General features: G+C 43.2%; 4 protein-coding genes across 9 annotated transcripts in view; all 4 read right to left on the bottom strand.

The window, feature by feature from the left end:
- Positions 1–339: 339 nt before the first annotated feature.
- On the bottom strand, positions 340–30,266 carry grin1a (glutamate receptor, ionotropic, N-methyl D-aspartate 1a; the record flags this gene model as incomplete). Of its 5 annotated transcripts, none has more annotated exons than XM_079179686.1 (21): positions 340–408; positions 3,735–3,845; positions 9,107–9,252; positions 9,625–9,734; positions 10,070–10,231; positions 10,784–10,941; positions 11,068–11,216; positions 11,764–11,876; positions 12,243–12,361; positions 12,818–12,982; positions 14,993–15,120; positions 15,444–15,579; positions 15,988–16,074; positions 17,025–17,169; positions 18,294–18,468; positions 19,500–19,621; positions 21,030–21,127; positions 21,920–21,982; positions 26,214–26,390; positions 27,302–27,436; positions 30,018–30,266. In XM_079179686.1, the coding sequence occupies 21 exons, from the start codon at positions 30,264–30,266 to the stop codon at positions 340–342; spliced, it is 2,817 nt and encodes a 938-aa protein (XP_079035812.1). The 5 variants fall into 5 exon arrangements, with proteins under 5 accessions (XP_079035812.1, XP_079035813.1, XP_079035814.1 ...); XM_079179687.1 differs by having other exon boundaries at positions 340–405; XM_079179688.1 differs by lacking the exon at positions 21,920–21,982 and adding an exon at positions 4,643–4,669.
- Positions 30,267–40,793: 10,527 nt separating this feature from the next.
- On the bottom strand, positions 40,794–50,027 carry LOC306710782 (cholesterol 7-desaturase nvd; the record flags this gene model as incomplete). The annotated part of the gene is made up of 7 exons (XM_079179469.1): positions 40,794–40,955; positions 42,064–42,240; positions 43,272–43,391; positions 43,611–43,736; positions 44,242–44,420; positions 45,602–45,790; positions 49,631–50,027. The coding sequence occupies 7 exons, from the start codon at positions 50,025–50,027 to the stop codon at positions 40,794–40,796; spliced, it is 1,350 nt and encodes a 449-aa protein (XP_079035595.1).
- A 1,147-nt stretch (positions 50,028–51,174) lies between these two features.
- Positions 51,175–56,659, bottom strand: LOC306710710 (bile salt-activated lipase-like; the record flags this gene model as incomplete). The annotated part of the gene is made up of 11 exons (XM_079179370.1): positions 51,175–51,460; positions 52,362–52,571; positions 52,688–52,891; positions 53,033–53,219; positions 53,376–53,490; positions 54,639–54,746; positions 55,156–55,286; positions 55,436–55,633; positions 55,729–55,848; positions 55,999–56,146; positions 56,597–56,659. The coding sequence occupies 11 exons, from the start codon at positions 56,657–56,659 to the stop codon at positions 51,268–51,270; spliced, it is 1,677 nt and encodes a 558-aa protein (XP_079035496.1). The 3' UTR covers positions 51,175–51,267.
- A 3,241-nt stretch (positions 56,660–59,900) lies between these two features.
- The window catches only part of LOC306710712 (bile salt-activated lipase-like), a 7,128-nt gene continuing 6,080 nt past the window's right edge, over positions 59,901–60,948 (bottom strand). For both annotated transcript variants that reach the window (XM_079179373.1, XM_079179372.1), the window contains exons 10-11: positions 60,553–60,762; positions 59,901–60,428 (exon numbers count right to left, since the gene is read on the bottom strand). In XM_079179373.1, coding sequence (XP_079035499.1) covers positions 60,245–60,428; positions 60,553–60,762 — 394 coding nt within the window. In that variant the 3' untranslated portion in view covers positions 59,901–60,244. The remainder of the gene's footprint in view (positions 60,429–60,552; positions 60,763–60,948) is intronic.

The raw sequence follows: 60,948 nt of genomic DNA, 5'->3' as shown, positions 1-60,948 counted from the left end.
AAGGTTAAATAAGTTGATAATATACAGAAGGAAAAGGTTGTATAATGTGAGTCGGGTGGGTTCTTCTGTGCATGCTCAGGGACCCTACGAACATCTAAGGCCAGGTAACCCCGACTTTTCAAAAAAGGTGCAAGTTCAGTGTTTTCAGATACTTCTTCAGCAAGCACGTTCCTCTCGAAGCTCCGTCGGCAGACAGTGAAATGAAAGCTCCGGCTTCGACGGCGAAGGGAACGAGGAGACGGGTTCTCCCTCTCCCTCTCCCCGTCCACTTCCTCCTTAACTCGTCTCGTTTCCTCTCTCCCCCGGGGAGTGAACCCTCGGTGCCTCCCTCTCTTTTTTTTACACCACGGTACTGACAGACGGGTCAGACAAGTTGAGTTGGCCCGTGATGTCAGTGGGTGGGTACTGCTGCAGAGATGAAGAAAAATGGGGGGGTGGGGGGGGAGGAAAGGAGGCACAGTCATTTCTTGACAATTGCAGCATTTTTGCAATGTTAGAATATGTATCCAAACGTTCATTTTCTTATTCTAAGAACACCTGTGCTTCATTTCTGCAGAAATCTAGAAGCAGGAGGGTTCTCTAACCCTTCTCAGGCAAACCTCACTTTTTGCCGTTTTTTTGTTGAATCTTTTCAGCTGGGATTGTTTGTAAAGCAGCTTGGCGGTGCCTGAGATGGGTTAGTTGGAAGCCGACGTAAGGCCCTGAGTCTAGACAACAGCAGATTGGAATCAGCCACCCTTTTTTTTTTTTTATGAAAAAAGAAAATGGGTGATAATTTCCATCCATGGGTAAAAAGCAGGCAGCTCATTTATCTCCCCACAGGCATCTTGTGCGCATGCAGAAAGACTGCGTCTCTAATTTTAGCATCTCAGGAGGAGGAGGAGACGAATCTTTCAGGCCGATTTCAAAGTGCTGTTGTGTGCCGGACTCTTGCTTCACTGTGCTTCTTTTTAAAGCAGAGCGCGTTGAAGTAGAGGCGTCTACGATGCTGAGAGGGGAAACAAGATCCCGATTCCATGCAGGTGCTTAGTTTCTATGGCAACAGGGATTTTGCCTTTCAGTCTTTTGAGTGTGTGGGATTGTGTGTGTGTGTGTGTGTGTGTGTGTGTGTGTGTATGCGGTCTGACAGCAGTAAGCCATATTTTTGCAACGCTGAGTCTGCTAACGAGCAAAAGAAAATATAGAAACCCAATGAAACAATGACTGGATGTAAAAATAGTCAAGTGCATCATGAGTAAGAGCTTGGAACATGCTGTTCTCCTGTGTAATAGCGTCATGTTTTGGAACACAGTGGGTGGAGTAATAAACTTGTTTCCTGTGATTTCCAAAATGCCAATCATAATCCTGACCCACAGCGCTAAGTTGGGGAAAGCCTGTTTCCTAATTTCCAATGTGTAGAGAACATCCTTTTGTTCGTCAATGCCCTAAAAATGTGCATTGCAGAACCAAAACACTGAAGAGTCTTGCCTCAGTGTACCCGTCTCTAGTGTACACATTTTTTTATATTTTTTGGTCTTTCTCAATTAAGCAAGATCTTAGTATTGACGTGCCTCTCGCGTTTAGCTGATAGAGCCAATACATTCAAGCATTATGAGCTTCAGAAGCTGCTATGATGCAACCAACATGCTGGCAGATGGGGCGACATCCAGACTGACGAGTCAAAGGTCAAATCTTCTGGATGAAACAGGGGTCAGAGTGGATGTCCCTCATCTCCTTGACCCGCAAGTTGCATCATCATATGGCTTACAGCCCCTTATTGGGGGTCTCCTCACGTCTTGTACCTTGAGGGCCCGCTAACAGCGCACCCTATTGGGGTCAAGTGGACCAGCAAAAGAGAGACACCTCACTGACATCACAACCACAGTTACTGGCTATAAAGCTACGTATTCAGTATGTTGATCCGTTCTTAATGTGAAGCTACAACGATGGTTTCGGCTACCGTTACTACAGCTATTACAGTTACAGTCGTCGGCATGCTTGCAGAGGGAGAGAGGAGCAGTGTGGCATGTGGGTGAGGGACACTGACACTAAAGTCCATTGATATCCATTAATATAAAAGAAGAACATTTATATAAAATCAAAAATAATAGTCGAAGACTGGAGGATGGGAAATCTTTAAATTGGTGCATCTTTTTTTCATTGCGCTAAATCCTGTTTTATTTGAGCCATTTAAAAAAAATGTATATCCACAGCTATTCGAAACCATATTGACAATGGTGATCCCGCTCTTCTTCTCTTCAAACCAGACCAAGTCTATTGAGAAACCTCCAGGGGAGAGTACAGGTGGTTTGGTTCAAGAAACATCCATGATAAAAAAAAACAGAGAAAGAGAGAAAGACAGGAGGTCAAATAAAAACACACAATAAAGTTTTTACTTTGTGACCGTTAGCTTAGCTGCCTATCTCCCCTGGGAAACACATTCAAAACACAATGTTGTTGCAGAGCCCTTTCTGTGAAGGTGTCTGTGCTATGTTTTGTTTTTCTCATGCCAGATTTGGTTAGTGACCAGCTATGTGTTGGGGAGCAGCTGGGCACAAACGACCGCGGGTCACTGGTTTGTTAGAGCACTCCGAACTCGTGGAGTACAAGCTCCCGACCGCAACGGGCAGGACTTTTCAACTGAACTGCGAAGGAATGGAGGAAACCTGACACTCTCATTGTGCTGCAACAACGGAGTCAAGCAAAGAGATGGTGATTTAGCAAAAGCAAAAAGAAGAAAAGCTTGTATTTGTAACACAGTGAGAGTCTGAGGCTTCACAGAGTTTGTCGTTCGTAAAAAACAAAACAATATTCAAAACAGAAAAGAAGACCGTCATCACCACCTGAAAATACACCCTGAAAGAGGCATGCACAGTTCAGACCACGAGGACGCTGGAAAATAAACGAGAATTATGACAAAGAAAATATGACAAAGCAAAAAGTAAATAGATTAATAGAAATCCATGAGCGCGATCCTGAAATAGACATGTTGAAAAGTAAGATAACACATTAGTTTTTTCTTCCCAGGAGGACCTGCCATCACGACTACCTTGGAAATGGATTTTTGGAAAAAAAATGACAAAAACAACAGCGCATGCATTTCGAACCAGAAGCGAAAACGACAGCGGCTGAAGAAACCCAAAACGAAGGCAGTAGGGGGTGGGATTGGTGCAAAGAAACGATGGATATACAAAAGGATCAAGCAGTCAAATTGACAGGACACAAACACAAATATATCTTGTACGCTTCAGTACGGTACACACACCACAACGCCACCAACAGCAGCACACAATCGCCAGAGTCCACGTCCAAACCAGAGGCAGGGAGGAAGAGCAGCCCAGAAGAAACACGCCACTAACCCCATCAAAACACCCCGCCCCCCCCAAAAAAAGTCCTGGACACTTGGGACGCCCCTTTGCCAAATCCAGAGCCGAGCTCCTGGCCTGACCTGAGTCCCTGCACTGATGCCCTTTCGGCCTGTGGGGGACCTACAGATGCTAAATGGTGATGGCTGATTCATGGTGAACGGACAGACACGTGGCAGAGGCCGTGGAGCCGTGTGGAAATGGGTGAGTGAGTGGAACATGGGACTCCCTCGGATATGGAGATGTAGGCAGAGAGGACAGAGGAGGAGAAAGGAGAGGGGTGAGAGTAGAGACAGAGGAGGCGGAGGAGGAGGAGGAGGAGGAGGAGGAGGAGGAGGAGGGAGAGGGGAGAATAAACAGGGGAAGATGTTGCTTCTTCGTACTCCTTACCGTGTCTTTGGAGGACCTACGTCTCTTGATGCTGGAGGCCAAGGTGGTACTGATGGACCTAAAAGAGGCTTTCTTTTGGGGGTCGGGCTCTGCTCTACCACTTTTCCTATCCTAAAATGAATATATGTAGAAACATTATTCATGTCCTTTTGATGGGGTGATAACCGTGGTTTCCAGTCTCACCCTTCCTCTCTTGCCACCAACCACCCGCCACCCCAGTAAATCACCTTATTTTACAACATCTAAATAGAGGGAGGGTCCTTGTGAGAAAGACTACAGCGTTTGGAAGTGTAAAAATGCGCCAAGAGGGAGAAAGAAAGGGATAAAGCCTGTTAGGTGTGAGAGTGGAGGCAGTGTGTTCAGTCTGACATGAGGGCATTCGTCTACATTTTTACGGGACATTACCACACTGGGTCTGCACAGGATGACACGGCAGTCCTCTAAGAATGTGCTGACACTTTCACCCGGCCCCTAGGAATGCATTGGAATGAGGGATGACTAGTAAAGATGTCAGTGGGTGTGATACCTATGTTGTATTCTGCCTGCATGCTCGCTATGGCCTGAACACACAGTTGCAACGTTCTCATCTTAACACACAAGTTATCTTACATTGTAATTAAAACAACTAAAAGAGGTATGACTTTACAAAAATATCTAGAAACTGCTCTACCCGGTTGTGACCGAGGTCAGAGCTCTGGAAGACATTTAGAAATGAGATATATATCGAAAAGATATGGCGAAGTAAAGCAAGAGTCAGTTTTAACCGTACCCTTACAAGATGGTGAGCCAATTTGGTGCCCTCCCTCCCTCATACCGTCAGAGTGCCCCACAGCTACTCTCAGCACAATAACTGGGTGTTTGTATGCAAAAAAATGAATAAATAAAAACTCATATTAAGGTATTCTTACATCCTGAGTCTCTAGAGAGGAAGAGGGCTGCATAGGGGGAGAAAAGGAAAATAAAATAAATTTCCATCCTTGATCGTTATTACTTTAAAGATGATCCTTAAGCAAAAGCCAAGGGAACCAAAAGAGGGCGCATAGTTTTAAAAAAGACTAGCAAAGCAAACATCCACATCCAAAGCCAGGCAGGTATAAAAAGTCGAGAAGCTGCAGTATCGGAGGCCACTAAAATGCATATCAAAGAGGGAAAACAACAGCGACAAAAGTCAGTAATTGAAGCCCATTTAAAGACATTATACCTGAAAGTGGTATAATGGAAATTCACCCCACACGCGAGGGAATGGGATGGAGAATGAGGAAAAAGTGCATTAGAAAAAAAAAAGGTTTTTAAAGGAATGGTGATCTATAGCTGCAAATCATATTCTTAATCAAAGTCAAAGTGCAAACGAAAAAAGATTTGCAACTCTGTGTGCTTAATTTCAAAATGATCTGAGCAGATGGAGGCTAAAGGGAGCTATTTCTAAAATAATAAAGCGCTCTAAGGTGGATGTTAGTAAAGTATAAGTGAAGGATGAGCGAGTAGTTGCAGGGAGGGAGGCCCTTTAGCCGGGCGGGGCAGTGTGGTGTGAATTTCAACATGCCAAAACATTTTATGGATGGAGAGAAGGAGTTAAAAAAAGGGGAGGGGGAGGAACAAAGAAGTAAGTAAACACAAAACAAATAGCATGACAAATCAATCCTGGCCAGCACTGGCCTTCCGCAGTACATCCTTTTTCATCAGGTCACATGACTAGGCACTTTTTGGGCACATTTGTATCACCCATCAGCCCGCCAACCAGCGCTTTGTCTCTCAAACCCCTAATGACTCGATATCAGGTGGCGAGCAGGCGTTAGCTGGCGTGGACGATAGATGAGAGCTGGTAGGGGAATGATTGGTGCACGGCATCACTCGATTTTTATTGCAGGTGATGGTAAGTAAAATGCTTTTCCTGTTGGAAGATGACATCTCATGTTAGTAAATGGAGGAAGTCAGACTGTGTGCCTCTAGCTTGGTTCAGGAAAAAAAAAATCAATGCCTCAGTGACGTCACTTCTCTTCTTTTAATCTTTACCCCCCCCCCCCCCCCCCCCCCCATTTCTTACACGCGGGAGGCTACAACAGTGCAATGCGGCCGCTCTGAGCCCTGATGAGGTTGCATGCTGGACCATCAGATGAAACCCCAGCCACCGCAGTGCGTCCTCATAATACACCATAATCACCAAAACGCAACAGAGGGTTTTCTGACAGTTTGATTTCATCCCAAACTGACGCCAGTTTCAGTCGCGTTCAGACGGTGCACTTCTGAGTAACGTCTGTTGCAAAAGGGAAAGCTGAAAGCCAGACGCATGTAGCCTCCCAGTGATGTAGTGGTCAATCAAATGAGAAATCAGCAACAATAAGTTGAACATATAGCAACATAAATCTGTATGATGTAAGTTACACCAAAGTGCAAAATATAAAATATTTGAAGCGTGCCAATATTAGCACATTATATTAGCACACTGATATAGAGGCATCAGCATCAATGTTGAGGTGTGTAAAAAAGAAATTGTATTTTTTTTTAATGTATTGGGTGACTTTTTATTGCATGTTACCAATATAAATGTATTAAAATGTCTTTTAATTTAGATTTTTCAAACGTGGTATTGGTAATATTGCTGGCTTCATACGTTTCCATGTGTCAGACTGGTCTCTGTAATCCAGGCACAGCTTTGTAACGCTGAAAACACGCCAGGTGGTGGCGAAGTGCAGTTCGCTGCAATAATAAAAAAGAAGTTCACGGTGTTACTTCATGTGCAGAACGTTTCAATTGCTGTATTTGTTTTGGATTATCGTATGTGTTTTTTCTCGTAATTGGCATAGTCTCTGAAGCTGAAGCTGAAGCTTTTGCGGTGCTGTTGTGCGCTTGACCTTGTCAGCCACCGTAGGTTAGCCGCTATGGCTTTAAAACGATGCCATGAGAGCTGCGAGAGTGAACAAAAACAGTAAAGTGACGGACTGTCTTTTATTATTATTATTTATTATTACACATCTGTCACAAAAGAGAAAAAATCGAAAGAGAAATGATCGTACCAAAAAATGAGATTAAGTAGTTTCACCCCCACTACATCTCTGTGGCTACAGCTCCTTAAAGAACAGCATAGGCGTGCAATTCTTACAAGCCATGCACCTTTATTTCTTTAGTAAAGCAATGTGGGAGCGACGGTTGGTGTTGTTGTCATTAATGAGCTCATAATTCAAGGGCTTTTGAGCATTGACAGCATGACGAGGATGAGTTGGGATGTAGTACATGAACGGATTTGAGTTAGTCAGAAGTGCACGTTCTCTTCGGTTACGTCTCTGTGTTTGAAGGTATGTGGGTGCACAGTGCACAGTGATTTGCATAGTGCACAGGACCCCGAGGCCGTGAAAGCACATAATTACATACAAACACACGCACAATCAGTCAAAATGATGTCAACAATGGGACCGCAGGTTTCAGTGCTTGCCGTACTAAGGAAGGAGGAGGCCACATAAACTGTGAGCTTAGATTTTCCTTCGTGATGAGCTTGTGTCGCACATAAATAAGCTGTCATTTTTAATTTGTGGGAAATTAGATCACGTAATCCCATCAGTGCACCCAAACAGTAGAAATAATATTCACGCCGAACAGAACAGATTGTATTGGCTCGACTTGACTTTGCAGGCCCCCTCTGCACTCCTTTGCATGAGACCCCATTACGGCGGTTCTATTTAGGGCGGCGAAGGCCGTGTGTGGTCCGTTGATTTAGCCGGAGGGGCCCACAGGGACGGTCGATGAGGAAGCATGAGCATGCATGAGCCGTCTTTGTTCAGCGGTGCAGAGAAATCAACGTGATCGTCGCTGACACGGAGCTGAAACGTGCTGCTCTACGGGCAGTTTAGTGTGTCCATCTCCTTTCTCAGTAATGATATCCCCCCCCCACCCCCTGCATGCATTCGCCTGCTGAACGCACATCCACGTGAGGACACTCACGACAGTTACATACATCGATCAGGTCGATGGCAGACACTCTCGGCAGGACATCGATTTGCTGACAGGCACATGTGATTTCATACCGTTCCTTCCTCCGGCCCTGCTGTCTCTATCCAGCAGGGCCCAACACTGAGCTTTGGTGCAAGGTTTACAGTGACAGGCCGTAAGTGCAGACTTCACAGTGTGACATGGTCGTTAAACCTGCAACCTCTGAGCGATCCAATCAGGGAGTGAAACCATCAAGAATAAAAGGAAAGGAGGGGTGTGTGGAGCGGTGGAGGCGAGTCACAGCCGCGTTTGATTGCATTAGAAAACGTAAGGCAAATCATGTTCTTTGTCAGCTGAGTGGAGGAGCTTACTGCTTTATTGCAGCTCAAAAACGCTTGGTTCACTCAAATGACAAAGCAGTAAAAAGAATTTACTCCGAGTAGTAATTGCCATGCAGATGTCTTCGACTCAGATTCTATTCTACTCACCTCAAATTGTATTGGTTTTGAGGCAGGAGTTAGGCACATTAAACCCAAATTATCTGCATGGCTAGATACCACTTGGGCAAGTCAAACATGTTTTGACTGTCCCTTTAAATTGACACCTGATTCTGATTGCATCCTGAAGAAACTCCATATTTTGTGTCTGCATTATGGAGACATATTGCACGCTGTAGCATTTACAGTTATGCTGACATACTGGGAGAGTCGCTGCGGTGTGATTGGGCCAGGGCATTGATTTTAATCTTTATGCTCTATTTGCATTGTTAGCTCCTGGCTGTTCAGACTGAAGGCAATCAATGATGAAGCGATCAAAGTGCATCAACCGGACCGTAAATTACTGTTATTATTGTTTTTACGCGAGGACATTTGCTCCTTTTTTTTACATTGGCTTTCCATGTCCACGTCATCTGACCTTATGAAGTGTATAAGCGCCAGAGCAGCAGCTTAGGGAATGCTAGGTCATGCCATGGATGTGGGAGGTGAAGTTTTAATTTGGATGTCCATCACGTCGGCGGGTCACAAGGGTAATCGTCCTACTGTTACTCTATCAGCGAGTGCTGGCATGGGGGGGTGGATATGGCTCTGCTACTTAGCTACATACTAATGAGGGGGTCCCGACCACAGCTTGACTTCCAGAGGCCTCCTCAGTGTCCTGCAGGCACACACAAGAGACACGTTGGCCTCTGGGAACTGTTAGGATCTACACGGTGGCCACTGAGGATGCCTTACAGTGCACAAAGGCAACGGAAATCCCGCTTTTCCCATACGGTGATCTGGCAGTCTCACCACCACTGATGTGCAAAAATGAAAAGCTCCCAAAAGAGGCAGAGAGACACGGAATCTCCCCCCCCCCCCATAAGGAGGGGGGGCTCTGTCGGCTCTCTTGCCGCCCCAGCCTCAGCCTTTCCACCCTGGGTGTGAGCGAGCAGAGGGGATCAATCCTACCTGCAGGTTCTTCCTCCAAACATTGACCGCCGCAAAGGCGAGCTGCATCTGCTTCCTGCGGGCGTCTTTATGCCGCTTATAGGCGATTTCAATGAAGATTAGGAAGATCCCTGCAGCTATTCCTCCTGCCACCAGCATGAAGACCCCTGTTGGTAAGGGACAGACAAACAGACAGAGAAGAGAGGTGGAGAAGCGTGAGCTGCTGGTCTACAATCCCGCCGCGCCCACCGAACATGAATGCATGGTCTGCCCGTCATGCTCGGCGGCCGCCCCTCTTTCTTTTCCAAGCAGCTCCTGCTGATGAAGGCAGCTGCGGCCCACACAATATTAACGGAAGACCACAACCGCACAAAACCACAGCACAAGTTACAGTACGGCACACTTCCACAGAGCACCCACGCTGACACTAAAACAACGATTTTGTAAAGGTATTGGACAAAAAAGGGCTACAGTACCTTACCACTGCAGTTTTTGTCCAATCACTTTTAACGCTTTCTCTACGCCTTAATGGACCATACCTGCCATGTTTTCAAAGGTGAGTGTGGCTGGGGCATTGCTCCGTGAGTCACACTCCTGGTATCTCACCCAGGTTTTATCTAGGTCTTCCATGAAGCCATTCTCATGAGAACTGCAGGGGGTTGGGGTTGGTAGGGAGAGAGGTAACAAAGTTAATATGCGCCGCGAATACGGCGGAAAATCCGAGCCTCTCACTCCCAGAAAGCAACACAAATGAGGCTGAGACAGCAGGACAGGTGGACTGACAGACAGACAATAACTGGACAAAGACGAACACACAAGAGAGGAGCAGGAGAGGGGAGATACAGAGACAGTAAATGTAACATAAGGCGATGTATTTGATGGCTATAAATGGTCAGTACGTGACCGTGAAATCATATTTACAAGAAACCAACAAAAAAAAGAAAAGAAAGTCATACGAGTAATGCAGCTTCGGCTGGGACAGACCTGAGAATGGCCAGGGACACATTCTGTTTCCAGGGGCTGTCCTTGCGCATGCCAATGCCAAAGCCCGAGCGGAAAAACAGCTCTCCCGTGGTCACCAGGTCGCACTTCTGCGAGGCCTCAAACTCCAGCACCGCAGAGTCCCAGATGAAAGCATGCAGCTTGCTGTGGGGGAGGGGGAGGGAGGAGGGAAGGGGGGAGGAGGGAGGAGGGGAAGGAGGGGGTTACGGTGCAACAGTACAATGATTTACATACACATTTACGGCTCCCACCCCTCTCTCTCTCTCTCTCGCACACCAGATAGTGTGTGTCATTCAGCGTTTACCAGCAATCTCTACCGGTGCTTATAGGCCAAATGAAATCCAATGCCAGATGGGTGAGGGCACGTCCCCCAATTGGATTCCCCCCATCTCAAAGATGTTCGTCTGGGTACAACCTGAAAAAGGGTGCTCCTCCACTCAATGTTAGCTTAACCTCACACTGGTGCCAGTGCTGTTGACACATCCACACCTGCTCTTGTCCCTGATTTCTGTCGTGGCTGGGCGATGGGCCCGGATCAGTGGGAACGCCGCAGTAAGTCCTGCCGCTTCCGCCTGGCCCAGAGGTCCATGGCCCTCACCCCACTGAGCTGACTGAACTGGCCCTGGTCTGTGTGTCTGATAGGTCGAGCAGCCGGCCGACACGTGCTCTGGTCGGCCCGGCCTGGCCGAGACTCACTTGTCACGCACAGCCTGGATAGCCTCGGCGGCACTCTCATAGTTGTGCTTCTCCATGTGGCGGTACATGGTGCTAAGCTCCACCTGCCGCCGGAAGTAGATGTCCACGGAGCTCTGCTTCACCGTGGCGTAGATGAACTTGTCGGATGGGTTTCTCAGCTTCATAAAGAGACAGGGACAAGACTCAGTTGAGTAATGACTACTTCATTTTAAAAGGTATTTTTATCTTTTTATGTAGATAAAAATGTTGTGTGGTACCATGGTCTACAATGACCCTGCACTCACCCTTGGGTCGTTGATGCCGGTGATGCGCTCCTCAGGTCGGTCCAACACCAGGAAGGCAGCCAGGTTGGCAGTATAAGAAGCCACAATTATCATGGCAAATCCGGCCCACACCATACCCAGGATTCTCGCTGAGAAGCTGCGCGGTGCACCTGTGTGGTGAGTTCAAGGTTCAGGTTTTCAGTTCAGTAACTAATTGGATTAGTCATGCAGGGTAGGTAGCTGGATACTGCTAATAACCCATAACACTGCTACTTCTGTTACAACTACTGATGCAAATGAACATTAACTTATACATTACAGTTTTGATGAATTGCTCACACATTAAAAAGTACGTAACTTTTACAAAGAAATGAAAATACAGCCCTCTAAAAATACCAGATATGAAAAGGGAAACTGGAAGACAAATGAAACAAGCCAAGGCAACAGGTATTCACTGTTAAAAGACGAGCCGCTTCACCGTCTTTCTTTGCAAAATGTGATTTGAAAGGAATTAATGTCTCATCCTCAAAGAAAAACATGACAGCGAGGCATCGGCTGGAGCCAGAAAACGCCTTGATTTTGGTCTTTATACTACCGCAATACTGTGTAAAGACCAAAGTACTCAACAGCATTAGTGTTCTAGGAGAAAGGCAACATATACGAGTGAATAAAGGATGATTTGGAGATTTACAGTAATTATTATTTATTTAATCTCACCTTCTCCTATTCCAGAGTTCAGCAACACTCCCCAGGAGAACCACATAGCAGATGATAAGGTGAGGGCATCTTCTTCTTCCTCTTCACTGTTTACTTTAAATCTTCCAAACGGGCTAGAGGGAAGAAATTGGGTGGGTTGCAGAAGATAAAATGAGAAACTGCAGAGAACCTGTAGAGGGGAAAAACCCTGGCGACCCCAGGCAGGGGGAAGGGAAGGGGAACATGAGCGAGCAAAGCCAGAGGGGAGACAAACTGGGAAAGAAAAGAGACAGAGACGGCGGCACAGGGACAGAGCGGTGGGATGGTTGGAGACAATCTTCACCTCTGTCTGCCTTCCTGTCCACACCGAGGGAAGATCTGCAGCACTCGGGGGTGCATGTACACACATGTACGCACACATGCATTCGCTGATTCAGTCATGAGTCATGACACACACATGGGCACAAGCATACACACACACACACAGGTCCCCCTTGTACCTGAACCGGTCTAGTAGGTAAAGCATCACCGCCACCACATGCACCGAAAGACCCACCAGAAGCCACAGCGTGCTTTGGAACGGCTGCATGAACGAGTCCAGCGTACTGCGAGGGATTTCCTGAAAACACACAACGCAGTTAGTATTCGATTGATAATCAACAGCTTCGATGACCTTACGTTTGCATATTATAGAGTGACATAATGTGTCTGTTTCAATGGTGATCTGAAGTTTTCAACCCGTGTGCATTTTTACATATTTGCTGACCATTTTGCCTTTTGAGATTTGCTTGAGTTGTGTAGTCAATCCCAACAAACTTCAAGGGGGCATTCATTTGTATTAAAAGACACATGGTCATGGCTGACTTACTTGAAAAGTCAGAACTGCCTCATAATAATAATAATGGGCAAAAAGGAATGAGCACAGTGTGCTAAGAGATTATTATTATTTCAATAAAATATGTAAATGATTGAAAACTAATTGATACCTGGAAATAACACAGTGGACATTAAGTACAACTCCGCAGTGGTTGTTTGACTCCATAGAGCACCGAATGGGCTAGAGGTGGACACTTACCTTTTTAACAAGGATGGTGAGGCCTTGATATTTAAAGGGTTTGGAGAACTCGATGTACTGGGCTCGTTCGTTGTTTATAGTCAGTGGGGCTACAATCATGTCAGCCAGGCCCCCCAGGAGCTCTCCCATCATGCCATTCCACTCTTTCTTGTTACTGTTGTTCACCTGAGGCCCCAAAAGGAAGGTGTTAACATGAGAATCAGCCATCAACCTGCTGTCGTCTAGACCACAGAATGTTTCCAGGTTTTAAGGATTTGGGTTAAGCCCAGTGGGGATAGAAGTTCTCGGCGTGCTCCTCATCTTTAAAACTGTCTCTGTCTTACGTAAGGGAGCCTGCTTATTTTCTCTAATTGATAAGATCATGCATTCATGCCAACAGGATAGGCCTTTTCTGGGTTAGAGATGAATGTGTTCACAGAAAAAATCTTTTGAGATAAAGAAAATGAGCTGAAACTTGCTATAAAGCTCTGTTAAGCCGAGGGGAGCTGCAGATTCAGGTGATTATTCTCTTGCAAGTCATTACAAGCGACCCCTTTGACATTCTGACATTGATTTTCATTGTCATTTGAGTTATAGCCTTTAAGCTATTGTGTGAATTGATTAAGTACAGGACTATTATGTTTTATTATTCACCCATCGAAATGATGGTTCTCAAACAAAGAGCGATGAAAAAGATATTGATCCAAGATTTGAAATTAAGCAACGGTTACTTACCGTCAAGGTAAAATAATAAAACAATATAATATATAAAGATATTACTGTAAGCATACTCTCTCCATTCTCCAAAATGATTGCTATTAGTGATAATACAATTCTGATGATTATGCTTTCATCTACAAGAAACCTGATTGGACAAGCCTTAACCAATGGCCAAACCCAGAATGGTTCATGTCATTATTCAATTCAAAGCACCACTCCACATCGTCCTAACACGCAGGTTTATAACGGACATGATTTATAATATAACAAACTTAATAGCCTGCCAGTGTATGATGGGTAGTCCATGATGTTACTCAACAAATGTTAGCCTAAAAACTACTAACTTAGAAAATATCCCACCTTTATAACTGCCAACAAATCCACAATTAGCACCATTAGCTAAGCTAGCGTAAACTTGAAAATGTTAGCTAAATGGTTGCCATAAGCTAACTGTTAGCCAAAAGCTACTGTGCTGTAAATATATTGGTAGGTTAGCAAGCTGTTCAGGAACAATGTCATCTCTGAATAATCAGCCGATTCGTACATGAGCTGAATCTACTTGTATTTTCAATTTGCACTGGTGCCGCCAAGGGTTGGCCATGGGGGGGGGGGGGGGGGGGGCGGGGGGGGGCGGGGGGGGGGGGGGGGGGGGGGGGCACTGCCCCCAGATAGACCAGCACATTGTGAAGCTCAAAATGTTAACAGTATTGTTATTAGTCCATGGACCTTCATCAATTAGTTACATTAACTTTAAAATAAGAAACCAAAGTAGCCAATATCAGTTTACGATTCCTGAGCTATTACATTGTGATGGGTTTTGGTCTCGGTGGGCCACCCCAAGATTCTCAGTTGCCCCAGTCATTCCACCACCAATTAAGACAATCTGGGGGGCGCCACTGGTGCTCACTTGGCAACCCTTTTAATTGTGTCCATATGTAATTACTTATATTGCTAATTAAAGCAATTTTTTTCATTTACTCTGTGTCAAGGCTACACAACCAGAAACTTGCTTGAGGTGAGACTGAAGTCAGAAGGAGAAGAACTCCATCACTGACCAATAAAAATAAAGTTTTGAAGTATCCTGTTTGTTTTGTTTGACACTACCATACTTTTACTATGGAGATATTCTTCTAGGCTTCATGTTCCTTTCACATTGCAATCAATCGACACTTCCAAATTCACTACAGCGCTCATGCTGATTGCTGCTCGTCTAATCCCTTTAGCGTGGACATTCAAAAACTGACACCAGCTCACTGCCGATGTTCAAGTTCACCTGCTGGACATTTGTTATCTTTGGGTCTTTGCTTTATGACTGCTTATTGCTTCAGCTCTGAATTGTAAGTGAGATCGCTACTGTTAGTGGGGTAAAAGATTCAAAATATTCAAGCTGTGTAACGTATGGAATGTGAGGAAACGCGTGCAACCTGTGCCTCATGCAAAACTACGACAAACGTGGCCTTTGAATGCAAAACTAACCCGCTCCTGAGTTCCAAATTTCCCATCGGCCACCAGATGCACCTCATAGGTGAAGTTCATGGTCATAGCCAACTTGATGAGGAGATCAACACAGAATCCATAACAACATTGGGGTACAATTGGACGTCCTGTAACAAAACCAGCAACAGTTGCAAGTTACAATCACTCTTGAGGAAAAACGATACGTTCTTTTTGTTTGTTTTTTTATCCAAAAGCGGCGTACGTAGACTGAACGAAATGCGTGAGAGTACACAGCAGACGACCACACACAGTCACGGCATACAGACCAAGCATATCCCAGCATCCCAACAACCACTCACTCTGAATGGCACACTCAGCTACATGCATACATATATAGATACCTACTGCATATATATGTATGCATCTCCAGTGGGTGTTTGGCGGGTGCAGTAAAAGCACAGTGATAGTAGAAACGTCCCTGATAGGTTACCTGGGATGGTCTCATTGGGCCCAGTGCAGATAACCTTTTTAATTAAGACTCCGTTTAAAGTCATTTCCTCCTTGCATGTTCCGTCCAGCTGAGTGGGTTTCACATACACAAATGGCTCCTGGTGTATCGTCACTATCTACAACAGACGGGACAGAAAGCTGTTTATCACACAGTAAGAGATGGATCCGTTTCGATCCTGATTTCAACGAGAGAGAGAGAGAGAAAAAAATGAATACAAATTGGAAGAACCCAGCAGATACACAAATACCCAACAAACTCCCAGATCCACATGGATGCACAAAGACAGACAGATGAATGTAAAACTAACTGACAAGGATACAGATGAGACGGTCTTTGCAGGCCTATGACAAATTTGAAGAGATAAAAGTCATAGCAAATATATCACCGCTGCCTTTAAGAGCATGGATTATCTTCACTCCCCCTCTGAGGAAGAAGCGTCAGCGCGAGTGTATCAGCCCGGGTCCGTACTCGATCTGTGTGGACAAGAATGTCACATTGCAGCAGCAAAGTGAAGGCACCCTACCTTTAATCGAGTGGACATCTGGAAGCCCTGTGGTTTCTCCGTCTCTCCACCGGGCCAGATGATCTTCCGCTGATTGTTCATCACCACCTGTAGGGATGCCGCACACACACACACACACACACACACACACAGTATCACAGGTGAGCGCTGACAGACGGCTTGCTGCTGATGAGGCTCCGGCACTGTGGGGGAGCATCACTGAGTCAGCTTTATGTAAGCACAGCTCAGCGGTTCTTTCATTTACTTCATCGACTTCTGACTTCTGTATCATACCTGAAGGGTTTCAGGAACTTATTATTATCACGTGCTGATCCTCGCAGTCTTTGCTATTTGCTGTGTTTGCATGGCTGAGTGAATATCCAGCTTTAACTATAAATTAATATCATTTGGCAGAATAATAGCAACAGCTTTCATCTCAGTCTTCATCAGCAGGAGGAGTTTGCTCAGTTGTTGTGGAGTGGCTTCAATAATAAACTTCGAAGCTCAAATCATTTGTATTTTATATCATGCATATTGAAATTGAATTTCTGGGCTGTTTTTCACAAAACACTTTGAAACTTGCATGAGATAATCAGCTAGTTTGCAGTCATTTTTAATACTTAACACTCCCTGAAAATCTTGGTGTTGCTGAATCTCCAATAGTTTAAATTCAACAACAATTCAAAGTCGGCTCAGCGAGGGTTACAGAGCTCGCCAGCGGGTGAAAGCCAACCCAGATTCACTCTTGTTTTAGACGTGCTTTGTCCACTTGGTGTTTCGCATCACTGTATTGTAGCCATTTTTATTGAGGTTGACACCCAGAAACATCCCGAGCACAGCACAATGAGAAGAAAAGAGGTCTCTGCAGATACAGACACCACCACACACTGCTAGGGGGTCATAAGGGATGATTGCGAGGGATTATTTGTGTATCAGTCTATACAGTTTTTAAGTGGAAAATCCAACTCATTGTGCCTTTAACTGTATCATACTGTAGATAAAAAAAAGTGGAGCTGCATACGAAAAAAGACGATTATGCACACTGAACACTGTCGTACCTGAGTTCCATTGTATATGCCGACTTGAATGAGTCGACTCTTCTGGTAGTTGAGGATACTGTAATGGGCGTACTTCCTGTCTCCGTCGTCATTGAACTCCACGCGTCCTGTGAGGCCCTCTGGGTATTTAGATGACATCAGCACCCTGTGGAAAGACGATAAAAATGATTAATTTGTGTGAATGGGTGCACGCGTGTCCATGCACGGATGTCGTTCGTCATTCGGAGTGTCACAGTGCATCTTACTGTGTATCGTTCAGCGGAAAAACTGCATGAGGTGTGAAATGACTGATTCACCACATATTACGAGCACGGCTGAGCTATGGTTGTTTGGCTGCGATGATATCTGCTGTTTTTGTTACCACATCTGTTTGGGAGCAGTGCGTTTCTTATCTGCTGAGAAACCACCCAAGTGGGTCAGCCGAAACTCAGTCACTTGTCACTAGGAAGTGACAAATATAGAGTTTCTAGAACATTCTGGAAAACCTGATGGACCTGTAATTCTGTACGGCAGCTTTACACTCAAAACTGGCAAAAATGGTAAAAAAACCTTCAGGGGCTGAAGGGAACTGCAGAAATGAATTATCTGTGGTATTTAACACTCTAAGTGCCTCATTTCACATAGCGCCTCTGATCAATTGTTAATCTAAATATACTTAATGGTAATTGAAAACGTGCACAATTCAGACTCAACATAAACTGACCAAAGATAATTTGTTGTGTTGAAATCAGCTGTTCTTTAACTGAGAAGTCTCGATCTGATGCCATTTGGATAAATTAAGTCGGACTTAAGTTTAAAGGAGCAGTGTGTAGGATTTAGTGGCATCTAGTGGTGAGGTTGCAGATTGCAACCAACTGAATATCCCTCTGCTCACCCCACCCTTTCCAAGTGTTCCCTTTGTAGATATGAAGGGCTCATTAGGTATCATAAACACAGTGGTTCTTAGTTTAAGGTGATTATACACTAATGAAAAAATACATCCCCCAAACCTCTACACACTGGATCTTTAAATTATTGGTTTTTGAGCCAGTTTCCAAAGAATATTTCCCTGGCCTCATAAATACTGAACTAAATGTTAAATGTATTGGTCATGAGGTTGAAAATAAATATGCCCTTGAAACAAAATAATCTGTAAAACGGTTGGAATCCAGCTATATCTTGAAGCTGCTTGCCATGATAACGTAATAATGTCTCAACAAACCATGCTTTTTTAAGATTATCACAACTTTATCAGCTATAACAATAAAGAAACACTGTATTCAAGCTTACCGTTTAAAGAGTGGCCCTGTTTTCCAGATGTTGGTGTTGCCCACACATCCTCTCGGGGGCTCTGTGATATTCTCCTTCTCAAACAGCTCCTGGATGGACTGAGCCACCACAGCCACCGCATCATTGATATGGGCTGACTCATTCTTCCCGTTGATGAGCTGGAGGCCGATCAGACCTGGGACCAGGCCGACAACAAAAGACAATCACTGACCTGAGCAAACTGCAGCCTCGCAGGAACCTTTTTGCAATACACAAAGTGTAAAAAAAACTTATAGGGGCTTCCAGTTTAGACATCCTGAATAAAGGTCAGACATCAGCTGCATGATCCATCATCGTTGCTCGTTAATCTCGGGGACGATAACCAAGAAAAATTCCACATCGTGTCATTTATGAGAAGAGGCAGCAGAAAAAATGGATCATTTTGTTGATGTTGCCACTGATGACCTTTTCACAGCATGTGTAAAGAGTCCCTTGAAGTTGGATCTTTTTTTTTTTTTCTGCCCTACCAGCTAAGCTTTAGGAATCAGCACAGGCAACGCATTATTTGTGTTAGGATAAAAACAAACGAAAAAAACATCAGGCCTAAATTTAAACTAAACGACAATCCAACTTCAGCTAAGTTTTCTGATTGCAATCAGGTCCGTCAGACTTGCAGACTCCAGGAAGAAGCTGCAGTGGAGGTGGAGGAGACTGGACATGGACAGGACAACAAACGCTCTGCAGGGGTTGGTTGTGTTAGAGTGCCTGGGAGACGGGGGTGGGGGGGACGCTTGACGTTTGTGACCACAAAGTGATAGAATATTGTGAGACACTGTGAAAATTCAAAATCAAAACCCAGGAACAGAGACAAGAAAGGCTGTTGTAGCTTACCATTCTATCAGTTATATGTTGTAAAACTCTTCCTTTGTAATTCATTAGAAATCAGGGCATTAACATGGCAGATTAGCACATTGAATTTGTCTTTGGATAATCCAGGACATACACATTTAAACTTAAAGTGTACTGCAGATACACGGCCCATTTAAACCTTTAAACACATCATGCTTAAACGTTTAAATGCTCAACACACAACAAGCAGTTATACAGTTAATCATGTAATGCATCCATCGGTTAATCCCTCTAATACTGTGTGTGTTATGATGGGCGTCTTAGTAAAGCCAGGGGTTAACTCGTATATTCCCACCGATCTCTGCTGGATGAACGTACCGTCTGGTGCCTCGCTCAGGGCTTTACCCGACATCTCCCGCTCGCCCACCAGCCACACGTACCCCGAGCCCGTCATGTTGAGGAAGCGGGCAGCCTTGTACACTGCGGCAGCGTCCTCCTCACTGGAGTTTGACAGAAGATTGTGTGTTTGTTTTTGTTTTACATCACAGCACACTGAATGAAAGTGAATGGAAGAAGTTTTATGTTCACTTTTAGGAGTGATTGATTTATTCACAGTAGTTTAGGGTTGGTGTCCAACTGATTACAGCAAATTACTACAGTACATGACTTGAAGAAGGCCACATAAAACTGACTTGGTTGTCTTATTTCACATTTTAGGGATTGGTAGACACTCCAGATACTCAAATGTACAGTATGTACACAAGCACTGAAAAGGTTCGTTCTCCATGATATGTCGGCTGCTGGGGAGTTTTGATCTTTTGAGCCCTGATTTGCTTTTAAAATGTTCCTGTAATAAGGAATATTCAGACCCAATGAGATTACCCGACATCAGCCAGATAATGGCCTGACCAAATGGACCTGGGGCATCAGGAATGACAATGAGTGTAGGTCGTGACAAACACTCGTCTAATCTGATGTAGTGTGTCATGGCGAAAGACAACCGTCGCAGCATCTGGAAAGCCTCAAGACATCCAAAAAGACAAACATGTCAGATTGATTCTATTCTTAGCCCCATCTCCACTAGTTTCTGTGACATTGATTGACCAAATATGAGCTCAGAGCGCTCCTCATGCACACAGCTGTGTGATGCTGGCAGTGTTGCTAGGTATGCAACCAGTATGGTTGGCCCCTGACACCTCCTCACTGATCACCTATATACGTCATGAAGGATGGCTATGATCGGTTGGGGGTCCAACATGGGGTCTGTTATAGGTCTCTTGGTGAGTCACGGCCAGAATGATCACCTAATCTCACTCAGTGACCATGTGGCACATATTTGAGAATATAAGAGAAATCTACATGCGTCTTGTGCAGCGTTTCATATAACTTTGGCTGCATTTCAAGAAAATATTTGTACATTATTCTCTCTATATATATATAGTCATATACAGGAACATAATTCAGATGCCGACTGTAACTGAACATAAAGATCCACAGCTGGATCCAGCAGAGGGTTTAAGCTGAATAAGGTTTAAGCTAAATGATTAGTTGATTAATCAATAAGTCGATCAGTTAATCAGTTAATTATGTAATACATTTTTCAAGCACAAATACAAAAATATCCTCAGTTCCAAACCACATTTTTAAAATCAAATTTGTGACTTTTGTAGACATTCACTTGTAACAAGCATTTTTCATTATTTTCTGACATTTTATAGTCCGATCAGTGGATTAACTAATAATGAAAATAATTAGTCTAAGCATCACCTTTACAATCAAAATGGTCTTGTTTCCCTGCTCTTTCTTGAATCATGGGTAGGGCGGTTTAAAGCAGGCTTGCTACCTTCATCAATGCTCCCTTTGGGACTTTGGGGGAAATGTATGTGTAATTAGAGACACAAATCTCACCTGGCGGACAGGATGATGACTCGGGCCTCCAGCTCTTTCGCCTCCAGCAGCAGGGCAGTTAAGTTAGTCTCCTGGCTGAACTGGAGGACTTTCTCTGCCTGTGATCGGGGCATAAGAAAGGTCAAGCCAGCTACTTTTCCCTACCTTAGACGCCATGCTGCCTCTTTACCTGCTTGGTTCGAGCTTAGCCGATTTTGTTTGAAAACGAGAGACAGAGATAAAAAAGGAAAACGATCCAGGGGAACCGGCTGAACGGAAAAAAAAAATTAAAAAAAAAAGCTTGAAGGGAAAAAAAAAAAACTTTTGCATTTGTTCGCATGCAAACTGAGGGTTATCAAGGCTCCAAAGAAGGACGTGCATGTGTTAGGTAGGGGGAAGAAGAAGGTCAATGCAACCATTAACTAAAAACGGGTGAAGGAGGGGGTGGGGGGGGGGGTGAGGGGGACGTTTTCCCCCAACAAAAAAACTGCTGAAAACTTGGGAAGTGCTACAGAACAGGAGGAAGTAGCATCTGGGAGACGGTTTTGTCCCACACTACCGGTTCTCCACAAAGGAATGGACTTGCAAACTCTTTTTCTGTGTGAGTATGTGTGTTTTGAGTTCATGCATTCCTTTATTGAAGGAGAAAATGAAAATGATAAAAAGCGAGGCGCTGTTCACTGAGATCTTTTTTTTTTTTTTTTCTGTAATGACCGAAAATTATAGATTTTTCATAACAAAATCATTCGTCATTTAAATCATAGGGAAATGTCTCAAAGTCAAAAATTAAAGAAAACACGTGCTACCAAGAGAGGAACATTTCTGGGTCGGCTGGTGACTGGTTTGGGCTGGTTTCTAGTTGCTACGTTTGGAAAGTTGGTGGGCGGCGTGCATTGACCATGCAAATATACCTTAGGTCCTCGCTTGTTGTCATAGGACAGTTGGTCGAGGTTTTCATAGTTCCTTTTTTTATTCTGATGAGTAATGTGCACAGAGAAAATATGCAGACACAGAAAAATATTATAAACAGTTGAAAATGGGGGGCAGTAAAGCATTCCAACAAATCTCCACTTTTCTGCTTCAAATTGGGATCTTTAACGGTGGGGCTTGCAAAACATCAGAGATGACCGCTTCAGAACAATGCCGACAATGTGGATGATTGTTAAAGGCATCAAATACTATTAAGGATGAGGCAAATGTATTCATTGTGTTCAATGCGTAAATTGTCAGTGATGCCAACTCGGCTGCATCGATTAGCGCTGTAGGAGAGCGCCCTGGCTCCAGCAATAATCATTGCAAAATGCTTAACTGCAGCTTTGCCATCTGGTTTCATTTCTTCTTCACCATACTGGAAACTAACATCACACAACTGGAAACTCAACATGGCCGTCAACGTCATCCATCAGATTTTCAACACTTCACCAACACGCCAGTGATCAGCGTCTTAAAATGTATGACAACCTTGTTGAAAGTTTTAAGATTTGTAAACTTGTAAAGCTGATCTGGGAAAATGCTAACCTATCCAACCGTCTGTTGAGGTGACACCAGCTCCATCCGTATTGTTATGAACTGGTACAAAAGCCAGAAGCCAGACATGAAATCCACTGCAATGATTAACGGTTAAACAAATTGCACTACAGCTGTGATTACCAATTAAAATTGAATCGAAGCAAAAGCTTAAATCACAAACACAAGCCAATGATTCACTCAGAAAATGGAAATGGAGGCTCTAATCACAGCTGCTAGTTCATTCGTTCATTCAAATGAATTGAAAAACCTTCTGCTCTCTCTTTGTGAAATCAAATTGGCAGTGGCATTCCAAAGTTGCAGTGTGATCCATGTTTTCTAGCGTTTCCTGTTGGTATAAAAAAGTGAAGTATGTAGAGTGTAAAGATGACATAGCACATACAGTGTGTGATTAGTATGTAGTATGGCATTTGGTCACAGCACAACGTACTGACTCTGACTCAGGTTGAACTTGATTCGGGCAGCCGAGGTGTCACCATTTTAGATTCCAGTCCGGTCCGGTTAAGAAGAGACACTCTGGAGTCCTGCCTGAGACTGGCAGCCATTTTGTAGGAGAGAAGCATCATCTCTCTGCTTCACAGGGTTTCTCTCTTACACAGCTGGCTTCACAGCTCACACTTCAGTGCACCGGACCCGTTTCCCTTCCTCCGTTGACGGTGACCAATGCCTCAGTCCAGTAATAAGGTCATAACATAAGTGCCGTTCAAAATGAAATGTTGAGGTAATTGTATTATCCTGAACCATAATCACCAACTGAAATCATGTCATCTGTACTGAAGGATATCAAGCTGATAATGCCAACATTTGTTTTCCTGTTTTATGAAAACACCATTACAAATTGTCAGCGGGGTTCTGGTTAATTCCACTTATTTCACTTCCTTGATGAGAACATTTCAATCACAGTTTAGGGAATAACAACACTTTCACTACCATGTAATTACCATGTAACTGGCATTTACTGAGATAAGCATGTAGAAATCCTCTCCACGAGTAACATTCAGCAGCATTGCGGACAAAAAGAAAAAACTGTCTTTGTCTCCCCCCCCCCCCTAGAGATTTTCTGAGCGCTCTATTTTTGTATCCTCGGTCAGGCATTAATATTTCACGTTTCATGTGTTGGTCACGTTTAAAGACTTGCTAAATCCTCTGTGTCCAGAGCCTCTATGATGGTGGTGACAGTGATCCCCCTGTGACTGTGTGAACTCGCTAGCTACTCGCGTGCCTAAAAACAACATGTAAATGTCCTGAGTTTATGCAGCACAACAGGGTGATTAGCGAGAATAACGCCTCTCGCTTTTAATTACAGCATAATGTGACAACACTGCCGTCTGCCACATCCAAACTAAAAGCCATTCACATCACCTGACACAGTCAAAGCTGTCAATGCATTTACGGATCGGGCGTTCAGCCGACATCGTCATCCAAACAAAGGGTACAGTAAAAGAGCTGCAGGTGTCATCACCCTGCTGATGTTGCAAAATGCGTGGGAAGTCAGAGCCGAGCCGAGGAATGAGCCACGCCGCTGTGCAGGGTTGTGCAGGCAACAAACAAATCACAAATGGGAACTTCTTTGGTTCCTTTGTTTATTTTATTTTCATCATTTCAGCATCTAAAAGGCACAACTCCTGATTATTTCACAGTGCCAAACATCACATCTCCAAAATGCATCGATCCTTAGTATTTGGCGTTGCTTTTATTATTATATAAAATTAAGGAGTACATTTTAAGGTTATTATGTCCTCTGTTTTCTAATATCATTTTTATATTTAATTTCCAAAAGAAAGAAACTGTACCAAATTTATATTATTGTTTTCTTATTGTGACCAAATCCCTAACAATGTTTAAGTCTGTCTCTACAGACTTTTTGAATTCCCTATTCTGTCTTTGGCACTCAAGCTCATTGCTTCTTCATGAAAGACGTATACATTTAAAAACAAGCCGCAGATAAATGGTTTAATTTTTTTCAAAGGGCACGGTTATTTCCCTAAACAGTTGGGCACTGTAGTGTTTAGCAAACATAGTGCATTTGTTGGGGACTATTTTCAGCTGCGGACTGATACACATTTGGTGGCCCGAGTGAATTTTTACAGCAGGACGGTGCTGGTGGGATCAGCTCAATATAAACTTCAGTGAGTGCCTGACATGTTTGGGCCCTAAACATGTCAGGCAGTGCAACACTGTTAAATAGTTTTTGCAACAACAATATAGAACTCTATGGCACAGAAGAAGAAGAAGAAGAAGAAGAAGATACGAAGACACTGCTTGTTAGGATGAACTCGTTGTTTGGGCTTTGGTCTTGTTCGTGAGATATGTTGAGAGTAAGAAAAATGCATGATATCACCAACCTCGTCCTTTGAGGTTGACCAGGGTTTCCGTTCACATTTCGGAGAAACTCTCAAATGAATCTGCTCAGGGCCCCAATATCGCTCAAACTGGCCCTGCAGTCCTAACTCAATACATGTAATTAAAGCCTCATACTAGAGAGAGCTGCTGCAACTTCCCTCAGTATTATGACTTCCTGAATGGAGAGCACAGATGGGTTCATTTTGAGATCCAAACTCATATTATGCAAACTGAAAAGGAACTTCCTCAGTTCTCATCAAAGGCTTTTAATACACAGATGTGTCTTCTCCAGTGCAGGATGTGAGTCACATCTGGATTATGTCTTCGGTATAATTGTTTTAACTTCACGGATGTTGTTGCACAGTTCAACTTGATTAACCCAAATGTTTGAAATGGTGGCTGTTAATCAATGCCAATCCCTGTCACTTCATTCAAGCAGCTTTCACTTTAGCTGTAGCCGCCTTCTGTGAATTACCTCGGATGTGTGTCATATTCAGCGTCTCCTCGGCTTCGGATTTAATTAAATCTCTGAATCAGGCTTCAGTTCTTTCTGCCACACAATTACAGCAAAGTGCCCCCGGAGAGGGACAAGCGTCACAAGAGTAAAGAAAAGAAAGGAAAAAAATATCCCAAGGTAATTTTATCCTCTTTAAATGGATGGAATAGATGGCAGTTGTTTTTTTTCCTCCTCTCTCTCGCTCTCTCTCCCTCTCTCTCCCTGTTCCTAAAGGGCACGCATCATCACAGTTTCAAGTCTGTTTTGGCTCAAAGAAGATCAGCATTTCACTGACCCACATACACTGCTCAGAGCTACACTCAAAATGGATGCATCAGCGGTATCTGAAAAGGCGAAAAACCATCTCCCATATCATGTGAACATGAGCTAGCGGGGTGCGATAAACACAAGGCCTCTGTGTCTAATAATGAAGCCGGCCATTCATCGGGCGCTGAGAGGAACACCCGTCTTCCGCCTCGGCCCCCAATAAAACACCTCAGTCTGTGATGGTTTGCAAAGCCCCAAGTTAAAGTCCACTATTTGGCTCCCAATGTGGATAGACACTGGATAATTTGGACTATGGCGAAAAGCAACGTGAAGATGAGCAAATAAACGTACAAACTTTCGTCAGATTAGACCACATTAGACGCTGTTGATGTCTCTCGGAATGTTAGCCAATGTTTACACAATGGTGAGAGAGAGAGATGTGGCCACACAACAGAAAGGAAAACAGTTACATACATAGAAGACCATTAAGGTTCCAAAAAACCTTTACACAACTCGCGCGCTCTCATGCTCACACTCTGGGGTGGGAGGGCCTGGGAGCCGGAGCATCTCACCTTTGTTTCTCTCTCCTCCAAGAGGGTCTCGAGCCTCTTCTGAGCGGCCCGCCCCTCGTGGTCGTCGCTCACTATCAAGATGATGTGGTTCCAGTTGAACTCGCGCATCAGGTCGAACCACACGTGCGCCTGGTGGGAATAGGGAGGGACCGTCCGCAGAAAGGACAGGTGGATGCTCTGGGGGAGCAGGAGGTAGAGATTAACATGGTGGAGTTGTCCATAACAAATTCATTTTGAATGCATGACTCGTTGCTCAGAACATTAAGAATCAAGTGGACAAAAAACGTCCACAAGGGCAAATTCTTGTCCTTTTAAAGGGTTATTTAGGTTTTCACAACAAGTAGAAAAAATGAATAATTTTGTAATTGTGATATGCACAATTTCTCTTTCTAGAATTTCAGCTACACGGCCATTTAGTTGCAATGAGGATTTATCTTAATGCTACACAACAGTCCACTGTTCTGTCCCGTTTCCTACGGACAGTCAAAGTTGATTTCTTCAAACCATGACGTTGGTCCCCTACCCTTAAAGAGGTGCATCATATTTTTTCTAGGGACACCGTGCATTAATGATACAGTTTTGTTTTTGGGTGGTACGATTAAAGCCAAACCACAACATCATGTAAAAAAAAGCAGCCTCAATATATGCACAGACCACTCGGGCTCCTTTAAACGACTAAAGGTAACGCCCCGTAACTTGCAAGATCAGCAGAGGTGTCACTCAAATTGACTGAGTTGTTAAAGTCCCTGGCATTTTATTTATGTGATTGCTTTAAAGTTTTCATTTTAGTGGCTTGTGCTTCATAAAAAAACATAACTCAGGTCAGAGGCATTATTAATGATGTCCTTTCAATTTTCAGCTGGAAACCCATTTAATCACAGCTCCACTAATGGACAGTGATGGGACGTTTAATCTAGGAAGCGCTTGAAGCCGCCCCAGGGGAGCTCCACACTCGATCGCTCTCCGTTCACTCTCTTCCTGTTTTCCCCTCTCTCTCTCTCTCTCTCTCTCTCTCTCTCTCTCTCTCTCTCTCTCTCTCTCTCTCTCTCTCTCTCTCTCTCTCTCTCTATCTCCCGTCCGTCACTCACCTTGTCTGAGTAGATGGACATGCGGGTGGTGAGCCCCACCACAGGGATGCGGTAGAAGCCTGCAGTGTATGAGACCGGGGTTGGAGTGAGGTGGTCATTGGACTGGGGAGGGTGACTCACCAGGATAGCGTAGACCTGCAGAGGCACAGAAGAACAGCACTTAGTCATTCTGACACATTGAGACCAAATGGAAACACTGCTACTCGCTCTTTGATAAAGAATGAGTCTTACAAGGTGTCCAATTTAGACTTGAATATTATAGTCTTATATAGTTTTATAATTTGTGCAGACATGTACAAAAACACATATGGGAAGCTGCAAAACGCCCTTTATCCTTCTTGGTAAATCAAATAAAACAATATTCTCACATTGGTACTATCAAGCAACTACGAAATTAAGACTAGTGCATATTTTTCTTGTAGGCTGTGACAACAACAACAACAGGACATAATGTACCAGCTTGTTCTCATGGCGTCTGATACCGGCGCACAAGGCACCCTATAGAGTCTGTTTGAGACGGCTTTTATGTAACTGCAATGTAAACCCATCATCATTGTCATTATTAGACACTCAGAGAAAATTAGCCGAAGAAACAACCAACACGGGATTTATTCAAGTATACACATGTTTTCAAAAGCAGAACAACAAGATTAGGTGCAAAGGCAGGAGTGACGATAACGATATACAATGAATGCCGAGACCTGAAATGTTTTTCTCTTCATCTGACTTGCTGTATGTCCGAAACTTTGTTTAATGTGCTGCTGCTGTCTCCACCAGGACTTAAATACATTTTAGATAAATAAGAATGAATGAAATGATCACTAACTGAGGGCATTTTGGACCCCTGAGCATCTGTCCGTTTTGCCTGACCATGCAGCCTCGGCTGAAACATCTGCTTTTCGCTCAAGTCGAATGAAATTTGTGTGCACTTTAAATAAAACACTGTGCTTTTTTAGTGGGTGCAACTGCTGCTCTAAACTGTTGTATAACAGGTTAAAAATAACATTTTTGAATCTGGATATCTTCAAAAATTCCCCTACGACAAAAGAAACAGAAGAGCAAAGAATTCTGTTCCTTTGTTCGAAATGTCTTCCCAGTGTGTGGGCTGGCAGACTATCATTAATTCGTGGTTGTTCGGTTTAGTCTAATCCGTGCTTTATTAAGCAAACCAAAACTGGCCACGCACTTTGGAAAAAGAAAGATTCTGCGAGCTGAGCCTTATGAGAAATGTCTCGGAGTTGTGAAGAAAGAGGAATATAAAGCTGGAATGTCTGTGCAGGCATGGATTACTGGATATGAGCAGTCCGTATGGCTGGGTCAAAAATGAGGTCTATCATCCAAGGACTGCTCCCAGGCATCTACTCCTCCATCTGCCATACTTCCCTTCTCAGTAACTGTTATCGCCCGCGAGCCATTCTCATCGGATTAAACCCTTCCACGGACCTTCTGTCTAAATAAGGTGGCTGTCTGGTTTCTACAAGAGAGAGGTTTGTTTTTTAAGACGGGGCCGGACCATTGTTGGTGAAAGCCGTAAGACTACGGCCTCGTGGGACAGACTGCGCGCTCGCGCTCTGGATGAGCATGTGACAGGAGACTGGGTGCGACGGTTAAAATTCTACAAGCCTGCATCAATTAGAGTCATTACACTAAGCAGAGGGCCGAGGACATGAAAGCAGCACTGGAGCTGTGGGGGCGTTTTTGTTCGCATGAAGCCTCATTATGTGTGTGTGGGAGAAAGAGGAGCGAGAGAGGGGACTTCACGCCTCAACATGCTGTGTGACATAACGTTGGATATTATATATATATACACAACTTTCAAAAAGGCACATCCACTGTCATGCAATTGCTTATGAAATATGTTTTGTTAGTTAGACCTGCAGCACGCTCGGTGTGAATATTTGCCTCTGTTGTAGCCTATGCACTTTTTAATCTCATACAGCTGTTCGTGTTACCGACAGCATCACATCATATAGACTGCAGCTGAGCGAGTGATCCTCCCCTCAAGACCCACATATAGAAAACTGTCCTCCGCTGTGTCAGCCCCGCTGTCCTATCACGCACACGGTATCATGCACACACACGCACGCACACGCGCGCAGTGAAAGCCAAGTTGTTTAATTGTATGCGACGTAATGCACATTTTCACTCTTCGCTGCTTCCTTCGCAGTTCAGTGGATGTGCAGCTGTGTGTCCTGGAACGTACAGTTAGTTTGCCCTCTCATCCGAGATGCGCCCCAAACCAGAGCCTATTTACGGATGTCTGTAAAAAAAAAACGGATGGGTCCGTGGGGAGTTCGCTGTATTAGAACGAACACAAAGTGGACTGTGTGCAAATGCAGTGCAGGGTGCCAGATAGGACAAATGACAGGCCTGTAGTAAAGTGGGCTGATTCCTTTTATGTTCATGCTGAATAGTGTGAGGCTTTGGAGAAATAGACCACCGTACAGTCTGGATTCAGAGCTCAAGGCTATCCATCCATCCTAGTCTTTCACCCACTTCAGTAGCCCCTTGAGTGAGAAAACACATGATTTTGACATGTAGGTCATGTTTCTTAAGGAACCAACTTTCTATTGCACGACACGAATCCTTCCAAAACACTCTGATTCGTCTCACGGCAAGCCCGTTTTACAGCTAGGTGTGCGTGGACCATATGAGTTATGCGCAGAGGTTATTGACTGATTATATAGCGCCCATGCAAAGGTGGCAGAAAAACTACCTGACTGGAGATGAGGTCCTCGCAGACGGAGAGAGCCATCTGGATGGCGTTGGGCTTGTGCGTTACGGAGATGGCGGTCAGCTTGAATTTATCCCTGCCGTAGACCTGGTTGGCCTGGGTCACCGCATCTTTGAAGACCTGCTCATATCTCTTCTGGCTCAGCACGGCCCCGATGTTCACGATTTTCGGCTCGCAGCCGGCCCGCGCGCAGGAGCACGAGAGGAACACCGCCAGCAGAAACAGACGCATCGTGTGGGCCACCACACGGATCGGCGCAGCCCGGTCCCTTTTCCCCCCGGTGGCGGGTCCACTCGACCAGCTTCTGGGCAGCAGCGCGGCTCGGCCGGTTGAATGCGCGACTGCAGACACGATCCAGGTGGGCGGTGGGAGGGAGGCCGAGAGAAAAAGGTGGATCTATGAGCAATGCGGAGGAATGTGCATGCTCATATTAGGGGCAGGCTGTCAAAAAGGGACGTCTAAACCGCATTGTCCCCCCCTTTTTTTTTTGCCCTCCTCTGCAGAATTCGCTCAAACCTCCCTACGGTTTTGAAGGAGTGAAAACCATTGTCTCGGCTCCCAGGCGGCTTCCACCGCAGAGGTTTGTGTATCACTCGCTCCAGCCGCTGCTCCGCGCGCTTTGTGCGGACTGATCACCCCCCCGATGCGCCGCTGCCTGGTCAATCCGGGCTGAGCGGCTGCTGTCCTTGGTCCTGACAGCTGTGCATGCGCGCCGCGGTGGTAATGGTGCGCGCTCCCGCCGTATCAGCGCGGTTTTGCGCGTTGGCGTGCTGCTGCTGCTGCCGAGTGGAAGCCGATCGTATGAAAAATAAATGTAGCCTACCTACTTGTTCAGGATCCACTCGACCACCATGCTAGCCATAACAGGACATGGCAAGCATCATCCGGGCGGCGCACGTGCAGGTTGCACACCTGCAGGGCGTGGGTAGTCCGCTAAATTAAATCAGATTAATGCGTGTGGGTTTTGTTAATGCGGGTGATTTGTAATGACAACCAGACGGCTGGGAGATGTTCTCCTAAAATAGCCTGATTGCACAAGAGCAGATGGGGGATAAGGGGGATGGGGGTTTATTCCAATCTAGCGGGTTTCAGGTCAGAGTTGAGCCATGGACAAGGCTTTGGTGTGACTCATTTTCCTCCAAGAGGCAGGGAGAGAGAGAGAGAGAGAGAGAGAGAGAGAGAGAGAGAGAGAGAGAGAGAGAGAGAGAGAGAGAGAGAGAGAGTGTGTCTGATTTGTAACGTATAGCTCTCTGCGTCCGACTTCCGTGGATAGCTCATTAATCAAGCAGCATGTCAGTGGCGTCCGTCTATCCAGCCGTCACACTTCAACACGGCCGGACCCATCTGTCCGTCTGTCTGTCGTGTATGTGTATATGTATGTGTGTGTGTGTGTGTGTGTGTGTGTGTATGTGTGTGTTTGCAGACGCATTGTTGTGGATGTTGTGTAATCTCTGACCCCGCGCTTTGGAGCGTTTCGGTAACTGTTTGGAGCAGCGAGGTATAGTCTACATGAGTCAACCTCCATGGTTACCTAGGAAACTAGATTTATTTATTTATTTATTTTTTACAGCACACATGCACGAGAGGTATCTTTACAGGGAGGACATATTGCCTGACAGGCAGACAGTGAGTGTATTCATCACAGCAGCAAACGTCGAAAGAAATGACTCGAACAAAACGAGCATGCACACAAATATGAAACGGTAAAAAGACATTTAGTCACGAGGGACGTCGTTGTGTGAGCCACTCAAACGGCCGTTTATCATTTCATCTTGATTATTAATAGTCAAATATTTGAATATTTTTGCCCCGAGGGGGTTTGTGTTGTGTGTTTGCTGATATCAAAAACTGCGATTGAAAAGGGTGTTTGGGAAATGAGGCCAGTGTAAAATCATCGAACAGTGTTCTGAATTATGAATCGCACCACACTGGTGTCTCTCCGTGTTGCAGTGAGCTGATAAATTAATCACAAGGCTGAGGAAGTCAACAGTCATCAGCTGCTGGCTGTGTGCTTTAATGAGCTTGTCTCAAAGATGATTTGTTGAGGAGTTTTTTTCTGTTCTTAAGACAAGGACATAAGATGTGCGCTACAGAAATACGTTTTTCTTCTGACATTATTTTAACATCTTCCTGCAAGAAACCCACCTCAGTCAGAATTGTGTAGAACAACCTGTATTTTGACAGTATTAATTGTGCAGCAAAAACAACAAACCATGTAACTAAATAAGTGAAGGGGGCACAGCAGGCCTCTGGCATGTAGCATGTGTTTGGTATCATTATCATCAACACAAAGCAGAACTGTGAACACATCTCAGAATATCTGAACACATTAATTCCATTTTCAATTCACTTGTTCACTTGATTTTCAGGTCCATCGTCAAAGTATGTAAAAAATGATTAAGCCTCAGGATTGTTTAACCAAACATGTAGGAGACTTTTCTCAGATCATAAATGTACAATAAATCCATCAGCTGAACAAAAACATTGAAATAACTGTTATGGCAGAAAATTGTCGTCACAAAATCAACCATTCAAATAAAAAAGAAACTGGAAGCCGTGGAAGAAATCCCCTAAAAAGGGAACACAACAATATTAAAGTTTCAAAGGAAAAAACGAAAACATCGGTATCCATTATATAAGAGTGCTAAAGCAACATGAAAAAACGTGTGAACATTTTGGAGAAAGTGAGGCAGGCTGGTCTGACTGGATACACAGTGTCCCTCTGGAGATACATCCACTTTCAGAGGCCCCCCCCCCCCCTCACCCTCACATCCTGGAACCACTAAGCACAGTGCCCCAAAAATACCAGATGGGAGGAGACAAGGCCCTGCCGCCATCCAAAACCGCTGAAAATAAATGTTAAATGAATGGTGTTGAACAGAGCACCTAATGAATCCCCTCCCACCCTCGGCATGCCTGCCACTGCCAGTTTGTTATCTCACCACTTATTGGATGGCCCTGACGGCGTGCTGAACCTCTCATTAGGTGAGGTTATAAAGCCCTCCTCAGCCTCTCCTCCTGCCCACTCCTCCACCACTCACACATCAATAAAGCCACCAATCTGCCCTGCAGTCATTATGTAAGAAGTTTGATGGAGGAGCAACACAACACAAGAGTGCTAAAGACTCTCCAGCTCAGTCGGTCTACGGCACACAAAGAGGATCGCAGGCTTTACACTCCAGTAATCCACACACACACACACGGACACACTCTTGGGTTCACTCTTTGAGCTGCTGCCCACACATTGTAATACGGACTCGTACACCACCCACTCAGTCCTCTGCGAGGCTAGAAGAGGGACGTTTGTGTGTTTTAGAAGTGGTGCCCATTAAATCAAGGGAAATTAAATTCGGAAGGAGAAGCCTGGAGAGTTATAAAGGAGGCAATAAAGGAGACTTATCTTAATGGCTCAACACAATTAAAACGGAACAGGTCCAAGAGGCAGCTGAAAAAGATTCCATTCATCCCACCTGCTCCTGGGATCAGTATCTCCAGCAGAGCCTTGTTGTTACGAGGGAGTTCACGGAATCCAGCCGGAGCTTGAATCACTTGCTTCTCAGTTCATGTGTGTCACATTGTTTTTTTGAGAGCAAAAATGTCAAACGTCAAAACATCTCCTCCTTTAACCATTCACTCCTGCACCATGCTGCTTTGGTTAGTTGATTTACCCTCCTCCTGCACACCAGGTGTGTCCTATTTCTCTCCTCACCTTCCTTTCCTGTCATGGTGAAAAGGGCCAATCGAAAGAAAGTCAAGCACACTGCGCACCAGCCTCCTCAATCAAAATAACTTTGTTGCAACAACTACACCAGCCAGTGAATGTTAATAATATGCTGCACACTATAGCATCACTGTACATTTTACATAAACAGAAAAGTACAATAGTAATGTGCTTTCTAAAAAAAAAGGCTGTGGTCAACGATGTTACTCATGAGAGTCTTTAATAGGTTAACCTTGAATTTAAACTCATATTTGAATTCGAATCATAAAATAATCATAAACCTACTAATATACCCAGCATAGTGGATGGTAAATGAGTACACTTCTTGATAATGCAAATATTTTTCAGAAATCATAAGAATGTAGTCAAAATGTCCGCCACTGAGAGAATTTACATACTCAAGGCTACGGAATGAAGGCTGGGACAAGGTCTTGAGCTATAGGGCATAGCACATGCCCAGTGTAACTGGAGCTGGGATGTTGGAGAGTTGTTGCAGACTGGTGCTGAAAATAACGGTGTGGTGTCCGCTCAGGTTGTGCTCGGCCTGGCAGACCTTTTTTGGGTCCACTCCATATGGCTGTATATAAGAAGTGGACTCAGTCGTCATGATGTCACCCACGACTGCGGTTTTGAAGCCTCGAGTTCGACATCTTTTTTTTTTGCAACCAGTGTACAGAAGTTACCATATTTGGACTGGAGGAGTGATGCAGAGCGTCGTATACGGCTCTGGTAGTGACCTGTCAATCACAAGGTAGCCCTGCCTTAAAGCATGCTCTGCTTTATGGTCTGTTTGACTTCATAAATCAAGTGAGAAGTAGAGTCATTTTCTCATAAACTTCTTTTTGCAACCAGAGGAGTCGCCCTCTGATGACCAATAGAGAGAATGCAGGTTAAAGGCACTTCTGCATTGGCTCTCAGAACCGGAGGTTGCCGCCTTGCAGACCAGATTTTACTGCACATGTGCTGTAAACCACTAAATGTATGTGTGACATCTCCTCTTTTGACTCACCTTGGACATCCTGTGTTGCTGGTTGCATTAGTTGCAGGAGGTCTGTTTCTAAGTGACCAAATGTTTGATTTCAGAATATGTTTTCCCTAAATTGGTAAAATATTATATTTTTGGAAGAAAATATTTATGAATATTTAAAATATCAATATCACCAACTAGAGAATGACTCAATAAACCATTTTAACATTTAAATTAAGTTTAACTGATGACATTTATGCGAATAGTCTGAGTCCTTTCCTTTTGTTTGTTGCCATGGTGACAACACTAAAAACACAAAAAAAACACAACTTAAAATATCCACATTTTGTGATCATAGTTATCCAACCTGCATCTTTATAGGACTTGGTATGACATTTTTAAGAAAGATAAAAACAGACTTAAGTCATTTCAATACATTTTTTTTAAAGTTTTATTTCAAGTGGTTGAAACAGCCTTTAACTGAAGACTCACCCATGTATGGAACACAAAATGGGATCGGTGGGGAGCAGACAGAGCATGTCACACTTGAACTCTGACATGCTTTAGCGCTTAGCACGACAGCAGCGCGTTTGTCTGCAAACTGCGTGTCTTTAGCTCCTCGTGTTGCCCTTTGCGTCCGATGAGAGCGTTTTTCGGAACACATTCGCTCCTACATGAATATGTGTTGGCCTCCATAGCCTACTGAATATATCGTTGTCACTTTGGAGCTGATGCACACGGCGGTTGGACGCCCACGTTATCTGATCTAAGCCCGAAGCTAAACAGGTCACGCTCTGCCAGTGCGTTGACACAAACAGTCTTGGAAATGGTTTGCCTCAGTGAGTCATGTGCAGATGGATGCCTGCCTATCTGATGTGTTTCTCATGTAGCGAGGAGCCCTCGCATAAATTATAGATGTGTATGCCCCCACAGTGCTCACTTGCTTGCTCGTCCCGAGCTGAAGTATTCATGCCGCAGAGAACACAAAGAATCTTCCGGATTTTGGATCCCAGAGCTAACGTGCTGCAAAGCCTTGTGGATGGGGGGGGGGGGCAGGCCTGATCGATCTGGATCAATTGTCAGTCTCGCATTAAAGATTAAAGAGGCCTGTCCGCTCCAAATCTCTTGCTTGAGTGATTGAAACAATCGATCGAGTCAGCTAAGGATTAGACCTCAGGAAAACAGGCGGACATGTTATTCTAAAGACGTCCTGTTAATGTTTGATTCAGATATTAAGCATATGGAATACACCTGGAGTGTGTGTGTCGTCTGTGGTCCATCGAGCACTTTTTTTACTACATGACGTCCTTCTCGTCACCATTTTGAAACACAGGAAGGTGTTATTGAGTCTGTACATCAGCGATGATAAAACATGATCTTCTTTATAGAGCAGTACTTTAAAAGTAATACGGTTGATGTATTTTGGACAATCGTGTCTTGGCTGATACCTTTGTTTCATGATTGGCATTAGACTTTACAGCCCGTCAACCAATGCTAATGGAAAGTCTTGAAAAAGTCTTGAAAACTCCATCAGAAACACTTCCTCTTTTGTAAATATATTAAATCAAGCAGACCTAATAATAATGCCCAACACAAAAATGTCCACAAAATGTAAACAAAAGTTACATTTCCCTCCGTTACATCACATTAACTTTAACATAGTTAATTATGACAATTATTATTGATATTTTTTAAACTGTTACCGCTTTTCTCTGCAATTATTTTTTAAAGCTGCACAAGACTGCGGGGCAGACTGAGAACGACTTTGACATATTGTCACTTTTAAATTTGCAATGGCTAACAGGTTAACAGTTCTCACATTTAGCGATCGGATCAAAAGTATCATTCATTTGTCAGCATGAGTCGTGTGGCTGTGGCACTGGGTTCATCAGAGGTTTTAAACTGATCTCTGATGAGAGCAGCATTAAGATAACATGCTATTTGGGTTTGTCACTATGAGTGACTCCTTCCACATCATACTAATTCCTTTAATCCATTGTTTGTATTAAATATATTGATAAGTGCGGCTTTGAAGCTAAATATAAACTTTTTAAATGATTGTATCAGGCATCTTTGTCTTTGACGATGCACATAACAGGTCCCTGGCGACGTTGTGGTTATGTGTGTAAAGCTTCGGTTATACTTTCCACAAGGACGGTCTCATGAGACATTCTCAATGCTCCTCGAAGGGCCGTGTGTGACAACGTCCCTTCAAGAAAAGGCTGATACAAAACACAGTTCAACAGAAATCCAGTCTATATACATGAGTATTTATGGTAATGTGTCCATTTAGTAGCACAGATACGTAGCAACAACAAACAAAAAAAAAGAGGAAGAAACAAGTCGGTGCTTTGATTCCAGCTTTCATCGTTTTTCTTTCTCTTTGAAAGAATAAAATGGATATAAAGGATTAAATTGCCGGGCCAATCCTCCCTCATGCGCACTACGAAAGGAGATCAAGCTAGCCTTTTTTTGTTGCTGAGAATATGGAGCAGTCACAGCAGAGAGCATCCGAGCTGTTCTGATGAGAAGTAGGTCAACACGAGACCTGGGAAGATATGACGAGTTTTGATCCAAAGTCAAACCTCCATTTATTCGTGGCACCAAACCCTGCAGAACAAAGCAGAGGCACTCTTCAAAGAACATGAAAGTCAGAGGTTGAACCGACTCATAAGAGACTGGATCCCTTCACTTTGAGAGATATTTAAAAAATGTTCTACGATGAACTCCATGGTGCCGAAATCCTGTTTATTTTTCAATACGTTTACAAAATTAAAACCTAATTCTTCATGTGAACATTCAAGTTAGCTTTTTGCCAACTCCAGATTGGACTTTTTCCAGTTATAATATCTACAGTAAAATACTGTTATGCAGTCCAAAGGTGAGTCTGGAATAATCAGGGCATGTGAAAAGAAAGATAATAAATAAGGTTAATAAAACAATGGAAGTGCAAATGACATATGATAGCAGAGTAACTGTTTGAGGAAAAGCATGTTCCTCAAAGCCACACCGCATGTTCCCCGTTCAACGTGACAACCATGCAGATGCTTGTATTTCCCCCAAATGTCACTCATTTGTGACCGTATCATAACAGTCGACAGGCAGTTCATTCATAAAGCACTGACGATGACCTCTGAGCTTAGTTTGTGAAAAGCATGGACAGCATTATGACAGGAACAATCATGTACAGGAAGACGCCCAGCAGCAGCAGGGAGAGGAGCAGCAGGGCAGTGATGGAGAAACAGAGGGAGCGCGGTCTCGTCAGCGTCAGTCCTCCAACCAGGCAGGACGGGTACGCGCAGCACGTGTTCCTGTGCTCGTCCACAGCAAAGCAGCACAGAAAGTGTCCCGGGACGGCCGGAAGTTCGGGGCCGGGGCTGGCGACGTGGGCCGGTCCGGGCTCATAAACGTCGCCGCCGTAGTACGACTCCTCCTGCAGTCGTCTGATCTCCCACTGCGGGAACGGGGTGGTCTGTCGGCAGAAGGGGCACCGCAGTCGGCTCTGGTCCTTGGCCCGCCTCATGATGCTGGCCGCGCAGTGGTGGCACAGTGTGTGGTTGCAGTGGAGCAAGGTGACGCGGCGAACTCCGCGCGGGTCAAACAGCTCGCTGCAGATGGGGCACTCGTGCCGGCTGCTGTCACTGCACAAACTCCTGACACTTCCACTGGGGCCCGGCTCATCTCTGCCAGCCAATTCCAGCTCTTGTGGAACAGATGTCAGTCGGTCAGCCCCATCTGTCGCCGCTCGCATGCCCGCTTTGTCACTCTCATCACAAACAACATCCCGAAGCAGAGGCTGTGTGACTGAGTCGCTCTCGTCTTCTCGCTGGCCCCTCGCGGTGTAGAAAACTCTGACACGAGTGTCCTCTGGAGCTTCCAGGTGCTTTTCTTCCAGTGTAACGACGGCTTCTTGCTCGGCTGCAACGACTCCGGCCTCAGCCATCCTTCACAACACAAATATGTTCTGTTTTCGGTCTGTTCCATACGCTCTAACACAAGCTCAACATGTTTCCTTATTACAGCAAACCTGCTTTCTGCCTTGACAAAAGCTCGAGTGAGCGCAATGTTGATGTAATGCTTTAGCACAACAAAGGCAGCACAGTCCTCTCCCACCATAAACCCCAGATAAGATAAGCATATTCACAGATAAGGAGTGCTAAGCAACAATATGAGCCTCAGAGAGGTGCCACTGGCCAAGTAGTATAGTGAATGTTTCATGGTTCCGCTCAATTGAACGTGCATTCAGTGCCACGCAACGCTTTCGCAAGTTGAGATATGCATGAGCGAAGACAGACGAGGCAGACAGATTTATTCTGCATATTTAAATAAACAGTACATCTGTAGATTAGCCCGAGACAAAAAGAAAATACATTGTAACATTGAGAGGGAGCAGAGGAGGGGAGTTCATCCGGTAGTCACTGTGCTTTTTTTAGACACAGCTGGTTGTTTGCTTTGAAATGTGTCGTGTCTCTTCGGTGACCATCTGACAATCGTACGGAAATTAAAAATGTAACGTCATCCGACACAATCAGAACCTCCATAGCAAACCAAAGGTTACTGCACAGTGCCATTTAGTAAAGCCTCACAGCATTAGTATCAGTGATTAAGTCAGTAACGAGTAGACAACGTGAACTGGGAGTAAACTAAAAGATGCGTTTACGCTGCATATTGATACACGCAGATCTGTTATAGCAGTAACAGGAGCAAACATTTAATAATAATAACAATAATAATATGCTTTTACAATATTGCAAAGGCCCATTTCTATTCATTTATATCAGTGTCTCATGTGATTAAAATGAAGGTGAACATTTTATCTACTTATTTTTTAAAGCTATTCAATTTGGGTCAATCATTTTCCTGTTTCCAAGACCATCATGATGTCACAATGAAAGGAACATTTCATTATTTATCATCTGGGCCACATTATCAGGCTGACATATGACATGATCATGCGTGTTAAAGGAACAGTTCAACAATGCATAATTATGTATCTGCTGGATGAAATCCGCCTCATCAACGTGGTGATAATAACAACAATATTAATAATGTCAGTGTTTTGGTCACGACTTGTGTTCTCTGCCCCAAAGGGGCAAAAAAAAAAAAAAAAAATCTGTTATTGTTTAACTACATAGCTGTGTCAGGACTTAGCCTAGCTTAGCATAAAGGCTGGACTTTGGTCAATGCGTTTCGCCTCTTTTGCTCTCCACACGGACTGTTTACCTACATTCGACCAAATTCATCATTGTTTTTTATGAAGTGGTACTTTAATGCACACTGCTGGGACTAGAAAAATCGCTATCGGCCAGCTGTTGAGTACCCTGAGATATCAATCAGAAAACAAACACACCTGCCATTAAACCCGCGGCTGAGGCATCGGCCAGTGTGATCACACGCTAAACACTCAAGACTTAAGCTTACAGTTTGGAAAGGCCTATTCATATTTTCTAACGCAGATAAAAGCCAAAGTGAGACAGAAACTGATATCGAATATATTGTGAGACTTCTCACCGAACTCAAACTAGAATCAGGTGGCTTACATTGACCCATATCAAACATACAGACAGAAAACAAAATCAGCTGGAACGGTCACTCGATCACACAAGAAAGTTACTGGTTATATGTGCATCACAGTATATGGAATTATCATTTTTTGAAGATTTCTGAGAATAACGTTTTGTCAGCGATGCGACTGTGGTTTTCCTCAGTGTTGCTTGCTTTGTATATTAGCACTGGTTCACCAAAATCTCACATGTATGGGCTGAACCCACTCAGTCAGTTCTACCAGTCCAACCATGCGACAATGACGGCTGTTGGCACTTGCGTGTATAAAGCTGGGAAGTCACATCATCCACTTCAGTAAGACTTAGAATAAGGAGGTTGTGAGGGCTAGCGTAAGGTTCAGGCTTTCAAGAGAGCCCCGTCTCACAAACAAGTCAGGTCTCCTTCCCTCCTTCCATTTATTATATGAGACAGATTAAAAAAAATAAACTCAATCCTGGACTCCCTCCTCGGGCACCTCTGATTAATGTCAACCCTGACCTGACATCGTCTCTGCAGTTCGGGGAGATCAGAAGTCCAAAGTGTCACGCTGGTACTGCAGCCGCGGGCTGTTCTCGCTGTAGAACTGACTGAACCAGCGCCTGTGCTTCAGGATGGCTGAGTCTTCCTTCACGAGGAGAGGCTTGGAGGTGTACTTCTTATTGTTCCAGATCATCACGTCGCGCTCAATCTAGACACAAAGAAGAAAACAGGAGAAGGTCACTGGACGTAGTTGTAAATTAGGATTTCAGAAAAAGCTGTGACAAAGGGCACACACACACACACTGGCTAAACATGAATATTAATGAACAAACGTGATTCATGATCGACTTGTTTGACTACTTTAAGGCCATTACAAACTAAAACAGGACTAAGATTTAAATAGTGACTCAAAAAGCAATCTGTATTTTCTACTCTCTTGTTGCATTAATGTATTCTAATTTATTTCTGCGTTAGCTGTTGATTAAATGTCACTTCACACTGTTACTCCATCCGCTGCTGAGATTTGGCATTTCCGTACGCACTCCACCTCCAAAATTGTAGCGCTTTGTGTCAATACCACATGGAGAAACAAAATGACTAAACGATTTAATTAAATTATCTTTTAATTATGTGTTAGAATTATGACTTTTTCTAATAATTTCACCTTAAAATTAAAACAAGATCGTGGTAAAGATCCATCTCAGCCCTTATTAACAGAGCTGCTAATGTGATAAAGTGTAATGCTGCGTGCATTAGAGTAAAGAGGAGGATTTTTAAGAGCACGCAGCCACTGGTTAGATTAAAATAATTTCTACTTTACTTACTTAAATCTATAGCTTCAATTGAGAAATGTGGCTACTTTTGTTAAATGAAAAAACAGTTTTGTAGAAGAACTTGTGAATATTTCTCAAAAATAGTAAATAAGCTCTTCATATAGGCATTTGTCATGTTTTCTGTGTTGAATCGTATTGTGTGTCTTGTTAATCTAACCACTCTTATCATATTTAATACTTCCATCTTTCAAGCCAACTCAGTAGTTTTCCTTTCTGTTAAATCAGTGACTGTTGTTTCGCTTCGCCACGCGGCTAATTATCAAGTTTAATGAGGGCTATTTACACCTTCTCTGTTACTGTGTGGTGTTACTTCTGGTGGCAATGAGGAGGCAGAGTTAACCCAAAGGCAGAGTGGGAGGCAAACGCACACAATGATCTCTTCCCATCAGAGCAATTCTGAATTTTAAACTTACTGCTGAGAAACAACAGTGATCTATGACGGACTGTGTGGCAGTGATAGTAGGTGGTGAGCGCGTACTGCACCTGAATGCACTCTGCTTTGAGGATGAATTTGGGCACCAGAGGTGGGATATTAGACTGGTAGAAGATGGTGTGAGAGACGCACTGCAGCAGAGGCTCCACTGGAGTCACACACTGCAAGATAACGCCTCGACCCAAGAAGCTGTGGTCAATCAACAGAAACACCACTCCTGGACCCACCTGAAACAAATTGTATTCATCATTTGCATCAATTTAGGCTGGTAGTCAAATATATTTTCAGATATTTGAAGCTACTACAGGGAACTTTCATTTTTTGTGCTGATTTTGGTGTTCTCTGTGGACGAAAGTGGCAGCGTTTGCCAGCACTAGAGTCCCTTTAGGAAACCTCTCATTTTACTGCAGCAGGCTCTGACAGTTTGTGACACTCATTCGTGGTTCTGCAGTGCCTCTCTTCTCGTCAGCGGGCCCAGCTATACAATCTAGTTTCTGGTGAACCTGCATGATTTCATCTGATTTTGCCCGAAATCCAACCTGGTGGCACCGATGACAAGCATTGAGAATACCTATATAGAAATGGTCAATCTTCCTGCTGATGGTTTGGTTTACTTATGAAGGTAATATGGTATTAAATTGAGACTGTTATATATAAGTTCCTTGTAGCAACTTTAACATCAAACCCATAATACAGAATATGTAATGCTTAAAAAACAACATTGTGTTGATCGGACCTGAACGTCTATGATTTATTGGACAACAATGCTTTTACATGCATTGTGAAGCCCAATAATAACCACCTCGTAGTCAGTCATGTATCTAATTTCATCGCATGACAATGCTGCTAACCACCCACTCCCGCCCGCATGAGAGTAAGTCTTGGCAACATTTGTGCAGGGATCCTTCTCCCCCTGCAGCCCTCTGCAACAGGTTTAACTGGGGAGATTAGTGGTTTCAGGACACTTATTTATAATTCACTTGGCAAGATGAAAAGGCACAGACTGCACAGTCGGTTGCTAATGTCCCAGCCACAACTAAAGCAGGTGGTGTTTTTTTTTTTTTTGCATTGGTTCAGCATTTTTCTCAGCTGTACCTGCATGAGTCCAGCCCATCGAGGTTCTACATAACAGCTTTTGTTACAGCACACAGCTCACGTCCTTTGGGCTCTGTACTGTTTTCGTGATCGCTTAAAAGTTGCACGGAGAAAAATCCTTCCAAAACTGCCGGAAGCCATGTCAGCGTTGTCTTTACCGTACCTGTCTGGCCACAATGTCAACATCCAGCAGCGGCCAGTGGCATCCAAACACAGTCAGCGCGTGTTTCACCAACATCTGAGAACAATGCTTGTTGGGCCCCGACTCTGGTTCCCACTGAACCTTGAATAAGACACACAAATGTACGCGCACAGTCAAAGTGCATACAGTGGCATTCAGACACAGAGATGCACTGTTCAAAATAAATATATTCTGTGCCATTCAAAATCGTAATACCATTATATAGCATGAAAAACAAGTTTGGCATCCCTGAAACTGTGTGGATTGTAGAAGCACCACCGCCACCATGTGGAGCATCTTTTAGCTTAGAAAGTTCCTTACCTTCCAGTCATGCCGCAAAAAATCCCAGGTTTTGCTGTTGGTGTAACGCAGATCTACTCCGCTGACAATAGCCGGCGTGTGGAGGTGAGCGAGGTGAGCGATGTCCGCTGCATTTTCAGGAATCTCCTACAGGGGAGAGAGGTCATCATGACCCATTTTCGTGAATTGTGTTAAAAGTTTGGTAACAAAAGCCCCTTCTCTGGCTGGGGAGTTAGATACTGAATCTATGTACGACTGAAAGGAAAGACTTGGAGGGAGCTAATGGTCAGCAACAGTGAGGGACGATGTATCTCTGTACATAAAAGGGACAGTTCACCCCAAAATAAAATACAAATTTTGACTCTTACCTGTGTCATGATTTCTGGAAAGATACGATGCTGTTGAGTTTTTAAAGTGTATATTAAGGCAACTCACACCAAATTAACAATCTAGACTGATAAATAGCACTACAGGTAAGAGAAAAATGTAGTTTGTATTTTTGGGGTGAACTGTCCCATTAACTGCAGCATTGATTGGTTATGAAACAGTAGCCTCGCCTGATAAAGTAAAACACCGAAGAAATTGTCTTTCATCTTCGAACAAATTAAAAACATCTTTATGTAAAAACACATCCACTCACATCTGCACCTACCTGTATGTGAGCGTTGATGAAATGCTCCGTTCTCCCCCGATAGACCCACTGGCCCTTTGTTATTTCCTGCTGCTCTGGGACGGTCCACTGAGGATCTTCTCCGTCACAGTGAAACCAAATCAAAATCTGGCAGTTGACCTCACAGCTGGGCCAGCAGCGCACCTTGGCAAACTCCGGCACTGAAGGACAAATGAAACCAAATTCTGAACCACGCAGTCTATTTAGGTATGTATGTGTGTTTATGTATACAGGGAAATTGGTCGCATTTTATTTTGACAATCCACTTTATACAGTAGTAGATTTCACACCTGTCTATTCCCATATGAACATTGACTTTTGGTAAGACAACTTTAGCTTAATGTTTGAATACCATTTAAAAAAAGAATCAAAGTCAGTGTATTAAGTGATCACATTCATGCTCCCCAGAGGATGAAACGTTTTCATTAAGGGCACTCCTAGAGCTTTCTTCTGGTGCCACGTTATGACCAAATTGTCAAATTTGTACACAAATGTATGTGCAGATTTCAATATAATTTGTCTACATTTGCTGTAAATATGCATGTTGTCCAGGGTATGAATCTTTGCTGACCCCTTAACCTTCCTGCAAGCACAACCATAAACCCAATATTTCCAATGTTACACAAAAAATATTAGCATCTCTTGGGCCACCACACAGAACAGAATGTTAGGAGTTAGTTACATTAGACATCTGTCACAGGAGAACCTGTAGCACCACCCTCAGGACAGAGTCTGTGTTCGACTGACTCTGACTCTGAGAACAGCATAAATATCAAGATATTGTTTGTTCCACTAGCTACTAGCAAGGCTTTGAACTTTTAGTCTTTTTTTTTTAGAAGCACTAACTGGTAAACTCTTCTTCTAAGTTCTGCAAACCTAGCTGCCCGCCTGAGGTTCTCAAATGAAAGAGACATTGACCAGAACGAGTTTTATTGTCTATCCAGAACCATGGTTTCTGCAGAGCAGAACAATCACCAGCTGGATTGAATCACAATTAAAACTCATCTTAAAATGTTACAATAAACTGAAAAAAGAAATACATATAAACAGATAAGCATAACATGCTCAAGAAGCAATGCATGGAGGATCGATCGCAAAAAGATGTGCGGTTCTGAGTGAGGGCCTTATATAGTGGCTTGAAGCACACATGCACACACACGTGCACTATTTGAGATAATGAATGTGTAAGATGTTTGTGAGTAAATATCTTTATTAGTCTTAGAATCCCTCACCCAATCAAAAGTACCAACGCACTGAGACATGGTGATACTGCAAGTCATTTCTAACTATCATGCATGCTTGTTTAGAATAAAGATCCTTGGACACCACCTTCAGTTCCTACCTTTTTCTGCATAGGGGATCCTCACGCACTTGCCGTCGTTCCCGCGAAACTGCCATCCATGAAATGGGCACTCTATGCAGTTTCCCACCACCTGTCCTCCCACGGCCAGGTTGGCCCCCAGGTGAGGGCAGTAGGCATCCACCACGTAGGCCTTCCCATCCTGGCCCCGAAACACTGCCAACTGCTCACCTATAGGGCGATTAATTACAGCGGGGAAAGAAAAAACATTTTCATGAATGAGCTGCCACTTCGAATTACAGTGGCAATGTTAAACGCCGTATTTGAGAATAAAGTATTAGTATAAATTGTCACGTAAAAAATTCTTGATGCGTTTCACTGACAATCCATACACAAAAAATACATTTGTTTTTTAAATGTAAAGATAAGCATTCAGCAACCATCCATGTAGAATAGATATTCCTTAGATTAGAACATGGTTCCTCCCATTCTTCTTATGGATGAGCCTGCACCCAGAGCAATTATTCCTGAAGTCACTGACAAACAGAGATAATGTACCCTTTGTCGCTGTGCTGAGGTAAACTTTCAAAACAAGCTGTAACTGCTGTGGCTAAATGATAAAGAAGGCTGTCACAAACAAACTGGCGCCCAAAACAGTTTATTTTGAAATAAATAAAGAACATCCAGACTCTGAATTAAATGCTGCCACAGATGTCAATATGCTGTTCACTTTTCCTAATGTGTTTCTTGTTGGTAATATAAAAAACGTAATAATTAAAACCCCCGTGAGTAGAACTTTGATGTGATTTTAGCATCTTTGAAATGATTCATACGTTTTTTTTGTCTGCAGAAAACAAGACAAGACAATAAAACTGGTGCAGTCGATCTGCACTGCTGTCTACCACATTTGCCACCTTCGTTCCACTTTCTAACTGTCAGCAAAAAGTCAAGAAGTCACTGCTTTAGATGATCACACTTGGCTCAGATTGGGTTACAGGTGTAGATTACAGCTGCAGTAAAGTAGGTTTGGGAACCCACTTTGTATATTACCTCTCTATATTTGGCTTGACCTTTGGCTGACCTGCAGTGTTCGGATTACTACCAGATTAGCACAGTTTGGGTGACTGCAGTAACCACTGAGCCAGCTCGAGCAGTGCCTAGAAATCCAAAATAAGGCCCATCTAATGAGTGTTTATAGTGATCTGACAGCCAATCTATCACGCATTTGACAGCACTCAACACACAGCACTGCACTGCACTGCTGCTCCCAGACTATTGTGGGGCAGAACTGGACCATGGGGCAATGTGTGAGAGCAGCGCCGGGGGGGGAAAGAACAAACTAGGCGGAATTTAATATATGATGTAAGTAGATGACTGCAGAGAAAAGTTAGGCACGAGACACTGCAGTCATCCACAGTAGGATGCAGTTCCTGGAAGGAGTTGCTGTGATGACATTAACAGAATGTGAGACAGCGAAGGGACAGGAGAGGGTAGAGCTAATTACGCTGAATAGGATATTTTTAGGCAACCAAAATGTTATGATAAACTTTCGTGAACTGAAAACACACTGAGAAAGGGTTAAATTGTAAGAGGAAAACACAGACAAGTCCCAGACCGGACAAAACCAAGTTAGCGACCTGTCAATCACAAGGTAGCCAAGGTTGGCCATAAAGCATAGTTTACTCTAAATGGAACTATAATTAACATCATGCTGTATTGAGGCAGGCTTGAAACTAGCAATAGAAATCATTCAGCACGTTTAAGACACTTTCGGTCTGGCTTCACTTCTCAGACCTGGCAGCGGCCGCCTGTCTGCTACACTGGTGCTTCCTGTAACACCTGATATCTAGAGCAGCCAATGAGGCAACATGTGAGCATGGCCCTTGAAATGTGATGCAATAGTAAGCAGGACAGTTCATTCTTGACTGTGGAAATAGTAGTTTGGTAATGGCTTCTCAAATGTGAGGATTTGTTGCTTGTCTCTTTATTTCTGGATTACTTTTTTAGCGATTCAATATGGTCAAAACAAGTTGGGAACATGTGATGGACATTTTTTGGGAAATGTTAAAATGATGTATAGATTAAATGGTGAAAGAAATATCATTGGTTTTAGCTGTAGTGTATGCTGATTCTCTCTGCAAAGAGCAGGTGTCCCTTTTGGCTGGTGGAAGTCCTTTTCAGGTAGAAAAGCTTTCATACACCGTTTATTCATTCATGGCGGGTGATGATGTGACAGAAACATGAAAGCGCCACACGCTCTTTGAAACCTTTTTGAACTCCAACTCAAAGAACTCCTCTTAAGAGATGAAACAGTCCCTCCGCATGTCAACACGAGAATAAAAGCTCTAAAATGGGAGGCACGTATCCGTTTTAAATCGCCTGCCTCGATGAAAGTTTGCGGAAATAAATCCATATATGTGATATCAATTAAAACTGTGTAACAGAGCTGCTACATATGAGTCACAGAGACGTAAATATGAAATATTAAAAGTTTTAAAGCTGTGAATGAGGAGTCGTCATATTATCATAGAGAGTTCTGATGCGTGATAGATTGGCTGTCAGATCACTATAAACACTAAGACAAAGAAGGAGCTAATGCTCTTAAATCAATCATAGGAGACTTCAGTATACTTAGATTTATCTGTATATAATAATTTTGTCCTTTACTTGTAATAGTAAAAGGCTATGAACGAGACATTTGAAGGCATCGCCTTAGCTCTGGGAATTTCTAATTTCACTATTTTACTTAATCTAATTTACATTTTACAGCCTATAGACACAAATCAGCTAAAAAGATTAATCAGGAATCAGCTGATTAAATGATAATGCATATAATCGTTAGCTGCAACCTTCCTGCTATTGTGTCCTAATTCAATAAGCACTTTCGTCTCCATGACACCTTCAAATCAAACAAGAGGTTAAAGGCTTGATTGACCTGAAACAATGAGTCCTTTGTTTAAAAAGAGCAAAGCGTTACTAACCACCCTGGTTGCTAATCTAGTCCAACAAAGACATCAGGCCATTATGTTTCTAAAGTATACTTTAAATGACAAATAAACGTTGTAATATGAGCTTGTCTCTCCTGGCATCTCAGCCTCACAACACTGATCATCAAGAGATGCGGTGAAAAGACAAACATCCGGGTTGTAGAAAGGTCAGCAGTGGCAAATAAATAAACGACAGAACTAAAAAGTGCTTAATTACAATAAATCTTTTAAGAATAATCAGAGGGGAATCATCTGTATTAACACTTGCTCATCCTACAATGTAGGTACATTCATATTTAAGATAATTTAAGAAGTATCACATTAACTGAGTTAGATGTCTTCAGTCACCTATTTGACTTTTTGGAAATTCAGCTCATACTCTCTATTATTATCCAGAGCAGTTCATACTGGGTTACTCTGAAAGGGTTCAGGGACACTCATAACTATTGACTCATGCCCGTATTAAAACCTCTGCATGAGATCTCAGTGTGATCGTGAACTCAGAGAAACTTCAACAGCCATCTTAAAAACATAGCAAAAATGATAGGATGTCTATCTAGGTATGATTTAGAGATCTCTGACTGTCCTTTAACACAACCCTCTCTGCTTATTGAGGCCATCTGGTGGTTATGGTAGTAAAGGAATATAAAAGCAACAATAAATTGTTATATCGCACAATCCTTATGCTGACTGAACCACGGTACAAAAAAAAGACTCCCATAGTCAGGGGCAATGGGACAAAAACGTCTGGGTTCTCCCTCTCCCTCATCTGCTGGCGGTTCACTAAACTCACCAGTCTGCATCTCTCATAGCTGACATCACACTTCAGCTCATGTAAACAGGGGTGCAGTGTCAGCATCTTCATTTAATATTGGCTTCTGGAGAGCCTGACAAATATAGCTATTATTTGTTTTGTTACAGTAAAATGTTTCCCTTTTTTAAAATAAAACAACTTATTATTGTCTACCAGGGGTCATGTTTATCCAGCATTTAATACTACACGCTATAATACTGGGGTATCTGGTTAGTTATTCCATGCTTTATTAAGTAGTACCGTAAATGCATCCATCACTAATTACCATACCTAGAACAGAGACACTTTTGACGTCGCCTATCTGCAGCCTGTGCGAGTCCATCACTCGGTACCAGCCGTTTGGATAGACTGGAGGCAGCTCTCCGGTTTTCCTCCTGCGGCGGACCTCGTTTGCCGCCTGTGCTCTGGAGCGACCATCCTCGGGGATGTACCCAACGTCATCGGGGCCCCTGAGCACCACGAGGGGACCGAAGAGCAGCCTGTGCAGCCAGCCCGCGGCGAGCAGGGAACCTCCGGCGATAACGCAGACCGCAGCCCGCGCGAGCAGCCCCGTCTCGCTCCACACCGGTGACACGTGGCCGACCGAGTCCAGCGGGCCTCCGCTTTGAACGACAAGCATCGCAACTACTCCCAGTCCAATAATGACAGCCACTTTCCCAGTGGACATGCTCTTACTGTGTAGTGAGTCTCTGCGGTGTCCCTTCCTCTTTCGGTTAGTTTATCATGAGCATCTGGGGTGACATCAATATGTTGCCCGGGCAATTTGGAGACGAGAGGTGCCACTTTGGTGGAGCCACACCTAGGACAGACTGGCAACGGGCAGAACTTTTCATTTGGAGCCCCCCCCCCCCCTCTCTTTTGTCTCTGCTTCTATGGGCCTGGTTACCTGTATTTAGCCTACCTAATGAGATTACACGAGATCAGATCAGTTCAACTGCAAATGTTTTCAAAGTAAAAGCACCAAGATTATCTTTGATTCTTTAAGTGTGCGTCTCACTTATTCCACAAAATCAAGGATTCTTTCAGACAGGATTATTTAACAGACTGCCACTGTTTTAATCATATCAACACAACGGCCTGACTTATTCCCCCTGTCAAACCCCAGGAACACAATGATTACTTTCATTTAATGGCAAATTCAGAATGTGTCTCATTTAATCTGTCAAATATAAAAGTGTATAGCCCATTTTACACTGCAGGAACTTTCTTTCTTATGTGGCATTGAATCTGTGATTGATGAATATCATGATATTAAATTGCTACATTCTATTTTATTTATGTGCAGTGGTGGCAAATCATCAACTTATTCCTTTCGTGATATTTTTGACTCTGTCTAGGCAATGGTGAAATTATGAATTAGATTATACTAATATTTTTCTGTAGTTGTGTCCAGCGGTGGGAATCAAATCATTATCTTTTTAATAATATATTTTTTTCTATTGGCAATGGTGGTTTTTATTCATAAAATCATTATTTTGCTGCAACCTCAAGTTACTCCAGTAATGTTTCTTTAAACATTTCATTAAAAAATCACTGGTAAAAAGTATAGTATACTTTTATATAAATGACCATGAAAATGTATCTTACTGTCTGTAAAAGATAAGGAAACTAATCACTTTTTAAACAACTTGTATAACTGACACAATCATTAAGGGCACTATTTGACAACTACATAATGAATAAAATACACTGTATTTTTAATGCCGTCTTCTAAAAATAGTGTCCTTCTGCTGATAACAAGGAGCCTCTTCAGGCCTTCACTGAAAAATGGTACTCATGCATAACTAAGAAAATTACAATTTATTAATGCAGCTTTTAGATACATAAAGATACAGTATGTGTATTATCTTTGTGCACACTCTTTTATTTGTGTAAATGGTGTCTTTTTTTTAAACATAAAAAATGCATCACTGAGTATCTGGGACATCATGTGACTGGAGGCTGGGAAGGGTGCTGGTCCAAAGGCGAAAGAAACGTAGTCTCATGTCCCGTCCAGTGGAGCTCTCGTTCATCTTAGCGTTGATGTCCAGGAACTGTGGTTCAGTGCTGGTGAATGCAGGCCAGGTCACAGGCACCTTCAGGTTTCCTTTGTTGGGGTTTCTGTGAAAAGAAAAGGAGAAACACATGAGAAAGTATCCATTCGTTGGAGACACCCCACTGGTCAATTTTGAGATTCTTTGCACCATTTTGGTTCCATAAGAGTTCTTTCAGACTAGTGGAAAGTAAACGTTCAAAATACACATTTAGGTGTTTATTTTACATTGTCTTTTTGCGTCTGTATATTTCTTCTAAATTCACCAAAAGTTACCATTAGATAATGCTTCATTTGTGTATTTAAACAAACTTTTAGAAAACTTGTAATACAAAAAAATAATCATCTTATAATGTTAGTTATCAACTGGGGAAGTTTCATGGTGATATCTGTTAATTAAATATGTTTACCTTTATCATCCGTAGTGTCTTGAAAATGAATGTAATTTTACAATCCATATGTTTAAAGGCTATTTTCTCTAAAGGAGTTTTATTCTCCTACTCTGAGCCAGAAACCTCCACTTCAGTAGCACTTACATACACCAAACTTTACAGTTTCATTCCGATCTATGTGCTAAAGGTTTTTAAAGAGAGGTTTGTTCATATATCATGCATATCCTGACTTGTAGAACATTTTAGTAAAAAAGTATTCTCATTTATGGAGTGATAAAAATAGATATTTAAAATTCTCTCTGTAAAAACCTTTGACTCTGATATGTCAACAATTTTCAACCTGGCCTTATCCAATGTTCAGATTTCGGTTCTGGAAATGTCTGCAAATAAGCACATTTAATAAGATAATGGCCTCATTTGAATATTTAAACATACAGTTTCATAAAACTTATAATAGAGTTTCTAAAGTCTAATGACGATATCTCTTTGTTAATTCTTTACCCCATTCACCTGTAATGTAAAAAAATTAAAATAATTAGAATTTTTTTTAAGAATTCAGTGTGGCACATGCATTTACCCAGTTCTGGCGAAGTTAGTCCAGTAGGCAATGATGTAGCCCGACAGGTCTCTGTGTCTGTCCCCATAAGCCTTTGGTGTGGTGAAGGGTTTGCCAAACACGTACTGCAGGTCATCAGCGTGGTCGGCCCCCACCCAGTCATGGTAGGGTTTGCCTGGTCCGGCCATTAAACTGGGCTCAGAGAACAGGTAGGAGTAGGTACGGCCAGACCTGTTGAAGACCATCACAGAGTGTTTTTAGTGTGTATCGGTCCGGCATTATGTCCAAAGACATAAAAGACAAAACATACGTATTTGAAGGGAGAAGAACCGAGCAGTTGGCCTCACCTGGCGTTAGCTGCATGCAGGTAGATGGCAGTCTGTATAGGAACCATGAAGATGTAGTCAGTCCCAATGTCCACAGCTGCTCTCCTAATGCTGTCCTGGCTGGGTGTTGATCCCCAGTTGGACGAATATTCAGTGAAGGCGATCTCCGAAGCAGCTGGCCCCATGTCTTTTGTATAAGCAGCAAGGAGCCTCTTTACATCTTCTCTGCAGTAAGAAAATTAGACAGAGAGCTCTGTAAGAGGAAGCAACTCTGCCGTCTTTGGTCTTTCAACATTTCTTCTCATGGTTTAATTTTAAGGACCCACAAAAGAAAATGCCTTCTCTCTGAAGACAAAGCGGCCTTACACGGGAGTCTCTTGATTCTTGTCACCAAGGGAAGGAATGTCCTGAGAGGTGAAGAGGTGTCCGTCCATGTCATTGACCCCTGCGAGGTAGTCGACCTCAGCAGCGTTGTGGAACAAGTTGGCGGGCTGATCAGGGAGGAAGTCGCCGTCAACAACAGGAGACAGAAGCAGGTTTGTCACACCGGGATCTGAGAGAAATGGGGGACAGAAATACTGAGGTGGTGCCTCGCCTCCACATATTTACACGGTACGTTTTTACTCACCAGTGACGTAATACATTTTACATCATCATGTAGGCTGTTATTCTAATTCAAGCAGAAAGACAAGCAGACAATTATGCTCACAGTCTGGGGAGCCTTGTGCAATGCGGGGAGCAGCGATGGTGAGAGTCCTAGCATCAGTGGATTTCAGACAGGCCGCCATCCGGTCGTCAGTGGGGCAGCCGACATTCTCTGCAACCTGAGCACAAGCTTTTTAGTAGACTGGCCTGATCTCAGTTAAACTCTCAATGAAATAGTTCTGCCCTCCACTGACAACAGAACATGCCAGTAGGTGATGGTAGTAAAGTAAATTCATATTCAGATTATTCATATTTTGATAATGACAAGCAACTTTCACAACAGTGTCTATGAAAGTATTCAACCCCCTTGGAAGTTTTGATGTTTTACAACATCGAATGTAAATTTAATGTGGCTTTTTTTTCCGACCTGATCAATAGAAAAACATGAATACTTTTTAATGGCACGCATATTTTGTGTAAATGCCAATGAGATGAGTGCTCTGTTTTTAATTGGTCGGTCTGTAGCACAAAGGTCACAACGGCATCGCTAGAAATAAGTCTATTTAGCTAAAAAGTGATATATAGACACTGCATGCTAATGTTCATGCAGTAATGTTAAATAAAGAATGTATGTAACTAATGTATCAGCAGATTTTTGGATGTAAAAAAGTATTTGATTGGTGGTCAAATGAATGACTCATATTTTCATGCTTTCAAGAGAAAGTTGAGCAATTGTTTCAAAATTACGATTCAAGAAAATAAATTGAAATTAGAATTTTGACTTTTTTTCTATACAGCATGGGTTCATCTCCATGATATCTGACCATGGCATACTGTCAAGGTTAAGGCAAAAATGGTAGCAGGGGATGGACCCAAACACAGATAGATACGGGGGAACAGAGGGATATTTGACGGTGATTTTAATTACAAAGAGAATGTTCAAAACAAAACTTGCAGAGATGGGGAGTCAAAAAATGTGCAACCAAAAAAATACAAGGAAAACCAGAATGGGTAAAACAGAAAAAAACAGGATAAGTTAATTGAGACAAAAGGCACAAAGGGACAACAGCAGGGAACATACCGGGAAGCAGAGCAGAACAGAGCAGTAGCATAACAGACAAACCAACACTGTGGCAGGGGACACACAGGGTTTAAATACACTGGGGAGGTGCAGGTGATTGGGCAGGAGGATTCAAGCTGGGGCGGGATCACAAAGGCGGGAAAACATACAAAGACAGCAAATGGAGTGAAAACGGACACAAGAGGCAGGGAAATTCAAAATAAAACAGGAAACAACCTTAACAAAGTCCGAGACCGTGACACATACCTCCTCTGCAACCCTTCCCGGGTTCCTGTTCAGAGCCCAGGGGCAGAAGGCCACACCACTCTGGGAGATGGCTCTCTTGAGCAGCCCTTTGTTGTGGGGAGAGAGAGTCTGCGTGGGAATGCATACATAGGTAATACAGTTATTACTTGTGGTTGTGTTTCTTTGCCTATTTGACTGGCTTCAGTAAGGAAAAAATGCATTAAATAGCACTTTACAGGCCTTTAACTTGGCAATTATGGTGTCGTAGTATATTAAAATGCATACTGTATGTGATATTGTGCATGAATGCTCCGAAAATATATTTGGAATACTTTGTAAGATGTTTAGTTAAATATGTATTAATGCTTTAACCAATGTTATGTAGGAGGATCCTATACACCAACCAAATCAATTTTCTGAAGCCGGGCAACCCATAAATGCTTCTTATTAATGCATTGATTAAAATTAATCATTCGAAAAAACATTAATACAGCCATTGGTTGCAACCCTTTATTAGAAGAATACTAAAGCGTCTCACCTGGAAGCTGACACTAGCTCCGCCTGCAGACTCTCCAAAGATGGTGATGTTGTCGGGGTCTCCTCCGAACGAGCGGATGTTCCTGTGCACCCAGGCGATGGCGGCGTGCTGGTCCCACAGACCGTAGTTTCCTGTCGTGATGACAAACTTTGAATTGGCACGGCCAACAAACAGGCCTTCGGGATGCTTTTAAAGCTGACCCCACTTTATTCCAGTAAATGGAAGTGAAGGACACAATGTGGACAGGTAGGAGAACCAGTTTCCCTCTAACTGCCCTTACCAGGTAGGCGAGAGTCCCCTGTACTGAGGAAGCCCAGGGTGCCCACACGGTATCCCACAGACACCACAATGACGTCGCCCTTGTCTGCAATTTCCTGACCGCTGTACAGATAGTTGCTGAGAAAATTGGCCCCCATTGAACCACCGACCATGAAGCCTCCTCCATAGAACCAAATCATGATGGGGAGACCTGATGACACTTTGGGTGAAAAAAGAGAAGCTTTCTTTACTTTACAAGCACAACTACTGTATCAGTGATTCAACCTCTCATATATAGAACAAAACAAAGACTACCTTGTCGGCCGTGAGGAATCCAGATGTTGAGGTAGAGGCAGTCTTCGCTTCCAAAACTTGAAGTCTGGAGCATGCTGATCTGGAGACATCTCGTAGCGAACTTTGTTGCCTTCAGTATACCTGGGGATGAAAATCATATCGGTCATTCCTTCACAGAGATGCAGGGATGATTTTGCAAGTGTAAGTGAGATTTCCAAGCTGCTGTCTATGCCATGCAAAGGTTGCATTCAAATGTTCAGCTCTGTTTGGTCGGATTGGGTTTGAACGCACCATCCCAGCCAGGGTGAGGTTTGGGTTTCTCAAATGTGCCAGGCTTGGCAGCGAAGGGAATTCCTTTGAAAACATCCACGGAGCGGAAAAGGCCGAGAGGGATATTTTGTCCCTGAACACCGCCTCCTTCTGTTTGTACCATGCCCAGCTAAAGACGGGGTCAGACAAGAACTTACACCTTCAATGACAGCGGAAAACAGTGATGCCTGCATACTGTTAAAAAATCTGATTTTGTATATTGTAGCCTATATAACGGTTAGTCAGACAGAAAATAAATGTGAAGCTATCATTCCCCTCGATGCATATACAGTCTTATGAGAACAAACTCTTTGGAATTTGCTGATGGTCACAGAATGAGTTTTTGAGAAATTGCATTCACACAACTTTGTTAGAATTTCCTACATGTTTGAGCAGCTGTCAGCTGACAATTATCAGCAATCAAAAAAGTTGACGGGGGTGAAGTGAACTCATTATAAGTGAAGGCAGACACCATTATTTCTACCCCCAAATTAGCCAAATATCTTCAAATCACAAAGAGCTGAGTAATTACTCCATGCTAATCCTGTAATAAGTTTGATTGGAATTCTAACAGACTTACGGAGGCTGCTGAGGCCGTTCCCACAGAGAAGACAACAGCAAACAGAATCTTCAGTTTCTCCATGGCTGTCCAGAAACCAGTGAATGCCTCACTGGGTACTTATATGCACAAGACCCCCCCCTGCAAGAGAACGAATATAGCTGTTTACACGTGTTACATAACCTTAACACACAAACTATCACCATCTCTAAACCTCTGACCTCTGATGGGAAACAGCCAGGTGTAAACCATGCCGCCTCCAAGCAAGGCAAGGTATTCCAATCAACATATCTTGCGGTATGTTTTGGGGTTTTATTTTTTCATTCTTAATTATTGATACAAGACATCAGACATCAGATTCTTCAATATTTTGGAGCCAAATTCAGTAGAAACTAATCTTCTAGTCTCTACTTTCTTCCACTGTCTTTTCATTTTGAGAACTGAAATTGTGATGGTAGAAGTAATCGACAAAACTTAAAGACCACACACAGATGTGCACATATTAAAGACACATTAACAAATGGAAGAGAGAACGCCCAGCAGTTCTTCCAAAGTCGGTAACGAAGCAAACAAACCAGGTGGACTGATTCTCAGATTGGTGTCGTGGAAATGAATATATTTCCTTGTGAGAAATCAAAAGTATCTTAAAATAAAACCTAGCTCTATTTTTAGGCCTCTGCTCAAAAATTGCATACCGATACCAAAAAGACTGTAGTTCTGTAACTACAAGGTCTATTTTAATAATTTTTATGTTATAATAACATTAACACTTGTGAGATTTGACCAGATGTGTACATATCAGTGTGTATGTTACTGGTTAATACTAAATGAAGATGGCACACAGCTCAAATTGAACATTTTCAGGTTTGCCTGAAAAAAAGCACTTTTATTGTTATTTTGTTCTTGAAATGAGGCCCTGGCTAGCCTAAAAACTCTCCCAAATCATAGCAGTAGTCATGTCAGTAGTCTCAAAAAAAATGTGGCATTGATAAAGTGAAGCAGGCCAAAGTTATAGAGGTTTCAGTACGGAGAGGTCACGCGAGGTCAAGCTAAATTTTCATTTTGGAACCAGCTGTTGCAGCTATTCCATTGTACTTTTATATAACTATATATTTCACTTGTTTTATCACTAATAGTGTTCAATCTATCCTAATACAGCAGTTTGGCATCATTTTGAGAGCCAGAATCCTCTCTAAGGCTGTAAACCATGGATGATTCTCGTCTGAGCTCCAGTCTTCATGTGTTTTATTGGAAGCTCAGCAAGCCTATGATTGGTCAATTTTAGAAAATGACACCATTTTAGACTCGTCAGAGTCTTAGGAATGCGGTAGTGAAAGCCTGGTGTTGACAGAGGCTTTAGCCAGTAAAAATCAAAAAAACGCCACGCACCCCCGAAGCCTAAAATTCCATCTGCCAAAAAGTGAAGCGGTTTGTTGTTCTGGCGTTTGTTTGCTCACAGCTCTATACTGGTTTAACAGAGAGAAATTCTGAAGATATCTCTGGATTCTTTGTGGAATTGTCATGCTCTGCGATGTACTGCTCGGCCGTGTAGCCGTTAGCTTTGTGATGGAAAATCGAAGCGGAGAGCATAGCTCGCCGACTCGTGGCAACAAATACGTGATATTGTGGTACATCTTCTAGTTGCTTGTATTAGTTGTGTATAATTGTGTTTGGAGTGTGTAAAAAATGACTTAGTATTGCCCAGATGTTGCTGTTTAATCTGGTATATAGCATGTGTGTAGCATTTATTATATTCATTTCTGAAAAGTGCATTCTATGACACTCTCTTTGCTAAACTGTCTCACTGGAGGACCAAATGGTCCTCGCTCGGTATCTAATGGTTAAGCTCTCTGTCTTTAAGAATTTATGACAGAATAAGATATAGAAAAATTATCAAGGGTGTACAACTCATCAAACATGATTCAATGAGTACAACAGATTAAACTAAGTACAGACAAAGTCATAGAATACCTTTCAGCTGAAGAGGGACAGCGTTCCTGTTCCTTCATTCACTCGGTGAGAGTCAAGGAAGTCTGACAACTCTCTCGGTCCTGAGAGGAACTTAAATACACCTCAGAGTAGTGCTGTTCGATATAACCAAAAATGTATATCACGCTATTTTGCATAACTTTGGCGGTACCATGGTATATCACGGTATTCTTTTCAAACTCATACACCTCACCATAAGGACAAGTGTGCGGAAGAGAAACACTTTTATTTCAATGTTTTCGCAGCACTCGTTTAGGAATGCGGTCTTTTCAGCAATTTCAATTGTTAAAATCAACCACAGATATTTGACTTTCACAAATAGATTTACATGAGATCTGCTCTATGATGTCTTTCCTTGTCTCTCCTCCCTGTGTCACGGTGTGGGTACATCTCACTAGAGTAAGGAAACGTTTCAGAATACCCTTATTTGATTGGCTAAACTGCATCACGTGACGTGATTTACAACGCATTGGTCTGTGTTTTTCCTGCACCGCTGAACAAGTGCCGTAAATGCTGGAATAATTCCGCTGCATAAAAATTGCCCTTCAAAATAAAATCACAACTTTTTTTTTTTGTGAGGCAAAGGCCCGCGACCCACTGAAAACAGGTCTGCGACCCACCAGTTGAGAGTCACTGCCTTAAACAACAACTGTCATCATATGTAAACGTGCCTAATTTAGGCTCTGTATGCTAGCTCAGTGATTCTCAAAGTTGGGTCTGTGGCAGTCTAACACCAGGTCCGCAAAATAATTTGCTATAATAATAAAACTGTGCTGTATCATTAAAAATTTGCATATCTACAGATGGGGACCATTTGCGCCAAGAAAATAATATTGTGTCCATTACTCCTGCCTATGTTAGCTTTAGGCCAACAGAAACTCTGATATGATTGTGAAACATATCAATAATTTATTTGTAAGCTGAAACACTTACTGAAAGTCAACTTTAGACTATTGAGATCAGCACAGTTTGGATAAAATCCCCCTCTGTTTAAAGGTTTAACCCTTTTGATAACTGCAAATTTCCCAGCTGTGGAACTAATAAAGGATTATTTCATCTGATGTAACATGATTCAAATTGAAATGTGTTTCTGTATATCACCTTGAAATAGGTCTGAAGTATTAAGGTGGAAAAGTTCCAATGGAATCCAAGAGTACAAATGGTAGTAAGCGTATGCTTAATCAGTGTTACAATTAAGAAGGGATCCTTGGAAATGTTCTCCCCCGCAAGGGGTCCCTGGCCCCAAAAACTTTGAGAGCCCCTGCTCTAGCTAACGCAGATAAACTGGTAGCAAATTGGCACTGCAGCCTGAATATCAACAGATCCATATTTTTAGTCTGTTTTGATTTTATTTTTTCTGATGAAGTTAACGCACACTTCTGCACAACAATTAACGTCTTGTACATTAAGATCAACACCAACATTTTATTCAGTAGAAGGCTAATAGCATCTGTTATCATCCAAAAAGCCAACAAAAAACAAACAAAGCCAAAAGGTTCCATACATGCAAAGTGAATTTGTTTAGCACTACTGTACATAGCCTGTTGTGAATTTAAAAGGGTCAACACAAAATAAAACTAAGGAAATGTAAATTGTGTTTGTGATCAATTTATTTTTTCATGGACCAATACTGATTTGATACTTCAGATCTATGGGACCACACTGCGGGTGCACAGGTTGTTATTCTGAGATGGTCATGGGAAGGTTGGGTAGGACGCTGGTCCAGAAATTCACGTAAGGCATTCTCATCTTCTGTCCCACATAGCTCTTGTCCATCTTAGAATGGATCTCCAGGAACTGGTGTCCATCGCTGGTGAACTTAGGCCAGGTAGCGGGCACGCGCGACTCTCCTAGGTTGGGGTCCCTGTGGACAGAATCAGAGAAAAAGGGCAACTGAAATGAGACAGTTTTAGTTTTCTATTTCAGTGTCTGACTTAGGTTTGTTTGATATCATGAAGTTCCCATGACGCGCGTCTGCAGACTTATACCCAGTTCTGGCGAAGTTGGTCCAGTAGGCGATCATGTAGCCAGAGACGTCACGGTAGCGAGGCCAGTACGCCAGAGGTGTGGTGAAAGGCTTTCCGAACACATACTGCAGGTCATCGGAGTGGTCGGCTCCAATCCAGCTGGGGTAAGGCTTGGCAATGCCGGCCATACGGTTGGGCTCAGAGAATAGGTAGGAGTAGGTGCGACCGGTTCTTCGGTGAGAAAAGAAAAGGATAGGGATGTGATAATGACTACACCAAGATGAGGGCTACAAAAATAAAGATCAAATTTAGCACTCTAAAAGCTGAATTCTTCTGCAGGTTCTCAGAAGTCTGCTTATAATGACAGATGCAAGTTATTTCATGCCCTGCACTTCACCATATCGATGCTTGATGCTA

Source organism: Pholis gunnellus, assembly GCF_910591455.1.
Source record: "Pholis gunnellus genome assembly, chromosome: 18".
NCBI lineage: Eukaryota > Metazoa > Chordata > Actinopteri > Perciformes > Pholidae > Pholis > Pholis gunnellus.
Note: the sequence above shows the minus strand (reverse complement) of the source record. Positions and strands in the feature narration are given on the sequence as shown.